The sequence below is a fragment of the Salvia splendens genome, chromosome 20 (genome assembly GCF_004379255.2).
Source record: "Salvia splendens isolate huo1 chromosome 20, SspV2, whole genome shotgun sequence".
NCBI lineage: Eukaryota > Viridiplantae > Streptophyta > Magnoliopsida > Lamiales > Lamiaceae > Salvia > Salvia splendens.
Window position 1 is genome coordinate 11932544 of NC_056051.1, and position 72089 is coordinate 12004632.

The window sequence follows — 72089 nt, forward strand, 5'->3', positions numbered from 1 at the left end:
TGGCGGAGGCGGTGGTGGCGCATACTGCGTCTCTTTCGGTGCAGCTGGTAGAAGCGGTCTGGCTTTCTCCACTACCTCAAGCAGCTTCTTCTCCATCTGCTCAAATCGAGCCTCCAACTTTTCGTCATTGCGTGCCTCGGCTGCGTGCACCGCACCCCTTCTGTACTGGCCACGGGACGTCTCGTACGAGCGTTTGTCCTCGATAAGCCTTTCCAGGATGTTTTTGGCTTGGCTGAATGGGGTCTTTGAGAAATCCCCTTAGGCTGCGAGGTTTAGATCATTCTTGCTATCGACTGTCAGTCCACCATAGAAGATCGAATAGATCTCCCGCTCCCCCAGCTTGTGGTTGGGGCATGCTTGAAGCAGCCCTTGGAATCTATCCCAATACTGGCCGAGGGGCTCATCGTACTCTTGTCTGGCTTCTGTAATCTCCCGCTTGAGGGCACTCGTTTTTTACGTTGGAAAGAAGCGATCAAAGAATATCATTCGGAACTCGGCCCATGTTTTGATGGACCCTTCTGGCAGTCTCGACAGCCATACTCCAGTATCATCCTTCAAGACGAAGGGGATGGCCTTCAGCCTATAGTCCTCAGACGTAGATCCAGTCGGTACAGGCTGGATATCACAGTATCGGCAAAACTCCTCCAGGAAGGTGTACGGACATTATTTTGAAAGGCAGTAAAAATGGGACAAAACGGCCAGTACTCCTGACTTGATCGCGATAGTCCGCATCCCAGGAGTAACGGCGATGGCGTGTGTGGGCTCCTTCTCGTCATGAGCGTGCAGAGAGCCAATTCCTGAGTCGTCGGCGACGAGGGCCATCTCTGCTTGTTCAAGTGGTGGTGGTTTAGGTTGCGCGTTCTGCTCTCCTTCTTCTTCGCTGGTCAGTTGATCAGCGGCTACTGCTGCTAGCGCGGCTCTGTAACGAGTGGTAACTACGCCGGCTTCCTGGACTCTCCAACGCGCGTTAGTTTCTCTGTATAAAAAGGAAAGATTCTAGTGTCCACCGTGTTGGTGCCTTCTCATCAACAGAAGAAGAAAACAAATGAGAAAAGAAGGAAACAAAATTATATACACCTATGCGCTACACACAAACATAAAACAACACCATGCTTCCCCAGCAACGGCGCCATTTTGGCGGGCCTAACGTTGCGGCTTTTTCTCTTGGATTCAAGTTATATGGAAGAGATAACTGAACCAGATGGATCAGTTAGCAAATGTCGTTGCCACTTGATCAAGTTGATCTCGCTATCGCACGCCACCAATGTAATTTATAAACTCCCAATTTTGCACTACTTTAACAGTAAAGCGGAAGTTCGGGGTCGATCCCACAGAGAAGCTAGTCTATCAAGTGTGTGAGTAGTGAACAGGGGGTTGGCTGCTGCCACGCTTTAACTTAGGGAGTTTTTAACTACTGATTTTTACTCTAGACAAAATTTAAGTCACTAACTTGATCAAGGAAATTTTAACTAGTGGGTCAAGTGAATTTCAGACTGGAATGAAAATTAACTGCGTGAAACAGTAAACCCATGATGAAAACGAAAACAACTTTGATTAAAACTAAAACTCCGAACAGTACAGCGTGAAATTTAAACTAAGCTAACACTTCGAAAATACGAAAGCAAGTAAAACCGGGGAGATCCTCGGCGGGAAACTTAAGAATACGCCGACAGATATCAAGTATTCTACAACGCTCATTCGATCGTCCTTTCTAACTAAGTGTTACTTTATCTAAGCTATCTAGATAACTGAACTAGACTAGAGAGCTAAACTAAACTAAACTAAAGACGGAAAGTAAAGGATCAGATCTGCTTTGCGTGGTGGCACATCCTCTATTTATAGGCTTGGCATGACTTCCAGTTGGATAACGATCTTGGCAGGGAATATTCGCTCATGCTGAGAGTGAGCGACTCATTGATTGCTACGTGCTTTCCTTCTAGAATGACGACGCTTTTCTGTTACAGATTCGTGACTCAGCTCCGTCCTTGCGTCTCATATATCAACACATGTCCCCTTCTAGAACGTTGTCCTTGATAACAAAATGTTGCGCACCATCCAGCTCATAGCCTCATGTGTCCTTCTTCTGGAAGCCAGTTGTCCCATCCTTGATGCTTGATTACTCCCCTTGATCAACTCCCATGCTTTCTTGCCCTGTTCGCCTATTGTACTTGCTTGATCAATCTGGCCTTGTTGCCTTGGTCAAGTGGCATTTCTACACATTTAACACTTATTTTGCACGATAAAACCGATCAAGTAGCGTACATTTTACCCCCAAACCGATGCACGAAATGAGCCTTATCATTCGTCAAGACAGTTCGCCAACTGGTTGGACCGAAGAAACAATATTTTGCGCAGGAGCACAACACATACCACACTCCAGGCCGATTTGATTGAAGATGTATGGGAAATAACAAACAAAATACAAAATTTATGATATTATAGACCAATTTCAAAATTTGTAGGAAATACAAAAAATTGGCCAAAGTTCATAGTTTTAGGGATCAATATCCCTAAATCTAATGACATATGATTAGTTCATGGAGTAAATTAAGTAATTTATTTACCAACATGGACTTTATATAATTTTTTGAGATGAAAGATGAATGAATATCACAGAATGCATGTATTTTTCTAAATTAAGTTTTTTTTCCAATGTCTAATTTTAGCATGTTATGTTATTTCAAAAGGATGATTTTTACACGTCTTTTGAGGCCAGAACAAAAATTTGAGTTTTGATTTGAGGAAATTAAGCGAACAAGGTGGACTTTTCTATCCTCCATATATCTTTCAAGTATGAGTTATAATCCAAATATGTTGTATTTTGTTTGAAGATGAGCCTATCTGATTTTATATAGTAAAGAGGTTAATCAAATTTCGGTCTGACTAGGGAATGAGTTCCTACTAGGGCTAGTGTACACAGAGGGGATCATGCGCCATCTTTCGAGTTGGCTGGTCCAATGATCGAGAAAGTTGCCACGTCTTGAATTTTTGTTTATTTTATACTTTGATGTTACTCCCAGTTATTCCAATTTAGTTAGAGGTGCCCACGGTTCCAGAACCGGCATTTACGGTTCGGAATCGCCGGTCCCGATTTTAGAAATTGCCAAACCGGAATCGAACTGTGAAGGTGTTTCGTGGTTACGATTCCTATTCAAAACCGCTGCTTTCGGTTTCGGTTCCGAACCGGCGGTGTTCTAGCAGTTTTTTACGATTTTGAACCATCGGTTTTTTTTGGCGGTTTTTTACTATTCCGGCTCGGTTTCACGGTTTTCCGGTGGTTCTGGTTTTGAAATTTTTTAACCTGAACCGAACCTCGGGTTCTAAAATTGACGGTTTCAGTTCGGGTAAATTCTCACTGTTCCGGTTTGTAACTGTAACCGTTTCACGGTTAACCGCTGAAATCGTAAATCTTGGGCACATCTACATTGAGTCGAGTACTATTGTTATCTTTACCGCTATTATTTTCCCTTTCTTTTCCTACTTCTTTACATTGATCTCTAGACGCGATCCACCGTGTTTTCTATCCTTAGAAAGTGTGGTGGTAACATAGTTGTAACAGGGTAATTTTCTTTCCGCTCTGGAGCGAGAGTCTTCTTCAGTCTTGGTCTAGACTCGTTTCGCTAGACGAAAAGGTTGTATATTGAAAGGCTCAACATCCCGACCCGTCATACTCAACCTAGAAAGAGGTAAAGAGTTTTGAGTAAGAAAGGCTAGATAAGTTTAATACTATGAAAACACAAAGTGAAATCTATCCGTTGAGTGATTGATTTCAATGTAAGAGAAATATTTTTACGTGTTGAGGAAAGAGCAAGTTTTGAAGAGGACTGATGAGTTTTTACAAGTTGAGAAATTTAAGTTTTGAAATGAGAAAGACCGTCCATATTTTAGTTAATCGTTTTATGACGATACTTCTTTTGTTTTTTAGTCCAAACCTTTTAAAGTGCAAGTAAAAGTTTCCTTGTGAGGGATTATTTCTATGAAAAATGTTTTGGAGACATAATGTCTAAGACATAATGAGGTTAAAGTAGTAATTTTGTATTATATTGTGTTTATTATTAAATTAATGCTTTACATGTATACTATTTTACCCTTAATGGTATAAAAGGTATGTATGACTTCAATTAAGGAAGGTGTGTGTCTTAATGAGATTTGTGCCTAGCAATTAATTAAATTTCAAATATTTTTAATTCATTTTTTTATTAAGTTTTCTCTCCTCTTCTCTAATTATAAGTCTATCAATAAATTCTCTCTTTTTTCTCACATTATAATTCTCCATCAATGAATTCTCATTTTCTTTTTCTCCAAGTATAGTTTTACATCAACAACTTATCTCTTTTCCAATTTGCTCATTTCTAATTTTCTATAACAATAAAAAATTTATTTATATCATTTTATCACATACAAATTAAAATATGCATTTGATTAATTCCCTTTGCTTTGTCTCTTCACAAAATTAATACTACTAACTTTTTATTCATTAGAACAAAATTATTTATTTATGAGAATAGTAACTTTATTTTCAAAATAGTAACTTTTATTTGCAATAACAGTAACTTTTATTCCCAAAACATTAACTTTTATTTACAAGGATAATAAATGTTATTCATAAGAATAATAAATTTTATTTATTGGAACAATAATTTCATTTAACTAGAACTATAACTATTACTCCATCCGTCCCCAAAGAATATGCACTTTGGGGTCGACACGAGTTTTAATGTAAAATTGATAAAGTAAGAGCGATGTAGAGAGGAAAAGTAATTAAAGTATTGTTAGTGGAGAATGAGTTCCACCTCATTAGAGAGAAATGACTTTCCAAAATTAGAAAGTGCATATTGTTGTGGGAAGGACTAAAAAGGAAATAGTGTATATTCTTGTGGGACGGGGGTAGTATTTGTTACAATAATGCTTTTATTGATTTAATATTTTATTAATTAAAATGATTATATTTTAACAATTACAATCTCTTGTCAAATAGCAAAAATAAATAACTTTTTTCTGCAATAATAACTTTTATTTGCAACAAACTAAATTAGTAAATTTATATAGTATTAAACACTAATTTTTCATAGTAAATGTAAATTTTATTCCCAATAACAATACTCTTTATTCTATGGTGAAGTATAGTAAATAACAAGCTCTCTATCTATCCAATAGACCAAAGGATTTGAGTCATCACATGTTAAATAGAAACCTATTATTGATCCTTTTAAAATAATAAATTTTATTCAAAAACAATAACTTTTCTTGAAAATATCAACACAGTGACATTAAAATATCAACACAGTATATTGAAATGTCAACAAAATTATTTATAATCATTTTAATGTCACTGTATTGACATTTTTAATTCACTGCATTGATAAGTTATCAGAGTTTACAACTTAAGAAAGCCTCCCCTGTAACAAAAGCTATAGAAAATAACACAAAAAATAAGATAACGCAAAAATTCTTCATCATAATAACTATATTATTTTATTATAAAATTCAAATTTGAAGAAGAAAAATGTTTTAATTTTTATTTTTTTCATATATTAAAATAAATTATTTCATTGTTGTATATTTAGAATATTTAAAAAAAGAACAAGATATAAAAGAATAGTAGTACTATATTAAGTTATCAAATTATTTTATAATTAAATATAACATTTTAGTTATATAGTGTGTTAATTAATACTACTATAATGATAAATTTATAATCTGAATTAATATTTTTTAAATAAGTATTAAATTAGCATGACATAAGTATATATATACATATGATTTTTTTGAAATCCATTTATAACTTTAATGCATGATTCACGTTTATCTCTAATAATTGAGCATGCATTTAGATAAATGTATTTAATTTGATACAATTTTCCTTAACTAGATATATATCCATTTAATATGATATTAGGGTAGATTAGTCACAATATAAAATATAGTTATGGCAAAGTGACATAGGGGCATTATGTCATAGAGACATTATGTCTCTAAATCACTACCCTATTTCTATTTTAAGGAGAAAGTGTTTCCAAATTTTTGAGAAGTGTAAAAAGAGTTTTACTAGTGTGAAATGATTGATTTTGAAATGAGAAAAGGAAATAATATCTTGAATTATGAGTTTCATGCTGATTTCTCGACTTGTAAAAACCCATCATTCCTCTTTAGAACATGCTCTTTCCTCAAAACATAAAAATATTTCTTTCTCTTACATTGAACTCAACCACTCATCGATTAGATTTCACATTTTTTTAATATAAAACTTTTCTCGTCTTTCTTTCTTAAAACTCTTTATCTCTTTCTTTGATTGAGTGTGACGGGCCGAGATGTTGAGCTTTCAATATACAACTTTTTAAGTGTAAAAAGAGTCTTACAAGTGTGAAAGGATTAATTTTGAAATGAGAAAGTGAAATATCTTGAATATGAGTTGCATGTTGATTTCTGCAAGTTACATTTATATTACTATTGTTATTTTTCTACGGCTTGAGAAGTTAAGTGTAAAGATGCGTGTTGCTTGCATAATGTGATCGTCAATATTGAGTAAAGTATATAATTGATAAGCGTGAATGTATGATAATTAAGGAATGATGATCTCTAACTTAGTGGTGTGTGAGTAGCCTTCGATTTATCACAAACGAAACGACGTGACATAAAGATGTTTTGAGAATGAGAATGGAAATCCACAAGAGCATAATAAGTAGTAATACAACGCTTTGCGCATAGGTACCTTCTTTCACACTATACCCATCTTGAGCAAATACTAAGGAAAATTCTTCCTCTTTGGAGTAGATGGCAAGAATAAAACAAACCGCACGCAAGGGCGCTCAATCTTGAGTTACACTGCGACAAACAATGTTCAAGTACCGCAACTATCAAAGAGAGTAAGGAAAATCTTTGAGAGAGTTCGTCACCCATTTAGAAACCCTTTGGAGAGAGATCAATGGGTACTATGAGACGGAGTATGGTGGCATCCGGAAGCTAGTTGAGTTAATGCCCGAGAGTTGGAAGAAGTGGATAAAAGAGACGGCTAGTTGTTTCACCTGATACGAACCATGACGAGATTGACTATGACATGAACGGTTTCCTGAAGGTCGTGTATTGTTCTCTAGTTGATTCTCCTCATGAGCTTCCACCATCAGCCAATGAGGAGACAGACGTGGAAGAATACAAGGACAAACACGTGGTTAAGGATGGATCTGTGCCGGGAAATGCAGACAGGGCAAGAGTAGGAATGGTTTCCGGGCTTCGAGGGCGACTATGGAGTGAATCCCATGGGCGACGATGATAACGACCTCAATTGGATCGACGGCCTTTAGATGTTAAACTTGATAGTTTAGTATTTCTTTTGCTATCGAACCGAGAAGTAGTGATTTCTATATCTAGTAATGGATGCAAAAGTTCTCAATGAGGCAATTCGATAACTAAAGAAAGACTAAACTATCCAATTTAACATCTAAAGGTCGTCAATCCAGCTAAGGTCTTCATCATCGTCGCCCATGGGATTCACTTCATAGTCGCCCTCGAAGCCCGGAACCATTCCTACTCTTGCTCAGTCTTCATTTCCCGCCACGGGTTCAGCCTCGACCACGTGTTTGTTCTTGTATTTTTATCATCTGCCTCCGTATTCGCTGATGGTGGTAGCTCATGAGGGGTATCAACTAGAGAACAATACACGACCTTCAGGAAGCCGTGCATGACACCGTCCATCTCGTCATCTCGTGGTTCGTACCAGGTGAAACGACTAGCCATCTCTCCCATCCACTCATTGCAACTCTTGGGAATTAGCTCAACTAGCTTCCGGATGCCACCATACTCCGTCTCCTATCCATTGATCTTCTCCAAAGGGTTTCGAAATGGGCGACGAACTCTCTCAGAGCTTTTCCCTCCTCTTTCTGATAGCTGCGATACTCGAACATTGGCCGTCGCCCTGTAACTCTAAATTGAGCACCCTTGTGTGTGGTTTGTATTGTTCGTTAAGATAAAGATTTTTCCTCAATATCAGTTTGAGATGGGTATAGTCTGAAAGGAGGTATGTGTGCGCAAAACGTAGTATTACTACTTATTACGATCATGTGAAATTCAATTCTCATTCTCAAAACATCTTTTTGTCTTATCGTTTGTGATAAATCCAAGACTTGTCACATACCACTAAGTTAGAGATCATCACATCTATCTCATTCCTTAATTATCTCACATTCACGCTTATCAACTATGTATTCTACTCAAAATTGATGATCACACTATGCAAGCAACATGCATCCTTAAACATAACTTGACATCTCAGGTCATATAAATACCACAACAGTAATATATATGTACCACATAGAAATCAGCATGAAACTCATAATTCAGGATATTATTTCACTTTCTTATTTTAAATTAATCCTTTCACACTTGTAGAACTCTTTTTACACTTCTCGAAATTTTGGAAACAATTTCTCCTCAAACTTGAATTAAATCCCTCATAAGAAAACTTTTACTTTCACTTTAAAAGGTTTGAACTAAAAAAACAAGCATCTGTCATAAAACCATTAACTAAAATATGAACCGTCTTTCTCACTTTAAATCTCAAACTTCTCGACTTGTATAAACTCATCTTTCCTCTTCAAAACATGCACTTTCCCCAAAACATAAAAATATTTCTCTCTTACATTGAAATCAACCACTCATCGGTTAGATTTCACATTTTTTCCATATAAAACTTTTCTCAGTCTTTTTTTCTTAAAACTCTTTATCTCTTTCTTGATTAAGTGTGACGGGCCGGGATGTTGAGCTTTTAATATACAACTTTTTAGTCTAGCAAAACGAGGAGTCAAGTTGTGCAAATAATGTTACATAAAGCATTGTTTGAAACACATACATAGGTGTATGTCGTGCGTCTTTCGCTCTGTATCATTCCTAAGAATACTCCCTCTGGTCCCTAAATGTTCTATATCTTTTTTAGACGGGTCCCTAATCAATGTCTTATTTCACTTTTACTATTTTTAATAAATGAACTACACATTCCATTAACTCATTCTACTCATAATTATTATAAAATAGGAGCCACATTTCACTTACTTTTTCCATTCATTTTATTTTATAAAGTCAAACAATTTTTTAAAATCCACACCGGTCAAATATGAGATATTTAATGGGGACCGGAGGGAGCAGTAACCAAGATATTATCTAATAGGTACTATCAGTGTAGAATCTCTCTTCCCATTCTTACGTTTCCTTTTTCCAATTCTTGCTAAACATACTTAGCTACCTTCTAATTGCCATGTCGATAGAACTGCCATGGACGATGACAGTCGATATAATTCAATCTATTTAATTTTTTTAAAAGATTATTAGGCTCAAACTTGACTAACAAGAGATTCATAATTAATTTGGTTTTTATTATTACTGAGACCGGATGATGTCCCGTTTTCAAGAAAAGGGTTTTGTTGCTTTGTGAAAACAAAATTAGCCACAATATGTAACCAAATCTGAAAAGAATTTTGCTGTTTTGTTAAAACAAGATTAACTTCACTCTCTAATAACATTCAGTGATTGGTAATGCAAAGCAGAGCTGAAACTGCAAGTTACTTCATATTTTACTGCCAAATGCTATAAAACTATTCAATTATATAAACAAAGAATTTCTGCAAGATGCACACACATTTGAACATTGTTATTTTAAAACAGATTGGTCAACTTCCAATGTTTAGATATTTTAATTAGAAAAAAAAAAAGAGTTCCTTAGCCAAGGACAAACATAACCTAACAACTTGACAAAAATGTCAATGGTAAATGAAGCGCAAAACGAAGATGACGGTGAGCTCCAACTTAACCAGTCTAGTTTAATTAAGGAGGTTGTTTTAGATCAGTATTAGGACAAAAAATACATTAATTAGCTAATCATGGTAAACAAGCATCATATACCAAATTAAGGTCCATTAAATAATACTATCTATGTGACAGACCTTACGAATGCTTATGGAGGCAGATTGTAGGTAAAAAAGATAAGAGTATTGGATGGAAAACCACCAAACTGTTGCATATAGACCTTACCCACAGTTAATCAGTTCCTGGTGCTGATGGGGAAGTAATAAGGCCACTCGCAACGCGTTACGCGGGTGGCTCGTAACCCGTCACGCCGGGACGAGACGGCGGCGAGACGCGTTGCAGCGTCCCGTCTCGTCTCCAGCCCGCCGAGCGTCCCGTCCCGCCGAGACGAATGGCGAGCCGTCTCGCCACGCGCCCGCGCGATGTGGCGCGCTCCAGCGCCATGCATGACGCTCACTCGTCGGCCCGCGAGTGGGCATCGTCACGCTGACGCAATAAATTATTTTTTAAAAAAAATTCAAATTTAAAAATAAATAAATAAATAATCAAAAACAGTAATATTACCGTTTTTTCGACCGTTTTTTCTTTTTATTTTTTATTTTTTACTCTATAAATTCTCTTAATTCATCATCATTTCACACATAAATACACATCTATTTTTCCCAAATCATCTCCATTTCTTCTCCAATTTTTATCTAACCTCTCATCAAAAAATGTCCGGTGACAGAAACTCTGGCGGTGGCGGTGGCGGCTCCGGCGGGTTTGACATCAACGCGTTCGGCGACTGGGGGGCATGTACAATGTCCTGGGTGGTCGGGCAGCCAGGGTTCGGCGACGCCGGGGGGTACCAACCACCCTATTTTGATGTGGATGCATACGCCCGTCCCTCCGCCCCGAGGTATTCGCAGGGATTATCCCAGATTCGGGAGGATTATTCGGTTGAACCCACTCCGGAAGGAGGCAGAGGCGGTGGAAGCTCCAGGGCGGAGGCGGGCGAGGAGGAGGAGGAGGAGGATCTAGGCCGGCATCCGTACAGCCCCAAGGAAATGCTGACTGTGTACAACGCCTGGATCAGCGTCTCGTACGATCCCATCGTCGGGAATCAACAATCCCGGAAGTGCTTCTGGGATAAGGTCACCGAGGCCTACCACGAGATTAAGTCGAATGGGTCCCGCCGCCGTACATTTAAGATGTTCTGCGCTCACTATGACCGAGTCGACAGAGAGGTCAAAAAATTTTGCGTCATCTACAGGAGTGAAGCGGCTCATTACCAAAGCGGAGCCACGGGAGCCGACATTCTTAGGTCGACTTTGCGAGTCTACTTCGATGACACCGCCAAACAATTCAAACATGTCGATGTTTGGGAGGTCGTCAAAGACGAGGAAAGGTAGGCTGGCGGTGTCTGGTCCAGCTCAGGTTCGACCTCGAAGCGCACGAAGCACACGGCGGGTGGCCAATACTAGTCTAGTGAGGGTGGTTCGGGCAGCGCCGCAAAAGAGTTTATCTCGCAGGAGGTTGAGGGCACGGAAGACGATGCCGGGGGGTCCTCCAGTGGGCGCCGTCGGTCACAAGAGAGAAATGCGGCGAAGGCGGCTAGAGGGAGGAGGGGCCGAGCCGAATCAAGCCAGGCGGGCTCGGGCTCGGGGGCACCCTCGAACTCCCTAATGTCCATGTACATGACTACCACAATGGCGGATACTTCCCGCATGACGCCTCCCTAATACCAAGCCTATCTTGCCGGAATTGAGTTTATGGCAAGACAACTTGGTATTCCGCCTTCAGGTAGCTTCAGTGCACCTCCACCGTCTTCGGGGGATGATTCGCCGGCGGAGTAGTTTTTTTATTTTCTATAAAATTGTATTTTAAATTATGTAATTTTTATTTTTTAGGATTTTAATTATGTATTTTTTTTATTTTTTTGAATTTTAAGTTGTATTTTTTATTTTATGTTGTAATTTTATTTTATTTAATGAAGTGTGTTTTTTATTGATTGGATTTGTTGGAAATAAAAATAAAAAATGAAAATGAATTAATAGTAATTTAAGAGATGGTTAAGAGAGGGATAAGAGATGAAGGGTTGCAGGTTATGTCCCTTAGTTAAGAGATGGAGTAAAAAGTACAGTGGGGTCCGAGAATAGTAATTTAAAAGACGGTTAAGAGGCAGCGTTGCAAATGACCTAATACATGAACAAGCGTAGGGATATATCATTGGGAACATTGGACTATCTCCATTTTAGTAACTTTAACCCTTTGGATGTGGGAACCAGAGTCAGAGTCAAGTTCCCAGTGATTAGTTCAGAATAGAGTTTGCAGAAACTGTTCTACACGAAACTATTATTATGTCTTCATGTACAGATGACCAAAAGCCCGTTTTTGGAGAAATATCTTCACTTATAAGGAGAATTCGATATAGATATGCAAAAATATCGAACAAGTTAAATTCCACTTGATGAACTAAATAGTATTCCCTCTGTCCCTGAAATTTTGTCACATTTTTTCATTTCCGTTCGACCCACAAAATTTGTCACATTTTACATTTTACCATTTTGGTAATAGACCTCACATTCCACTAACTTATTCTCACTCACGTTTTATTATAAAACTAATACTTTAAAAATAGAACCTACTTCCTATTAACTTTTTTAACTCACTTTCCATTACATATCTTAAAATCCGTATCCGGTCAAACTATGACAAAATATGGGGGACGGAGGGAGTATTAAGAGCATCCGCAATGGGGCGGACGATAGGCGCCCGATGACTCGGGCGCGCCATCGTCCGCCACTATGGGTGTGCGGACGATGCCCGATGCATCGTCTGGGCCCTATAGATCGTCCGCGCCATCGTCCGCCTACTGTGGGCGACGCGGACGATGCAACGTGTTTTTGTTTTTTTTTTAAATTCGAAAATTATTTTTATATAAATACCCCCACATTCACATTTTTAATATGTCCATTCACATTTCCACTCTCAAATTACACTATAAAATAGATTCCGGTGAATACCTAAGTCCTAATAGTCCGATATTTGGGGGTGGTGCACGTTGGCCGGGTACAGACCCTGGCGAATATCGGCCCTTCGACTCCAACACGCAGTACGACCCCGACTTCAATACGGATTCGTACGGCCTGTCCGACATGGAGCCGTCTCCAACCCGCCCCGCCCCGCCGCACCGCCGCCGCCGCCGCCCCCTCCAGATAGATGCGGAACCGGTACCGGGAGTACAAGTTGCCACCTCCGGAAACGAATGAAGAGTACGCCCCCGGGAGGACGAATTACCAACTGGATGAAACCCTCGTCTAGGCGAGGTGTTGGGTGGATATTTCGGAGGATCCGGTATTTGCGAACAACCAAAAGCAGGTTGCGTACTGGGAGCGCATCGCCGAGCCACCGAGCACGTACAAGAGCCATAGGGAGCAGCTCCGCAAGCACTGGGATCAGGTGAAGAAGCAAGTCAACCTGTTCTCGGCGGAGTACGAGAAGTGCTTGAGGGAGCAGGGGAGCGGCGAGAGTTTGAGGGTTGTGCGCGATAGAGTGTTGTTGTCGTACCAGTCATTGTACGGCGACTTCAAGCATTTCAACATCTGGGTGCTATTGAAGGACAAGCAGAAGTTCCAAGGCGGGATTCTGCCATCTTCTGCGCCAAAGAGGACGAGTACCACCGAAGCCTGTGCTTACACGAGCAGCGAAAGCAGCGCATATCCGGTGGACCTCAACCGGACGACGTATGAGGAGGAAAGAGTTCCGGCACACCGGTGTCCTCACGGCGTCCCGTTGGCGTCAAGGTTGCGAAGAACAAGGGGAAGGCGAATGCGACATCCTCCTCACAAGTCGTGGCCACCCTCCCCCCCCCATCGCTGATCCCGACCCCGACCCCGACGTCACTTGCCTACGCGGAGTTGGCAGCGGCCGCCAACCGGAGGACGTTGTTGGACACGCACAACGCCCTCATGCAGTGTCAGGACCCAGCCAAAGCCGAATACCTCCAGGGGATGATCGATGAGCTGCGCCACAAGTTGGGACTTTTGTAGAGTAGTCAACTTTTTTTTCATTTCTAACTCGTGTAACTTTTTTTTAATCAATGTAGGATTTGCCGTTTTTAATTAATCATGGTGTTTTTAAATTATTTTGCATTGACATATTTAAAAATATTTAAATTAATTAACAAAACAATAGTGAAACCTATAGGGCGGCCTTTAGGGCAGCTTATAGGGTGCCCCACTGCAGGTGGAAGGGTAGGAGGATAAAATGATGATGTGGCGGTGCATAGGGCGCCCCATTGCTAATGCCCTAAGTTTCTTGAAAACAAATCAAGTAGATTTATTATCAGATAAGAGAGGTTCAACATCTATGTATCATAGATTGTTTGTATATGTATCGCAGATTGCTTGCATAGATTGTTATTTTAACTATGGCATCACCATAATGCTCTAATTTAGTATCGCAGATTGCTTGGAACAATATGCCCAGTTGTATGTCTATATATCGCAGATTGCTTGTCTTTGTATAGGAGATTGTTTGTCTTGGTTGTCATTTTAACTATGGGTCACTATAGTGCTCCCCTATTGCATTTGGTAATAACAATTATTATTCCTTTAAAGTTTTCTTAGATTTCATAATTCGTATTTTAGTGGATTTTCAATTTTTCATCCAAATTAGTACTCCCAACGTCCCATTTAAGATGTCTACCTTTCCTTTTTAGTTTGTCACACTCAAAATGTCCATTTTTTATATTTGTAAATAAATATCTCTCTCCTCATTAAAATATTCAACTACCTTTTTTTCTCTCTACTTACTCCATCTAACAACTCCTAATATAATGCGCCACTCAATATGAACATCTTGAGTGAGACGGAAAGAGTAGTAATTCGTTATCCTTTATATTTCACGTGAATTTGCATAGTTTTCTACTCTACTCTCTACATATTCATCTAATAATGAATGTGCATATATACTAAATTTCTAATTCACATGTTATTCAAAGCTATTTGTTGTTCTAGTTTGCAAGAGTACTAGTTCGAAAACCTTTTCAGTATTCATATATCTATTTGTTGTTCAACAAGGATGGTTAAGGTTAAGAGATGGTAACAGTAAGTCACATTCGTTACACATTCCAGATGTAGGGTTTCTTTGAATATCCAGCAAGCATTCTAAATGACACTGAATATAACTGAATAAGAGTTACTGCTACTGCTGCCTTTGTTTCACTAGTTCATGCAAAACAAGCAATCATGCAGTACTAGCTTGATATCACAACACCAGATATAACTTACCCAACTAAAATGAAATACTTACTAGTAATGATCACCGTGCCTTGCAATACATGTACACGTAAGTAATTACTAGTATATGACTTCAATATTATTTTATGAAAAGTAATACTCTATGTATGCATCCTAGTGATGTGATAAGCCATATACATAGTAATACAATGTGATGTAATAAGGCGCTATACATAGGATTCCATATAATGTTCAATATTAGGTTTGAGAATTTAAATGAATATTCGTATATCAAGAACAAGGCTTTTAACAAAGGAAAAAGAGTGGACTACAATCAGTAAGGATATCTAAATTTGAAAGACTATTGTTTCCCCCATTGTGAAGCTATTGAATATTTACAAAGCAATTTATGAATCACAATGACACTAAAAATCCATACAGGTATCCAAAATAGCAAAACGTAACTTAAGATATCAAAGAGTATAATTTTCAAAAGAAGAAGAAGAAATTTTACAAAATTTTCTAATTATATAAGGTGAGTCTTTAATGGGCTAGACCTAGGTCAGTCTTGGGTTTACAAAATGCCTCAATTGGTGCCCACTTCAACCAATGAGTTTAGCCCAAACCCGCTTCATTTTCGTGATGGACTGAGTCAGCACAATTGACCAGTCTAAGCATTGATGATGTCCATTTATATAGTACTCCTTCTGTCCGATGATAGATGACATACTTTCCTTTATACTTTGTCGCAAAAAATGTCACATTTCTTTTTAAGAATATGTTTCTCATGTGAATATATAAAATTATATTTTCTCTCTCAATTCAGTATAAAATACAACATTTCCTAAAATATTATGTCAATCACTCAAAGTATGACATTTATTTGGGATGGAGTTTGTACTTATTATGTATATTTGATGTTGATGATGACATGCGGCGATGGTTGATGATGGACATCAAAGGGAGAAGAGATACAATATCAAAGGTGTGATTTTGGTTTAGTTTGATTTTTTGTTGGTCGATTTTTGACTTTTCGGATTAAGTTTTAATTAAACTTCAATTTAGTTCGATTCAGTTTTTAGAAATATTCAATTTTTCTCGGTTCTATTTTTGATAAAAAAAAAAACGAATTTAAGTCAAGTAATTGCTAGTCTATTGTTACAAATTTTATATTCAAGTTTTGGGATTCTTTTATGATACTATATGATCGAAAACTGAGTGATATATTTGATTTAAACTTGTACACTGATTGGCTAATTGCATAAAACGAATTAAGTCTTTTACCAATCATAATGGCCTAATGGGTCCAAGGACCAAGACAACTAAAAAATTGGAAGAGGTGATTCATGAAATAGGTTTCCCCCAACCAACACATATCAACATGGTTTCCCATTTCAACATATATAAATCACCTGCTTTTTTGCCAGCAAAATAAAAATTTCCAAATATGGAGAATACGCTCAAACAGCCAACAATTTTTAGCTAGACACTGGCATTGCTAAAGATGAGCAAAAAACTCACAACCCAACAAATATAAGCTATGCTAATCCTAAGAGAGCCTCCTCAGTCCTCACCAACATGTAGCTCAAAACTTACAGCTATCATCAGCCTCTTCTCATCTACAACTTAATAGCCTTTCATCATCCTCGCCTTTCGTCATAATCTCAACCTGTCCTGTGAGTCGCTCCCCTTCAAACTGCCCAATTTGCGCCTTCTCGCAGCAAGCCGGGGTCTCAACTGCAATACAGTTTCAATAGTCTACATCACGCGTGTATGTATGCAGAGCGGCAGACTGGCAGTACAGAAGCAAATGATGGCGAGAGAGTTAACGAGCAAAAGAAGCCTACTCAGAGGGAAGTTCATCAATCTAGGAGACTTTCTACAGCCAGGAAATATTACTAATCAACCATACATGGCCTCGACATAATACTATTAACGCCCAATTCCTGCTAACTTTTCTCGTAGTGATTCAGAAATTCTTCAATGAAATCCGATAATGCACATCAAAGTCAAAGAGATGAAACTTCTTTTGGTGAATCAAATATTACTAATGGTTGTAGTCAGAATTATTCTATAGTAAGAACGTGAGAACACTGCACTTAACCTATAAAGTATCTGCACTGAACGTATAAAGTATTTGCACAGCGAGAGCACTTAATGCACCTTAAAATTATCCCAGTGCATATACTTTAAACTTTATACATTTAGTGCTATTAAGTGCAATGGATCGATTCTCATAATCTCACTTTCATAAGGTTCTTATGCGAACGCTTCCTTTATTATGCGTACATATATGAAATCAGAAGACATACCATTTCCACATACTTTAACTGCTGCATGACTTCATCCGTTTCTAGTTCCTGAATCAGCAACAGGTGATTACTCTTGGTACAAATAACTGTCTAGCTGCAAATTGCATGTCAAAAATAGGCAAAAAAATTTCACATGATAAAACTCCATGAAAATTGGGAATGTGTAACATCAGTATTCAGAAGAGTTCCATGCTGACAAAAAGGTGTTGATTAAGACTCCAATTGATATCATTCATCTTCGAACTGTTCTAAACATTTCAACTTTAGTCACACACAGATCAAATATCACAATACTGAGTTCAGAACAGATATATGAGTATAGAAACAGCAAGAATATTCTTAAGAAGAGAACAAAATTGTTGGTTTTAGCACTTAGGAAGAACAATGTCTAGAGTTATTAGATAACAAGACAATTCCAAAATCATAAAATGTAATAAAAAATAGAATTAGCAAAGTACCTGGGGTACAGCACAATCGGCATGTGTTGGGTCCCAAAGAATGCAACAAAAGCATTCCCAGTCATCTGTTTGGACTTCAAAGAGGGGGGCTCTGCCGATATTTGTGTTCAAAACTCAGTAAAGTAATCAAATAGAAAAGACCAAATATCTTGAAGTTAGATACTTCTCAACCATTATTGACAAACAAGATGGACACAGAAGAAGATAGCCATATATTGACCATATTTTAAAGCTATGGCAGAATCTTTACAAGGTTTTTCAATCGAGATTCAAAGATGGGCAAATAGATAAATTCTTATTACAAATCTGCTCATACCATTATTACCAAATAGTCTCATATATATGTCACGGTGTCAAAAGGAGACATTGTGCGGTCGAAGTTAACAGAAAAGTTCAGATCCAATCCAATCCTTCATTAATAGATCTATTGCAGACTTTACTTAAAATTGCATCTATTTAACTGCGATGCAAAGAGTATTTCGAAAACATGCTAATTTTTTTCAGTTAGGACGGTGCAAACTAGTATCTGCACTGCACTGCACAGCAAAAGTATCCTTTGATAGATTGAAATGACGTTTCCAAGACAATCTCTGGCCAGTCATCATATATGTCGCTCTGTCAGTGTTCAAAAAGTTATGGATGATCCTTTTGCCATGTAATAAGAGGAAACAATGAAAGCAAGTTCAATAATTTCCCCTCCTACCTGCCTTCAATAAGATTCTTGTCATATGAATTGTTAATTATCAATAGTTGTTTTCTAATCAAACATACCAACAAGATGCAAAGTCCATTAATTGAAGTTGCATCGGATCAATATAGCACCCTAACTTCTTAAACTAAACAACATCCAATTTAAATTCACGAAGTTGCAGTTATAACCTCTACACTAGAGGTACAATATCCTGTCTGCAGTTGTCTCATCGCAGTCAGCAGTTGTCTCATTGATAATGAATAGCCATAAGAATCTCACTGAAGTACAACATCCTATCTCTCTCCATCCTTGAAAATTGACCAGCATTCCAATCCCAAATTTAATCCAGATTATGAAATGCATTAATTTTACCTGCGCCATTTTGCACATACGGTTCCATCAATGCCTTCTCCAACTCCATCGATGACTTCACGGCACTGAAGCCAATTACCAATAGGAATGCGCTTCAAAGATTTGATAGTATCCCTATCCTAGAGAGTGATGCTATTCCTTTTAGTACCCTTAGGGACATGCTGTTACTGATACATGAAAAAACTAAATCATCGGAAATGTTACCTGCATACTATTTTTACTTGAAGTATCCACTTCTAGTAGATCGCCAAAAAAATTGCATTCCCTGGAAATATTGATAGCATCAATCACTAGGGCTGGGGAATAGTCAGATAGGCACTAGGCAGACAATTATAATGCGGAAAGCAAGATGGAGCATCAATCTTACAACTCGTGGAACCTATAAGATCAACCTAATCCAGGTCAATCGAATCCATTTTTATTTCCAAGATGATAATAAACCAATCAAGTGTGTACCCCTAGAACAATATGCTATGTAACACAACCTATAGCCTATTGCAGAGCAATGAAATTTCAAGATCATTTGACTGCAAGCAGTGGAAAAGCAAATATAACATATTTAACTTCAACAGTTATGTATGATGCTTTCTGAGGATCTGTTGAACATTACTGGAATTGGAAACACTGAAAGTCTAAAGGCTGGCTGATATAGGGTTATTTGTAAGAGAAAAAATGAAATGTTCCTGGACAAGTAAATCTAGACCTCAATGGTCCAGAAAACTTGGGGGATGAAATGGGGCGATGGTAAAGCGAAAAATACCAACTCCATAAGTGAGTGATCATATTGAGAGTTGATCCACTATCATGCATGACAACAGCCACCAATAACGGAATAATAAAGAGAGAAAACAGAGTACATGAAACTGAAGAACATACTCATCAATGAGGCCACACCAATCAGGAACATCTGCTTGAAATTCATTGCCAACTCGCACATTGGACATATACGGTTCAGTATCTCTAACCATGAACTCCAAGGACCCCAGTTCCAATTCTGATTCTGAATGCCGATTTCTGCCAGTTTCAGTACTTGTGTTTGCCAAATTGCTGCTTGTAGATTTATCTTTCAATATTTTGTGCTTTTTTTTCAGACAGGAGCTACAAATCCACTCACTAACTGGCAATACTTTTATACGGGGATTATAGCAAGCAGTATGAAATGCATCATCACAATTATCGCATATTAGCATGTTTTTTGAACTGTCCACCTGCTCACATACTTTGCATGACTTCAAACAGTAGTTGTTAGTATTTTCATTAGAAGCCCCATCTCGTCTAACCCAAACTTTATCAAGTAGTCCCTGATCTCTAAGAATTGAAATGCAAATATCTCTTTCTGAAATATCTTCTGGTGCCTTCCCAGCAATCAATGCACCAAAAGAGGAGCATTCCCCTGCATCATCTGTATGAAATTTCAAGGCAGGTGAACTATGTTCCAAATTTGATTTTGATGATGAACAATGATCATTAGCACTGCTGTCATTCAAAATTCTGTCCACACCAGTTGTCAAGCCATCTTCAAAACCAGCTTCTTCCCCAGCACAGAACCAGTTGGAGGGTGCTGTCACTTTGTTATTTTCAACTGGATGCACCACAGGAGATCTTACACCTTCTTTTTCATGCTCGGTAGCAGAAACCACACACTCTTTCACAGCTAACAGAGGAGCTTCAGAACAGACGGCAGAGTGACCAGATGATTCAATTTCGAAGAATGAAACAGAGTTCTTATGGTCTCTTCTACGTTGGTAAACAAAAGTGGGCACGAAATTCTGAGACATTCTACTGGATGTTGATAGCAGGGAACAACTTCTTGAGTAGCTTAGGAAGTGCAGAACATCATCTGTTTTCCTCTCCTCTTTAAAAATCTCTCCACAGCCATCACAATGGCGTCCACAACAAACTGAACATCTTCTCAGAATATTGGTACCTGGCATTAAATCAAATGCATGCCCGTGTTTCATGACATCCGAAGAACAACTTCCATTTAAAAAGAATTGGGAACTTCCATAGGCATTTTAGACTGTTATATAAGTAAAAAGCAATCAGAAAAGCAACTAAAATATCAATAAGTGGACTGTATATAACTGTTTAGAAGCCTAAAAAGAAACATTTACTTAATTGGCCCGCGAATGAGAGCGAGACTGAAGGCTGTGAATTTGAGCATGAAGACGTTGAGACGCCAAAAGCCCTCAAGCTACAAGCAAAAATATATGAAGAAAATATATCAGCTCGATCAAAACATGAATAAGGCATCCATGTTCGAAAGCTTGGAAGAATAGACTGAAGCAAGGAGGAAGGGTGATGGCTGGATTGGACCATGGTTCATTTGAGAAGGATTGGAGACTCCTGTGCATGGAATTCCTTGTGCTTGAGGAAGTAGAAGGTTAGGGTCTATAATCAAGTTTTGAGTTAATCTTTAAGTTGTGTTTTATTTCTAGTCTAGCTTGGGGATCAATTCCAAGTTCAACTAGAACTCAAGTCCTAGAATTAGGTCATCTTTATTTATCTTTATCATCTTAAGAGAATAGGTTATCTTCCTTTTTCAAGTATTTTTAGGATTTTGTTAGCCTACATATAGGCCTTTAGCTTGGTTGTTTTCAAAACTTTTGTTTATTTAATAAAACTAAGTGTAAATACTCTCTATCTTCAATTATAGTTCCTCATAGCAAAGTGTTCGGATTTATAGTTGATTGTGACTTACAAAACGACTAATCAAATGGTCCCCAACCATTTGTTGCTTTGATTTATCCACCTTTCATTCCTACTTTTCCGTTGTAGAACAGTAAAATATAGATGTATGCGGAAAAGTAAATACACATAGTAGAGAAGAGTAGTAGGTATAGATGTAGGTGTAGGTGTTGGTGTATTTTATTACTCAACATAGGCCACATATATATATTAGAAGAAACTAAGCTAGGCTATGTCATATCACCGATGTGGGACAGAATACTAATATTCTTAACACTCCCCCTCAAGCTGGAACATCTATATTGTCCAGCTTTTTACAAAGTTCTCAAAAATGTTTTTTTCTATGACATCGACAACAATAGTAGTAGCCGAAACTATAGGGCAGTAGTAGTTGCAGCTGTTGCATAAGTAGAGTTGTAGAGCTGCAAGGTAGAGTAGTAGTAGCTGTAGCAGAGTGGCAGCTATAGGGCAGTAGTAGTAGTTGTAGCATAGTGGCAGCTATAGGGCAGTAGTAGCAACTGTAGCAGAAGTAGCAGATGCAGGGCAGTAGTAGCAACTGTAGCACAGTAGCAGATGCAGGGTAGTTAGTATCAACTGTAGCAGATGTAGGGTAGACTGATAGTTGTAGCAGAGTAGCAACTATAGAGCAGAAGTAGTAGATGCATGGTAGTAGTGACAGTTGTAGGGTAGAATAATAACTGTAGCAGTAGAGCAGCAGGTAGATAAGCAGCAGCAGGCAGCAGGCAAGAGCGCAGGCAGATAATAGCGCAGAGCAACGGAGCAGGAGTACAACATCAGGCAAATAATAGCGCAAAGTGCAGCAACGTCAGAAACCCTAGTTTGGTAGTAGAACAGAACACTCATAATTTCGGGTAAAGTATATCAGAGTAGAAACGGAAGAGCAGCGGCAGAAATCCTAATTTCTCTTTTTTTGGGGGGGAGGGGGGACCCTAATTTTTTTTAGAGACGGATTCGAATCCGCTCTGATACCATGTAGAACAGTAAAGTAGATCAGAGTAGAAACGGAAGAGCAGCGGCAGAAACCCTAATTTCTTTTTTTTGGGGGGGGAGGGGGGACCCTAATTTTTTTTAGAGACGGATTCGAATCCGCTCTGATACCATGTAGAACAATAAAATATAGATGTATGCGGAAAAGTAAATAGACATAGTAGAGAAGGAAAAGTAAATAGACATAGTAGAGAAGAGTAGTAGGTATAGATGTAGGTGTAGGTGTTGGTGTATTTTATTACTCAATTTAAGCCACATATATAGTAGAAGAAACTAAGCTAGGCTATGTCATATCACCGATGTGGGACAGAGTACTAATATTCTTAACATCCGTATTTCATCGGTTGCTGTTCTTGTTCTAGCAGTGCCGAGAGTGTTCGACGTACAGCCAACCGAAAGATCACCATTGAAGTGTGTCTGAATATTGTTCAAAGGGTTTCCGTCCTTTGCCGTGAGATTCTTGAACACTTGAAGTCACAAGTGGTTGACCAATTGCTTCTTCACTGTCCATCTTGATTGAAAGTTTCTGGAGCGCACGCCTCAGTAGTTCGTAACGAGGAGCTTGTCATTAATCCATTCAGCTATTTCACCCATCAAAGATTGCATATAATTTGTAGACAGAATAGCAGAATGAACTCATATATACTGGTTTCCAGTCCATAAGACACAGTGGATCAGTACTCATTAGTAAATAAGTCTTGTGAAATCCACTGTTCAAGACAATATCAGCATGAAACCGGTGTTCACTGTAAAAGGTGATCTTAGCGTGTCATGTAACACCTTGATGTATGTTTGAGTTAAAGATATTAACATCTAAAAACTGAACAGCAAGAAACAGTTGACCTTTTTGGATTGTCACTTGGCACACCTTTAACTGAGACATTTCTCTACTATAAAAGGCAAATTTATTCAAAATTACACCATCTTCACTGCATAATATCAAGCAAAGCTCTTGATCACCACTCAACTCCCCATGTTCAACATAAATATACTTGAATAAAGTTTACAGGAAATGTGAATATAAAGACAGACTAGATGAAAGGGAAAAAAAACGAAGATTGATCTTCAATAATGTGAAACCATGATAAAAACACATCTACTTGGATATCAAACTTCTCAGGGCATACACCAACTCACGAGCCATAAATCCTACAAAGGCTCCTAAGGTAGTCTTAGTTAGAAGCAAGATGTGTTGGGAATTTATCCTAGACCAACAGACTGACTGCCCACCGCAATCACACGAATCAACAATCTCTGGCCTTGGAACCACAATATAGTAGGTAGAGAAAACCAACAGGGTGAACAGCTATACCATATAATTATAAGTCGGTGCCACCTGCTGCTGATGAAACTAATAAAAAAAATTCTTATCAAACACAACCTAGGTGAAGGAAGACATGGCTGCTAAAAATCTTAATCGTACACATAATCGAACCTAAAATCCCGAGCTTCAAATATTATGCAAAAACCCCATCGGATATCACAAATATCAATATTAATAAGTCAGTAATCGAATTCGCACATCGCCTATTATACAGAGGTCTTGGTTTTCCATCCTCCCACACATCCCCCATTCCCCAATATTTCCTCTAAATCTCAAATTTACAAGTTTTCCAACTATCCAAACAACCATAACATCATCCACACCATTATAGGAATCTGTATTCATAAAAATTGCTTTCTAAAGCTCTACTCATCAAATTGACAACCCATTAACTAGAAAGCCTCTTTCCATTCCAAACAATTAATGTTATTAACATTAAGGGTTCCCTGCATATCATTCCTCTTTCTAACACGGACTGACAATTTTGCAGTAGTGAATCAAACGATTGCAAACCTATTTGAACAGATAAACAAGCATTCACACGATTATACAAAAAATAATGCAGACGTGTGCCCCAAACTTGATTTCCTGTGTATTACAAAGCTAATGAGAATAAAGAAGCAAAAAGATGATTCTTATCGTACTATTTTTTTATCAGAGTTGAAGGAAATAACGACGGCAAATTCAGGCAATAAGGCAAGATTGAATTTTTGTGTGTATACCGTTAGTCTGCCATTGCAACAGTGGCATCAGTAGAGTCTTACTCTCCAACGCTTTTCGCTGGGCTTTGGGGGTTTCTGTCCTAGGGAGAGAGGGAAGAGGGGAGAAGAGAGTTTTGTAGTTATGCACTATGCTGTATTTTTATGTTTGGCAAAGAAGAGTTGGAAATAAGGCCATGTAAATATACTTATGTGAAATTACAATATTCCTTGCCGCACTTAAAGTGATACGTTTTCGTTTTGGGATATCTCATTTAAATTGACACTATTTTAATATATTCTGTCTTATTCTTTTTTCATTTAATAGACAAAATATCATTACATAAAATCTTGTGTCAAAAACTAAATGATTCACTTTTTTACCAACATATTTTCCTCTCTACATGGGTGTCTCCTCATCAAGTTAATTTTTTAAGTACTCCTACTATTTCACGGAGAAGAGCATCTTAATGCGTTACCCTATTTTCTGCAAAACTTTAACAACTTAAAGAGTTATTTATGCCGAGGTATATAAAAATTCATACCTGTAAGGTATCATACCTTATCAAAAATCACGGTATACCGAAAATTCGGTATTTTCGGTATTTTTTCGGTATGATAAAGACGGTATTTCGGTATTTTTCCCCAGCCCTACCACTAACAACCAACTATTATCCCACAAAATTATGCGAATTCGAAATCTCATGTTTTTTGACACTAAATATTACTCTCTTCGTCCCTCTGTAGTAGAGGCGTTTCTTTCCGACACGGGATTTAAGAGAAGTTGTGTTAACTGAGTTAAATAAATGAATAATAAAGTAGAAAAAGAAAAAGGTAGAGAGATGAAAAAAGAATAAAGTAAGAGAGTAAAGTAATAGAGAAGAAAAGTTGTTGCTTTTTGCCAAAAAAGGAAATGACTCAGCTACAGTGGGACAACCCAAAAAAAGAATACGAAGTCATGCGTCTTAGAAAAAAAAAAACCCAAAAAAGAATACGACTCAGCTACGGAGGGAGTACAAAATAGTATACATAACAAGGAATGCTATTCTCAGTCAGAATATCAAATATATTGGCACAGAGACCATGTGAATATAATGACAAAAGCTTTATTGATTGTGTGTTGCAATAGAAGCTGGTTGGCGATCCTTACAACTTACAAGAAGAAGCCTTTAGACTATAGAAACAAATGAAGAAGAAGAATCAGAATCAGAACCATCACAGCACTGATGCAGTCTGATAAATTCGGCCTCGAATTCAAATCCTAAAACTGAATCCTACAAAATCATCAAAAAAACTCAGTTTGATCCATCATTTTTCTAGTCAGCTGGCTCCATCACCGTCGTAAAACCTGCACAGCAGACCAGTCAATCAGAAGAATGCATAAAGATTTTCCGACTTGTGCTCAACTACTCAGACTAAATTATAGAGATAACAGAAAAAATGTTGGAAACATCATTCAAACACCAAAAGTACAAACGAAAACACAGAGGCTAGGAACAGAATAAGATTATTCCAAGTGAAGCAAACTTGAAAATTATCGTAAAGCAGATATATGAAAGCGTTCCTTTTCTGAGAACTAGAAGAGTATCAATACCAAATAATTCAGACATATAATGAGAGTATTGTACCATGACATACCTCTTCACATGGCAGTAAAAGTAAACTTCACAAGGAACATAACTACACATGTGCGAGCACAACTCTGTGAGGTTTCGATGCTGAATTCAATAATGTTTTGTTAAACATATGAGGTGATAAAAAAAACTATTCGTATTTTACATGAAAAACCCATCAAACAAAATTTCTGCATTACAGGCTCAAATGGTGCACATAGAAACTGTGACCCAAGTGAAAAACTAAATCTTCAAAAAGCTGTGGAAAGAGAAACGTCATCTTTACCAAATGTGCTATCAACCAAATTGCTCGAATGATTCATAGGGGAACTGAGCCCATGTCTCCAAATGAAAAGGTGCAAGTAATACATAACACACAGCTACTACAACTGAACTTCAGTTCAGGAAGAGTTGGATACTGATTTCTTGTAAAAACCCGTGATACCTTACAAGATGATCATTTAAGTAAAGGTTAGAATGTGTTCCTTCCCTAAGGATTACATCCAAGTATGTGACAGCCCAACCTTTCCAAGGAAACATTTACAAGGAAAATAATGCATAATGTTGGATTGGCATCAAGTGTAGATACTATAATCATAATATGCTAGAGTAGATGATGATGTGGCGAATTTTTGATGGGAATAAATGCAAGTAATAAACGATCACAACACGGAAAATTACGTGGTTCGATTTACTGAGGTAAATCTACGTCCACGGGAAGAAGAGAGGGTAAATTTGTATTGCTTGGTCTCGCTTACAGATTACAATACTGATTTGCTATAAGATTCAGGATCTAGAGAGCTTAACCCTGGTCTATCTGATCTAAGTTCTATTTATACATTCGAACTAAGATCGTGGTTTGCAGCCCTGGTAGGGGGGTTGATAACTGCTTAATACCACTAAATAGATCGTGGGTGTAATGGAGGTCGTGGAGATCCTGCATGGGTCCACTATCTCCTTGTTCGGTCGAATACTGAGACCGAACTGCTGAACTTTGCCGATCAGCTTTTGCCGATCTGAGAGTTGAGCTCGATTGGTCGGCTTTTACCGAGCTATAGGCTGTGACCGAACTCTTTGGTTGTGCCGAACTGATACTCTTTCTTGGGTTTTGGGCTGATGGGCCGTCACTGCTATCGGGCTCGCAATTATTGTTTAGTTGTTTAGTTCGTATCCCATCACCACCCCCCCCGAAAAGCGAAGTAAATCACTTCGGCATTTTGTAAGGGGGTCAGGAGGCGTGCTCTGCACGTGTCTGCATTAAATGTGACAGCAAATCCGGCCAGAGAATCCAGAAAAAGTGGGATTTGAAACGGTGCGACGAATTTGAAATGCCTTTGCGAATCTGATAAATATTTCCTCTCTTCATCATTGGAATACTTTTGCGATTATTTCTTTTGTATTCTCTCTCTTTTTCGTAAAATTTTCTTCCGCTTCTTCAAGAATTTCTTCAGAGACTTTCGACCATCAAAGAGTAAGAATCATGTCTTCTTCTTCTGAATCTGTTTCTGAATCAGGTAGTGGTAGGAAGGGGGGTGAGGGGTCTTCTGGCCGGAAAAGGTCCGGGGAGAAGACGGTAGAATATTTTCACAGCATTTTGAGTAAGGATACTGTGATATCCTTACACGGAAAATATTTTCTTCCTGGGGGGTTAGTGGTGATTCCCGACGACATTCATAGGGCTAACTCGCCGCCGGAGGGTTATGCCACCGTTTACGAAGCCTGCTTAGAATGCGGGCTTCGTTTCCCTCTTCCCCCTGCCTTTGTAGAGCTTCTTGATTTTTTTCAACTTCCTTTGGGTCAGGTGACTCCAAATTCTTGGAGGCACTTATCGGCCTTTGCTGCCGAGCTGCGTAGACTAGAAAAGGATCTGTCTCTGAGGGCAATCCTTAATTTCTTTCAGTTTAAGAGAAAGGGATCCTGGTTTTACTTGATCCCTTTACAGCCCTTCAGAGCATTCTGTAAAACCAAATGGCTGAAGTGGCAAAATCGTTTCTTTTTTTACAATAGGACAGCGGCTCCGGACTTTTCCTGGAGAGGGCCGAAGTCTGTAATTCCTCATCCTCGGGTAGAACCGTTGGACGAGCTCGAGGGCGAGCTCAATAAGATTCCCATGATTAGGAAACAGTATTCGGAATCTGAGCTCGTCAAGGGTGACTTCGTGTTCGATTCCTCGTCTTCGGACGAAGAGACTGAAGGTGAGGATTTCTTTTTTATGCTTTACTGCTTTAGCGGCGAAAACTAACTTTGTTTTCTCGCTTTTTGGCAGTGAACATGCTAAGCAGGCTAGGTCGCAAATCCTCCGAATCCAAGGAGCCGGAGAAACAGAGAGCCACCAGCTCGGCGTCTGATGCCGAGAAGAATCCGAAGAGGCAGAAGACCTCTTCGAGTCAGTCTTCGGATCCAAAAAAGCCGGAATCGACTTCGGCAAAGGGGAAGGCGAAGACTCAGAAACCCCCAAAAGCGCCACAGAGAGACATTGTCCTGGGGGGTTGTGGATCCGGAGCGGTTGCGGCCACTTCGGAACATATCTCTGAGCCCTTTTTATGGCCAAAGGACTTTGTGGAGGTGAATTTCCTTCTTGATTTTCTGGTTTTGCTTCTTTCCTATATTTTTTGTGGCCCCTCTGTTGACTTTTTTCCTTTTTCCATTTTCAGAGGAACAATATGCTCTGCAAGCTCGTCACAGTTGAACTCTCTAAAGCGTCCAGCGATTATGATGAGATGCAGAGGAATTTGAATGCTGCTCGTCACCAGGCCGAACAGGCTCGGGCAGACTTTGAGGAGGCAAGGGCCGCTAGGATCTCGGCTCAGGATGAAGCCCAGCGTGCCAAAAACCAGCTCATCATCCAGAGAGAGCAGTCGAAACAGAGGGAGGCTGCTGCCGTGGTTGCTCAGGGGGAGGCTCTCCGTGTTTACACGGAGAAACTCTTTTTGAGCAATCAATTTTCGGCCCTTATCGGCGATCTGCTGAAATTGATGACCGATAACGCTGAGCAGGAACCCGAAGTCGTTTTGCCGCTGTATGGCCGAGAGATTGCAGCGCGCCTCCAGAGTCTGCCGCTCCTTGAGGAGCTTGTGTCTTCATCGGTCCTGCTTTCTGCTGAACGAGTCCGTAATTGCCGTGCTGACCGTGACGAGAACATGGAGGCCATCTTTGCCTCCTTGGGGCCTGTTTCACCCGCTTCAATTTTCAAAGAGGGTGAGCAGGAAAATGAGGCCGGCCGGGAGACCGAGCAGGAGGATCAGCAGACCGGCGATGGGGGCGCCGAGCAGGAGGGAGGGAGTAGGGAGGCCGAGGCTGAGACCGAGGTAGACAAGGAGAAAGAAGCTGAAACCCACAGAGAAGCCGGAGACGAAACTGGCGGAGTATGATTTCGTCTCCCTTCTCTTAGTTTAGTTTCTTTCTATTTGTAAAATGGCCTTGAAGCCCTCCTTGTGTAAATTTTTTCTTTGAATGAAAAAATTCTCCTTTCTACACTCGTGTCTTCTTTATAGCTTTTCTTAATCTCTTTTACTCCTATTGTGGTTTACTGCCTGCTCGGTAAACTGAAATGCCGAACTGACATAGCTGCTTCGTATTCTTTACTCTAAGGAGCTGGAGGTACTTCACTGGAAGCGGCTATACTCTTCGGTTTTAAATGAAGCTGAGAAAAAAGCTATAGATGACCAGATGAAGTATGACGAACTCTTGGCTCGTTTAGTGGAGCTGGAGTCCAACAATAAGGACTTAGAGTCCATAAGGAGAGATCTAGAGGCCGAGCTGAATACTGTCATCGCTGAGAGGACTGCATATGAAGACTTCATCAGCGGGCGCGGGGGAATGACTATATCCGAAGTTCAGAATCAAGTTGATGAACTGTGGGAGAAGCTTCATGTACTCCGGAAGAACAATGTGCTGGAGAGCTCGGCTTGCCAACAAGTTGTGAAATCATTGCGGCGCTTGGCTTCTCTGTACGACATCGTTCTTTCCCGGTGTCCCGCGATCGAGAGATTCCTTAGCCGTTTCCCGCTAACAGACGCTCACGCTCCAACTCAAACCTCGGATCCACTTACTCAAACTTCTACTCCAAATCAGCACCGGACTCAGGAGCAACCGGAAACGTCAAGACAAGAACGCCCTGAAGTTCGTAGAGGAGTGGTGAATATGAGTGAGCAAGATCAGCGAATGCTTCGTGAAGAGACTCTTCGCCGCCGAGGTGCTAGAACTTCCCGGACTCAGAGAAGAGGCGGTAGGTCGATCAGAGCATCTCGTCCACCTACTGATTCTTCAATTGCTCGGAACGCCCGAACTCAGCATCATGAGGACTTTTTGGATAGGTGGCTCAACTTTAGCAACCGTAGACAGTAGAGTAGTCCTTTGTAATGGTGTAACGCATTCTCGTAGGGCAGCGGAATTGTATGCCCCACAAGACTTAGTAAATGAAATTTTTTCATTTCGCTTCTATCACTGCGTATTTACAGTTCAGCGATTTTTTATTTCATTTATTGTACTCGTCCTCGGTCTTATGAAGTAAATTCTTCTTTGACCGGACTTAGTTAGTGTCCTTATTTGGCGAGTTTTATCGCTTGGATTGGACTTTCCCTGTACTCGTCCTCGGTCTTATGAAGTAAACTCTTCTTTGACCGGACTTAGTTAGTGTCCTTATTTGGCGAGTTTTATCGCTTGGATTGGACTTTCCCTAGTTAACCGGAGTGGTTTTCGGCTTATTGCAGTTCGTTTCAGACGAATTGCTTGTTTCTTAAGCTGAATTGTGGAATCTTGTATCTTCCTTAGGAGCTTGGACTCACAATTGTCTTTAATACATGCTCTAAAAAAAGGGGATCAGCCTTTAAGGAACAATATACCTCAGTAACATTTGTAAGAGACAAAACGCACATAACCCTAGGACCGAACTAGACACAAGAACAATAAAAATATGAAAGCACATAACCCTAGGACCGAACTAGACACAAGACTGACCGGACCTTGTCTCTTACAAATAGAACTTCTTGAGGTTGGAAATATGCCATGTTCGGGGTACTTGTTCTCCTGACATGTGGGTTAATTTATAAGACCCTTTTCCCAGGACTTCTGACACCCGATACGGACCTTCCCATGTGGGTTCAAGTTTGCCCAGCTTTTCTGCTCGGCTTACTTCATTGTTTCTCAATACGAGATCTCCCACTTGAAACTGCAGCTTTTTCACCCTTTGGTTATAATACCGGGTTACTTGCTCCTTGTACTTGGCTTCTTTTATGAAGGCCAATTCTCTTCTTTCTTCGGCAAGATCTAGTTCGGCTCTCAGTCCGTCGCCATTCAGTTCTGTTGAGAAATTAAGGGTTCGGGGGCTGGGTATGCCGATCTCAACCGGAATTACGGCTTCAGTGCCGTACACTAGACTGTACGGAGTTTCACCGTTGGAGGTTTTTGGTGTAGTTCGGTAAGACCATAGGACTTGAGGAAGATTTTCTACCCATTGTCCTTTGGCTTGTTCTAACCGAGTTTTTAATCATTTCACCAAAGTACGGTTTGTTACTTCCGTTTGTCCGTTTGCTTGTGGGTGAGAGACCGAAGTGAACCGCTGTTGAATATTCAACTCTTGGCACCAATTCTTGAATGTTTTGTCAGTAAACTGAGTCCCATTATCTGAAATGAGGATATGGGGTATGCCAAATCGGCAAACTATGTTCTTCCAGACAAAATCTAATGCCTTTGAGCTTGTTATCGTAGCTAATGGTTCAGCCTCCACCCACTTTGTGAAGTAATCCACGGCAACGATCAAGAATTTCATTTGCCGGGGAGCTTGTGGTAGTGGTCCTACTATGTCTATGCCCCATTGCATAAAAGGCCAAGGGCTTTGCATAGCACATAGATCAGTCTGCGGCGTCCTTGGGATATTTGCATGGATTTGGCATTTCGTACATTTCTTAACTAGTTGTACTGCTTCTTGTACCAAAGTTGGCCAATAATATCCCCATCTCAGAACTTTTTTAGCTAATGCTCTAGCTCCGATGTGGCTACCGCAAGATCCTTCATGAACTTCTCTAAGGATGTAATCCGTCTCTTCTGGTCCTACACATCGCAATAACGGTTGAAGGTAGGACTTTCTATATAGGACTCCTTCATGAAGTTCATACCGACGTGCTCGGCATGTGATTTTCCTTGCTTCTCTCTTATCCTCGGGCAGTTGTCCTTGATCTAGATACTTTAATATTGGCGTCATCCAGTTTGGTGAACTGGTTACTGAGTATACTTCAGCTTCATCAATGCTTCTGTGCGGTAATTCCTCCACCTTTGAGCTCGGATATGAGGCCAACTTACTTAAAGTATCTGCTCGGCTATTTTCCGCTCTGGGAATGCGGATTATCCGAAAATAAGAGAAATTTCGGCTAATACTTTGCGCTTTGTCCAAGTATTTTTTCATCCTTTCATCACGGGCTTCACTTGTACCCAGCATGTGATTCGCTATGACTTGTGAATCACAATGAATTTTGAGAGATTTGACAAGTAGACGTTGCGCTAACTGAAGTCCGGCAAGAAGGGCTTCGTATTCGGCTTCGTTATTAGTGGTTGGGAATAAGAACCGAAGTGAATAAGTTACTTCGTGTCCGTCGGGAGCGATAAGTAGAATACCAGCTCCACTTCCTGTCTTATTCGAAGCTCCATCCACGAATCCAATCCAACAGTCCGGCGGCTCTACTTCGGGTTTCTGGGGCAGTGTTAGTTCATCATTGGTAGGATTTTTCTGTTCGGCAATAGTAGGGATTACCTGATCGAACTTTACCTCTACAAGAAAATCTGCCAAGGCTTGTCCCTTGATGGCCTTCCGAGGTAGATATTCTATTGAATGTTCTCCCAACTCTATGGCCCACTTGGCAATTCTGCCCGATGCTTCGGGCTTAGTCAAAACTTGCCGAAGTGGAAGATCGGTTAAGACGCACACTTTGTGAGCATAGAAATATGGCCGCAGTCTCCTTGCTGCATTTACTAATGCCAGAGCAATTTTTTCCAGAGGTTGATACCTTGTTTCGGGACCTCTTAATGCTCGGCTTGTAAAGTAGATAGGACGCTGTTTTAGGCCTTCTTCTCGTACAAGCACCGCGCTAATGGTTTGATCTGATGCTGCTAAATATAAGAATATCACTTCGGCATCTGTTGGAGCAGAGAGAATAGGAAGTTCGGTTAAATAACTTTTGAGTTCGTCAAAAGCCTTTTTCTGTTCGGCTCCCCACTCAAACTTTGGTGCCTTCTTCAAAACATTGAAGAACGGCATTTGCTTCTCGGCTGCTTGGGAAAGGAATCTATTCAGTGCGGCTAGACATCCAGTTAGCCTTTGCACATCATGTATTGACTTCGGCATTACCATGTTCTGAACAACTTGAACCTTTAGGGGATTTGCCTTGAGTCCTTCCTTTGAAACCCAACAACCCAGAAATTTTCCCGAATCTACCAAAAAGGTACATTTTTGGGGATTGAGTTTGAGGTTGGCTTTTTTGAGCACGTCGAGAGTGGATTTGAGATTGTTTTCGTACTCCGAAGTGCTTCTGCTTTTAACAACTATGTCGTCAACATATACTTCAACCTCTTTTCCGATCAGGTGCCGAAATAGCTTATCTACCATCCTTTGATATGTGGCTCCGGCATTCTTTAAACCAAATGGCATCTTTTTATAAGCAAAAATACCGAAGTCAGTAATGAAAGCCGTTTTTGAAGCATCATTCTCATCCATTAAAACTTGGTGGTATCCTTTATACAAATCAAGAAAACAGAAAATTTCGAAGCCTATCAGAGCTTCTACTTTTTTATCTATGTTGGGAAGGGGGTAGCAATCTTTAGGACAGTGCTTATTTAGATCCGTAAAATCTATGCACATCCGCCATCCTCCTTCTTTTTTCTTGATCATCACAGGATTGGCCACCCAAGAAGGATATTTTACTTCAAATAATACATCCGCTTTCAGTAATTGGCGGACTTCGTCATGGATGACTTGATTTCTTTCTGCCGCAAAGAGTCTTTGCTTCTGTTTTATAGGCCGGACTGAAGGATCAATATTTAACCGATGTGTAATTACCTCGGGAGACACTCCAGTCATGTCCAACGGAGACCACGCAAAGACATCTTTGTACTCTTTGAGGAGCTGGATGGTCTTTTCCCGGAGTAGAGGTGTTCCCGCGAAACTGATCTTGACCGTTCTGGATGGATCGTCTTCGTTCATTTCGCCTGCCTCTGACTCCGGCTGCTGTGATTGCTATGCTTGATGGTGCCGATCTGATTGTTCGGCACTTTTAAGCGCAATCTGCAGACATTCTTTTGCTCTCTTTTGATCACCTCGGATGACTGCTATCCCTCCTTTAGTGGGGATCTTGATCGTGAGGTGATAAGTAGAGCAAATGGCCCGAACTGTGTTGAGCCAGTCTCTTCCCAGTATAATGTTATACGGGGATCGAGCTTTTACCACAAAAAACTCGATCATCGTACTGGAGCTAGTAGGCGCTCTTCCTACCGTAATCGGAAGGCTGATAATACCTTCAGGGCAGGTGTCCTCCTGGGCGAAACTTTTCAGAGGAAGTGGGGCCGGACTGAGCCGAGCTGGATCCACTTCCAGTTTATCAAAACATTCTTTAAAAAGAATGCTAACCGACGCTCCTGTATCCACAAACACTCTGTGGATCAGTTTGTTTGCTACTCCAGCTTGAATGACAATAGCGTCTTGATGAGGAGAAATGGCCGGGACGGGATCTGCATCTGAAAATGTAATCACTTCCTCCTTCTTCAGCCTTTTATGTGTTGGCTCCTCTCGGTTGAAGCCTCTGCGCTCTGATTTTAGAGACGATTTAGTCTTCCCGGCTGGGAGAGCGTCAATAGTCTGGATTACTCCATCATATTGCGGCTCGTCATCGTCTTCGGGATCCTGTTGCCTTTTAGGATCCTGAGGAGCGCAGTTCGCACTTCTCTGTTTCTTATTCTTTTTCGGCGGCTTGCTTTGGTATTTTTTTAACGTCCCTGCTTTCACAAGAACATCAATACCTGCTGCCAAATTTCGGCACTCCTCGGTATCGTGACCGTGGTCTTGATGGAAGGAGCAATATTTATCCTGACTTCGGCGCGTGGCCGATTTCGTCATCTGCTTTGGTTTTTCGAACATATCAGAATGCAGTTCGAAAATTTCCGCTCTCGACTTGTTCAATGGTACGAACTGAGCGGGGGGTTTCTCAAGATTGAGACGTGGTCCCAACCTGTCTTGTACCGGTGCCCTTTGAATTCTTTCAAAAGGAGTTCGGCGAGGATGCCCCTGATCGCTATGATCGGGCTTCCTCTTGTCTCCTCTGGAAGAGCTGTCTAAAGACCGTTTTCGACGGTCTGCCTCATCAGCCCGAGAAAACTGGTCCGCAATGTCCCACATCTCTTGAGCTGTTTGCGGACTGCATTCAACGAGCTTTCTGTAGAGAGCTCCTGGCAGAATTCCATTTTGGAATGCCGAAATGACAAGTAGATCATTGAGATCATCTACTTGTAGGCATTCCTTGTGGAATCTTGTCATGAAGTCGCTAATCTTTTCATCGCGACCTTGACGTATAGAAAGCAGCTGAGCCGAAGTGATTCGGGTTTCCGCTTTCTGGAAGAACCTCCTATGAAAAGCATCCATTAGATCTCTGTAAGATCTAATGCTGCCTTGAGGGAGGCTATCGAACCACCTTCTTGCGTTCCCGATGAGCAGCTCGGGAAACAGCTTACACATATGAACCTCATTGAGACCTTGGTTCGCCATATTATACTGATAGCGTCCCAGGAAATCATGAGGATCCACTAACCCGTCATAAGTCACTGACGGAGTTCGGTAATTCTGTGGCAACGGAGTTCTGGTGATATCATCCGAAAATGGAGTCTTCAGCGCTCCATACATAGCGAATCCGACATCTCTCCGGTATGGTGGAGATGGAGTTCTCCTGTGGTTTCGGTAACAAGGAGGAAAAGGAACATGTCGGTGGTGAGGATTCTTTCTCCTGGAAGATACGACACTACTGCGGTAGTGACTTTCATGTCTGGAGGGGGAGGGAGAATCCGCCGTTTTCTTCTCCGGCTTTTGGCTCTTTTGCAGGAATGTTAAGAACTCATCCTGCTTCTCAGCCAAGAACAACTTGACAGCCTCATTCAAATCGGGCTGCTGGGGAGGCTCGGTGCGAAGAGAACTGGAGGCCGATTTCTCCCGAGGCTGTTTTCCAGACCTACGGGCTGGACTAGCTTCCTCACCTTCATCACGGACGGAAGTATGGGTATTATGTGACCTGGTACGCATTTTTTTTGGTGGAAAAGGATCAAAAACTCGCTTTTATCACAGTTTTGGTTCTCTGTTTCCCACAGACGGCGCCAGTGATGATGTGGCGAATTTTTGATGGGAATAAATGCAAGTAATAAACGATCACAACACGGAAAATTACGTGGTTCGATTTACTGAGGTAAATCTACGTCCACGGGAAGAAGAGAGGGCAAATTTGTATTGCTTGGTCTCGCTTACAGATTACAATACTGATTTGCTATAAGATTCAGGATCTAGAGAGCTTAACCCTGGTCTATCTGATCTAAGTTCTATTTATACATTCGAACTAAGATCGTGGTTTGCAGCCCTGGTAGGGGGGTTGATAACTGCTTAATACCACTAAATAGATCGTGGGTGTAATGGAGGTCGTGGAGATCCTGCATGGGTCCACTATCTCCTTGTTCGGTCGAATACTGAGACCGAACTGCTGAACTTTGCCGATCAGCTTTTGCCGATCTGAGAGTTGAGCTCGATTGGTCGGCTTTTACCGAGCTATAGGCTGTGACCGAACTCTTTGGTTGTGCCGAACTGATACTCTTTCTTGGGTTTTGGGCTGATGGGCCGTCACTGCTATCGGGCTCGCAATTATTGTTTAGTTGTTTAGTTCGTATCCCATCAGTAGACATTAGAGAGAAATCATCTAGGAGAATATCAATATTTTCCACAAAAGGTAGCTTGTACATCAAATATGTTGCAACCTAATTCTCAGACTTCTCCAGCATATGTATTAATTTTTAATAAGCTACATGAATATAGCTAACCATTTGGATTTCCTTGCTCATAAAAGCTTTTGAGAAGATTGATGGCTTATGTTGCCATTATTCCTCCAGTGCACTGAAATCCCTTCTTTTTTTTGAAGTTCCATCACTGAGAGAAAATTTAAATAGCACATCACAAAATGAACAATCTTGAATCATTTCAATTTGTCAAAGAGAGAAAACTCCCACAAAATCGAACCACAACCTCCGAACTTATCATTTGCACAGCAATAATATACTTCTTCTAGTCCTGATAGGGAACCACGAAATGGCAAGCCAAAGTTCAAAATTTCAAATATCAATAAGAACTTGACTTCTACTATGCAATACTTTTCAGAATTGCAGTGCTATTATGCTAGTTCATAAATTAATTCAGTCAGCGTTGCGCCAGCTGGATGACAAAAAATAAGACTTCTACTATGCACATCTTACAATCAAACAATTATTTTAAATTAACTTCACTTAATCCACAACCAAAGAGAACAATTAGAATACCAATTTTCAGATTTAAATATGTAGCAAAAAATAAAAAGAAAGATTACCCCACAGGCACTTCAAGGCTGTCCAATGCTAACTTTGCCTGGCAGAAGAAAGCCGGATAAGAATTTGATGTTTTAAAACAGCTCACACTATAGAACAGGCAAGGCACATGATCATAAAAGTCTAGAAACTATGACTTAAGCAAAAACCTCATTTAAAAAAGTTGAGGGTTTCCTCTTTTCATTGATTTTAACAATTAAGAAAATTAGAACGAGAAACAAGAGGTGAATAGATGGTGAATAATGCACTGTGTATAGTATTGATTGTGATATCAGTATAATTGAAAACTTTGAAAATGCAATAACATATTAGCATTTGTAGAATCAGATTTTGTTAATTCATATAATACCAAATGAATTTTAATGTGAAAAATGTGAAAGTGGTGGCCAATAAGGCAAGAAGATGATTTATGGAGATATATTATTTCACGGCCCAACCTTTGTCAATCTGTAGTGTAAAGCATAAGTACAAATATTATATAGTTATAAAGGAAAAATCACAAAGTTTTGATTTTCTTAATTGTCCCATCCGTCCTATTTCTGGTGAAATTGGGGCTGGAGTGGCGGATGGAAAATTACATGTACAAAACGTGGAAAAGCCTACAAGGATAAAATGTGCGGCGAACTATTTTAAACGACATTGTTTTTATTGTGAACTAAAGTTTAAATATAAAACTAATTTCCAATTCACCATTTTCTCTCTTACTCCCCTTTCTCTCGTTGTTTCCCTCCTTTTTTCAAACAACAAATGGCTTCACCTTCTCTCTTTACTTCTCCTCAATTTTTCTCTTCACTCCCAACCCCTCCCCCTAAACCCTCCATTTCCGACAAAGAAGCATATTTTTGGAGTATAATTCTAGAGGGAAAAGAATACCTCAAGTATGTAGATAACTCAAAAATTCCCAATCTTGATGAGCTTCTTCTGAGCACATTTGTTTTACGACAGGTTCTCGACGTCCGGCACCTCAACCCTCTTAACGACGCTATTTGCCACCAAAATAACTCCAGCGGGGATTGTTGACAAGGGCAAGGGCGATTTGCAAGTACATTAATTTCCTAAAAGATGCAACGTGTGTTGAGGGAAACAATCCAACTGAGAGTCACTGAAAGCTTTACAACCATGACATTATTTAGTTTGAATCAAAGATTCTTCAATGTAGAATACAGCCTTAATTAATGCCAATAAAAGTGGATAAACAAAAAGAGGTCGGATTTCAGATTTATTGAGTACACTAGATAAGTATCAGTTGCAATCACATCCTTGCAACCTATAAGAAAACCCAATATCATTCTGGGAAAATCGGGTTTATGGGGCACTTTACACTAAAGATTACGTAAATGTACCCATTTTGTTATCTATTCCAAAAATGGGAAAAACGCCAACCACATTGGCGTTTCTATTAGTAAAAACGCCAACCTCATTGGCGTTTATCTTCGCGTCGTATTGGAGGTGTATTTTCGCCAAATACAGCGGCGGAAAAAAACGCCAATGAAGTTGGCGTGTTTTTAGCTAAAACGCCAATGTAGTTGGCGTGTTTAATTAATAAAACGCCAATGCAGTAGGCGTATTTACTAATAAAAACGCCACTGAGGTTGGCGTGTTATTCTTAAAAACGCCAATTTGAGCGGCGTGTTTCTGTTGAACCATATCCTTATCAGATCTCCCCCAACATCGCGACCCTAAACACTTTCCCTCCCCAAAACGCGAAAACCCTTCCCAAACGCATAAAAACCTTTCGCTCGGGTCGACCCGGTGGTGGATTTAAGCGTGGATATTTTGAATTTGGCTAATTCTTTCAACCATTAGTCCTTCTAATCGGTTAGTCTATCAAATTTTAGACTCATTCTTCTAAACATTAGTCTTCCAATATTTGATTGATTGTTGTGATAATATATATTGTAGTGTAATTAATATAATAGTTTGACCAATTATTATGGGTACACTAATATTTTGATGGATTATTATGATAGTATATATTTTAATGGAAATATTTTGACCAATTGTTATGCTATTATATGTTATAGTATATTTTATGGATTGTTATGATAATACATATTGTAGTGTATTTAATAGAATTATTTTGTCAATTTTTTGGCTGACTCTACATAATGATGAATGTAAAAATAATACATATTTATTTGTGTTTTACATTATTGCAGATAGTATGACGTGGTGTGTCAATTTATATTGGGGTGGAAAGATAATTCCCGGAGCAGTTATTTCGTATGATCCTCCTTTTGCTAAAGGATTCATTATGTTGGATGAAACAATTTCGTACGATGACCTTGTGGAAAAAATTTGTGAAAGGATGGGGATAAGCATATATGAAAACAATATTCAAATAATATGGAAACGTACTATATGCTTTGGATCCGGAGTCACGTTTATAGGTGTTCAACTAGAAGAAGTATGCATGCATCTAATGTTTAGTGAGAGTATGGTTATTGGAGGTGTAATTGAATTATATGTTGAGTATTCGGCAATTACTCAACATCATAGTCATCATGTCATAAGTTATGATGCTGGTACGTCAACGAGAGCCCAAGAACCATATTTTGCTGCAACACAAGATTTTGATGTTGGTACGTCTACGAGAGCCGAAGAACCATATTTAGCTGCAACACAAGATTTTGAAGCTGGAGGCGTGCATTTAGGGGATCGTGACAATTGTGATGTGGTGGAGGACATAATAGGTCCTGATAAAGCCGACTTTCTTGATCCACAATCACCTTATAATTCTGAAGATTCCGACACGGTTAGTACAGACTCAGATGGTGATCCGTCGGATGATGAACAATTTGTTGCTTCAAGACCATCCATTCCACTTGGAGAAACAGCAGTTGGAGAAACATCAGTTGGTGGAAGGGCAGTTGGAGGAAGAGTAGTTCCACAGTTCCCACAGCCTGGAATCAACTACTTTCGCACCTTACCAGGTCCATATGATAGTTTTGATCCCAAAAACTTTGAGCGTGATGATCCCAGTGTGCATTATTGGAGTGAAAAGGATCCTACCAATGTCGGTTTGCATACTAAATTTAGAACGAAGTTGGAATTGAAGGCAGCTGTGACTCATTGGCATTTGGAAAAAATCCGACAATATACAGTTGTTGAAAGTAAAGGAAAGAGATGGCATGCAGTTTGTAAGTGGCCACAGGGAAATCCGAAAGATACGTCCTTACCTAAATGTTTGTGGGAGTGCCGAGCAACACTGAGGAAGCATGATGAACACTGGCAAATTAGAGTGTTCAGCACTGCTCATACTTGCATGGGGGATCGTAACTATAATGGCCACGCTAATCTTTCGTCGGGTATGATAGCGTTGAGTGTTCGCCATCAGATAGAAAACGATTCTTGCTACAAGGTAAAAGCAATTGTGGCGGATATTGAAAATAGATTTCATGTCAAAGTTAGTTACAAGAAAGCATGGTATGCTCGGAGGACAGCGATTGAGCTTGTATACGGTGGATGGGAGTGGTCGTTCAAAGTTTTACCAGCTTATTTGAATGAAGTGCAAAGACAAAATCCTGGCACAATTGTGGAATGGATGCACGATGACATATTAAGCAATGGTATGAACAAGGTATTCAAGTACGTATTCTGGGCTTTTGGACCAGCTGTGGAGGCTTTTCAACTATGCAAACCAGTTTTAACGGTTGATGGAACTCATCTACGTGGACGATGTCGAGGTAAAATTCTTATTGCCGTTGGATTTGATGCTAATAAGAAATGTTTGCCTGTTGCATATGCCATTGTTGATGAGGAAACCAAAGAAAGTTGGAATTGGTTTATGGAACGCATTAGACTTCATGTAGCAAAGCATGAAATATGTGTCATATCTGATAGGCATGTGGGAATCATAGATGCAATGAATTCTCCCATATGGAAAGAAGAACCCAATGTGGGTCATCACAGATTTTGCTTGGTACATGTTAGAAAGAATGTTTTGCAGAATCACAAAGGTATCATGGTCAAAAGACTTGTTTGGAAAATTGGTATTGCTACCAAGAAGCGCAAGTTTAAGATCAGACGTCGTTTACTTCGAAACGTCAACAACGAGGCTTTGCAGTACCTTGATGCCGTGGAGTTAGAAAAATGGAATCTGGCGTATGACAAACACAAAAGATGGGGTGAGGTTTCCACTAATATGGTGGAATCTTACAACAATGTGTTGAGAGGCGCAAGACAACTCCCAATTAAAGCTTGCATTGATATGATATTCTGGAGGACAATAGAATGGTTCAATGACCGGTCAATTGCATCAACACAGTGTGCCACACCACTTACCCCGTGGGCGCATGAAAAGGTGTGCAAAAATGATGCAAAAGGTCAATTGCATAATGTGAGAGCACCCAACACAATTGCAGGGCATTATGTGGTTCGAACAAAGCGTCGAATTGGTGGAAAGGGCGCTAATAAGTGGAAGGTAAAGTACTTGGACTCGCACTGCAAATGTCAAAAGTGGCAGATGTGGAGACTTCCATGTTCACATGCAGCGGCAGTTGCGCGTTTTAGAAACGACAACATGCTGTCGCTTGTTGATCCCGTATACCGCACAAGTGTTTGGGTACACCAATATTCTACGGTGTTCAATCCACCCAGACACCAAGATTATTGGGCCGTGCCTGAATGGACTTTGCAATGTTCACGAGCTCAGTTAATGCCTAAAAGTCGCGGTCGATACCGTACTACTAGGATTCCTAATCAGATGGATGTCCGTGAAGCTGACCAGCCACGAGCCCGACGCCGATGTAAACATTGCCGTCAACCAGGTCACGACAGGCGCAACTGCCCGAATGCTCATTCAAGGATGGATACTCAGTTGGTAGATGATGCCGCTGACGATTTTATGCATCCACCTCCACCAAGGATGGATACTCAGTTGATAGATGATGCCGCTGACGATTCTTTGCCTCCACCTCCACCAAGATATGCAGTTCGAGGTCGTCATTCTGTCAGTCACACTGATGATGTCGATCACGATTTTATGCCTCCACCTCCACCAAGATCTGCAGTTCGAGGTCGTCACTCTGTCAGCCACACTGGTGGTACAGGCGAACACATCGGTCTCAGTGATGTCCCACATTCTCCACCTCGGTCTTCTGTGCGAGACGAATATTTTGGGGTTGATTTAGAGAATGTCGTTGTGCGAGAGACTCCTCCGTTTAGACTCTCAACCGCCAGAATCGGGAAGGGGATCCGTAGCTTTTTTACGCGGAAAAGGCGAGACAATTGAACGTATGCATTGTGTAATATTGGATTTCTGTATTTAGCAAGATTTGGACTAATGTATAGGGTAATATTTGTATGTACTTATATATTGAATAATGATGAAATGATTAAAAACTCTAACTGTGGGAGCGTTTTTTATAGGACACGCCGATGTGAGTGGCGTGTTTAAAGAGACGCCTACATAATTGGCGTCTTTTCACTTTAAAACGCCAACGTGAATGGCGTGTTATTGCTGAAACACGCCAACGGGACTGGCGTGTTTGTTCAGAATGTCCGCTTTCGGCGTAGAAAAAACGAGCAAAGAAAAAACTAACTTAAAAACGACTCTCCGCGGACGGTTTTCTGCTTGGTTCGTCGTTTTGCCTTTTGCCTTATGGGTACGTCCACGTCCATTGCAGAGCGCTGCGAAGGAGGGTAGTCCATCAGCTGAGGCTCCCCGGATATCTGCAGTCCTTCTTCAACCATCCTCGAAATGGTTTCCATATCCGGACAGAAATGTCCTGTCGCAGCTCGGCCACTTAGAAAGTGGCGTATTTTGTGAAGCGTCTCCACCTACAATTTTTCAAAGTTAAGTACATATCATAATATGAATTTGAATAAGTAATCAGGGTTTAGTTAAGTATAAATAATGTACCGTAAAGTTATGAGAAGATGCGGTTTCGTGGAATCCCTCTTCAGCATGCACGCCGGGTTTGGTTAAATACACCACAGTGATCTGGCGAAACCAATTCATATATTCTTCCGTTGCAACAGGCTCAGTACTGTCCTCCAGATCAGTCCATATCGTAAAGTGTCTGTTGTCCCACTCCTGTATATAATTGGCGTGCCATTGAACCCAATTCCGACCCAGCTTTTCCACGGCGATCCTGTTTCAAAAAATCAGAACCGTGGAACCGGGGGAGATCCGGGATATACGGTTGGACAATCCCGAATTGGCGCAACACTCGGTTGTGGCAGGTGTGGCTCAGCCAGATTCCAACAAATAAGCGTTGTGATCGACATCCATATAGGACGACAGGCATCACAACTTTCCGGCAACTCCCGGTGGAGATAAGGCCTCCAAATAAACTACATGTGATACAAATTTTTCAAAATAATTTCCATAAAAACAAAAAACAAAAAACCAAAAACATTTTATAAATATATGAAGTACCTGATTAGGATGCATCATGGAGAACTGATCTCGGAAATTTTCAACACAATGTCCGGGTGCTTTTACATATGACGCCGGGCCCATTCCATCTAAAAAATTTAAATTATGAGCGAAGAACACGAAAATTGATGAACATTAAGTTTAAAAACGCAATTAATGAACAACTTACGCGCTTGCACATGGTAGATAGTCTGTATGCACGGGATCTAACATCCTCGGTCTAATATTTGGGATTCTCTCCCAAGCCCAAAGTTGTAATAGAGTTAAGGCTCCCCCTACATCCGTCCTCTTACCAACGGCCGCTTCACACAAATTGTGGTACAAGCAAGCAAGCGTCGCCCCACCCCAGCTATATGTAGAACACCGTTCTATATCCATGAAAAAGTGTAGGTAGAAGAACGGAATTTTATTTCCGGTGGCGTTGGGGATCATCAGACCACCAAGTAATAGCAGACAATAGATACGAGCCCGCTGAGCATATATGTAGTGTTCGTGGTCATCAGACAGCTCAATCCTCAATTGGCGCGATAAGCTCGTCTGCTTAAAAGCCATTTCCTTCAACTCGGATGCTTCCGGTATGAATCCTAGAAAATCCATACACCTGTCCGTCCAATATCCCGCGTCCGTCGGGGGGATGTAAGTTGTCAGAGCCTCTCCATCAACTTTCAGGCCCCATAAGACCTCCACGTCTTCCAGTGTCACAGTCGCTTCACCGACTGGAAAGTGAAACGTGTGAGTCTCTGGCCTCCAACGTTCAATCAGAGCTGTGATAAGATGGTGGTCAATTTCTTTTGGTTTACCACACCTTAACATACCCCCAAACCCCATCTGGTCCACTATTGCCAAGACATATTGCTGGATGGGAACATCCCAAATTTTTCCTTCAAATCGTCGGCAGCGTACATCTTCGGATGGAACTCCTGCCCATATGTTGTTAGAGACGTGTTGTCTCTGAAAATATAATACAGATGGATCCGCATGACCACATGCAAGCCGACGACGAGAGGTTGAAGATGATGCCATAATTTACCTACATAATTCAAATTCAACAATAACCAACCATAACATTTAATCCAATTTCATAAACCAAATTCAACAATAACCAACCATAAACCATTTCAATAATTAGATACAATTTAATCCAATATCACAAAATTGAACACCAACATCAAATAAGCAAGTTACACAACATTGCACATTCAAAATCATAAACCAATTCACCTACACAAAATTAACAATTTCAATTAACAATTCGCCCAACCTACCAATTTCAATTTTGCCTAACCTAAAATTTTCAATTTGTCCAATTTCAATTTGACAAACCTAACAATATAAACAAATTTAACAATCTAAACTAATCAACCAAAACCCACATAAATCAAAACAATTTGCCCAATTTTTTAGCTATAAAAACCCTAGGGTTTAGGCTTATAATCAAATTTATACACAAATGAACTTAAACCCAACACAATCCAACATAATAATCAACAATAATATCATTCAACCAATCCAAAATGCATAATATTTCTACTCAATTCACAACCCATTACAAACCCTAGCTATCCACCAATTACTATAATTATGTAAAAGGTAAGCATACTAACCGAATAAAATAGATGAATTTGGGGGAGAATAGCACCGATTGATGAATGTAGGCCGAAATCACGGAGAGAAGGCGCGCAGCTGGAGAAATCGCGAAGGCTGTGTGTTGTGAGGTTTTCGCGATTTGGGGGAGGAACGCCTGGTATATCAGTCTGATTAAACACGCCACTCAGGTTGGCGTTTTTTATGATTAAGTAAATACGCCACTCCGGTTGGCGTCTTTTACAAAACGTCAATATGTTCGGCGTTTCAACAAAGAAAACACGCCATTTACAAATGCGTTTTTTTATTTATACACGCCAACCAAGTTGGCGTGTTTAATCGTAATTACAATCCGAGAGCATACACCCAAAATACGGCACAAGTATAAAACGCCATCATCGTTGGCGTATTTACCTTAAAACACGCCAATGACGTTGGCGTATTTACTAATAAAAACGCCAATGTGGTTGGCGTTTTTCCCATTTGTGGAATAGATAACAAAATGGGTACATTTACGTAATATTTAGTGTAAACTCCCCCATAAACCCGATTTTCCCATATCATTCTCAACTAAGTTAAATCTTATCCAGTCCACATACAAACATCAGACCACAAAAGTAGCAAACACATAACAATTGTACCATAAACTTCTAAATCGTACTACAACAACTTCTATGTTGCCAATTATAGCCTGATTTCAAATTCCAACAAGCCACACCTCAGAAGTCGCCAATTATAGCATCTAATGACGGGGATAACAATATCAAATATTACGAGGAGCCCCTAAATACTCCTTCCTACCTGAGGGGAAGAGGTGGAGACGGTAGTGCGGTCGGTGTAAGGCGAGCCTAAGCCTAGAGGCGTGGGCCGCAGACGAGGAGCAGCGTCGAGTCGGAGCCTCTCGGAGGGCCGGCGACGATGTGAAGTGAGCTGAGAGAGAGGATCGCCGCGTTTTTTTCTCAAAATAAGCACTTTTTAAAACGTGTTCATGTGCAACACGTCACCATTGAATGAATCGCATTTTTCCCGAATTCGTAGTTTATTTAAAAGCTTTTTGGGGGCTAATTTTTATTTATGCATGAATTAAAAAAAAATCATATGGCTGCATAATATATACACTTCTTTCTTTTTAGTCCATCTCCAAGAATAAACAAAAAAAAATTATTTCTAATAAGGTGGGATCTATTATCCACTAACAATACTTTAATTATTTTATGTTTCTACTTCCCTCTTATTTTACCAATTGTATATTAAAACATGTGTATAACTAAAAGTGCATTTCTGGATCAGGCTGGGTTGTTATTTGCGCACTTGATGTGTTACTTGGTCAAGCTACGACCTTTAGCCTTTAACTTTCGGCTTATTTTCTAACTCTCAACTACTGGGACAGGTTACAAAATTTTTCTTGCCCCTCCCATTTTTTTCTTCTTTCTTCAGCTTTTCTCAACTTTTTTCAACAACTTTTCTCTCTCTTTTTTTTTCTTTCTTTTGTTCGAACTAATCAATCTAACCGATCAACCCTGACTGACTAACTTACCCAACCCGGCTACCCTTTTATTTCGGCTTTTCTATTGCCATCCCTTTTTTCTTTTGAAACAATCCATCTCTCGACCCCTTTTTCTCATGTGTTACAAAATTTTAAAAAAATTGGTTTTAAGGCTTCAAAAGATGGGTGAAAGTGTATATGGCTCAACGTGGCTTTCTAGGGGGTTCCTTGTTTGATGAGGTGGGTCCGTGAACGAAAGAAGAAATGGCTCAATTGGTTAAGTCCTAATGCCTTTAGTCCTTACTACTTGTGCAATTTTCATCTAAATATCAAAAAGTAACCTCTCGTAATTTTTTCTTTGTAAAAATAGTAGAAAGTGTTCTACTTTGGCTTATAACTCACATATATAGAGGCTTTCACAGAAGGTTTTAAAATTGAGCATTTCCATTATACTTGCGTCGTTCAAACTGATGAAGTTAGGCAATCAAGTTTCACATGCAAACATACTGTATCCTTTTTCTTACTCTTTTCCAGGCATTCATATCTTTCATTTATCCAATTGCATGCATACTGCCCTAATTATCACTAACTGATTGTTTTGCATTTTTATAAATTGACATGAATGATTCAATTAGGCTAACCCTCCCCCCTCCCAATGTATATTAGCTCGCCCTCGAGCGACTTGATGCAGTGGAGAAAGGGTTAGGCAACGGCACAGATTAAACAAATCAAGGAAAACTTCTCACACTTAGACCAGGGCTAAGTGGGAGATAGTGCCAAAAAACAAAGCATGTCGAAAAACAGAAAAACATGAACAAAAACACATAGGCAGTAAAAACTGAGCAGAGAATACATAAACTTCTCACACTTAGACCCGACAAAGGTCTAAGTGCGAGATGAATCAAAGTATTTATACAGACCAAATATTCAAATTAAAAATAACAGAAATTGTTGAAGTTTGAAACGAGCTGAGTCAGGGGGGATATACTAATTCTTCCGGTGTGGCTGAGCATCTGGAGCAGAGGATGGCCTGGTAGGAGTGGAGGTGCGCCGTCCTTGAGGTGAGCTTGTTGAGGGAGGTGGTGGGCGCCTCGCGCTGGGCTGTTGCGCCAAGGTGCTGGCCGGGTCGCAGACCGCTTCCAGCATCCTCTCCATCGCCATCCCAACCCTGGTCATCAGGACCAGTTGGACGTGGGAATTCTCCATGAGCTGCTGCATCATTTGCTCCATGCGGAGCTTCCATCCATCTTCAGCTTGAGCAGCCTCCTCATGAAGTAGAGCTCCGCCAGGGTTATGATAGCCATGGTATTGGCTTGACCCAGCAAGTTGTAGTCTAGGTATATAAGGGCAAGGCGTAGGGCTAGGTTGGCGATGTGAGTACCCCTGGACTCAGAGGCTTTAAAGGCTGGCGCTCTCTCGTGGCTCAGTGCCTTCTAGACGACCTGCTGATCGAAGTCGAGCTTCCGGTGCGGGAGGCCGATATCATGCCCGAACCACTCCCCGTTGGCTACCTGGGCTTCTTTATAGAGTCTCATCCTGTCAGAGAACTCATTTAAACTCATCTTTTGGCCACGGCCAAACACCCGGAATGAGACGCTCTGTGCTGCCGGTAAACCGGAAGGAAGTGAAAAATTCCTTAGCCAGGACCTCCGGAACCGGGGTCTCATCCACCTCTAGGAGCCATTCGAATCCAATGCCGGTGATGTACTCGGTGAAACGCTCCTTGATTTGTATTTTTTCCAGAGAGGGCTGGTGGAGTTTCTTCCCTGCCTTCAGCCGCTTCTGGGTGGTCACCCGCTGGTTGACCTCCTCCTGCCACTTGGGATTGTCGAACTCTAGCATCTGTTGGCGGAGGTCTGCGGTCAGGGCCACAGTTGGTTTGGAGTAGTCGGTGGCAGGGGGTGTTGCAGGCCTTCCTTGTTGCCTCCTGGACGTCCGGGTCCACCCCTCGGTGTCACTGCCTTCGTCTTCTTGTCGAGGCGGTGGGGATTCTGGCTGGTCGGCGTCTCTGATCACTATGCCCTGGTTGGCGGGCCGGCTTTTCTTAGGAGGAGGAAGAACAATCTCCTTCCCCTTTCTCTTCCTCTCTCTCTGTGCATGGCTGTCATCTGCAGCCTCATCTTCATCCACCAGGCGCCGCACGACGTGGGGCCTCTGTTCTGGCTCCTCCTCCCTCCTCGGCTTATTGGCCCTCTCCGCTTCCTCTAAAAGCCGGTCCATACTCATACAGCGCGTCCGGCGACGCAGCGGCTGCTCCTCCCTCTCCGGCTCATCCTCCACATTTGGAATGAAGTTCCATTCCGCCTCCCTTTGTTGTAGTAGAATATCGCTGGGAGGAGGCGGAAAGTCCTCCAGGTCGTCATCATCGATCTCCACCACCTCTACTTGTGGAGGCCCTTGAAACGGAGCAGAGTTAGAACCCCCGCCACTCACATGTGGCGGGATGTTTAGGGCGGGTGTGCCCTCTTCTGGTCCGGGGCTAACCCGGCCAGGATCGCCAATGAGCGGCTCTAACTCCGCTCCTCCCCGCTGCAGGGTAGATACGCCCTGGGTGTCAGCGGCGACAGGTTGTGCTGGGCCATCCTCCCCTTCCTCTTCGCCAGAGTCGTCCCCACTGTACTATACCAGCGGGAAGACGGGAGTAGGTTTAGGAGCGTGGGGAGGGGATTTTGTTTTGGTGGGAGAAGGTGGGGGATTTTGGGATGTGGGAGTTGGAGCGGGATTGTCAGACCGAAAAATTCCTAATTGTGCTTTAAGGGTGGCGTAAGCCGCCGCGGAATCTGTCCCGGTGGGTAAGCTGCGGAGGAGGCCTCTAGTCGCCTCTGGAAAGCGGGGTCCACTTCACGGGGTGGAATGGAGGCGCTGGGTTGTGGAGGTGGGACCACCGTGGTTAGCGTGGAAGGTCCACGGCCACTACTGCTAGCGCTGGGAGCTTCCTCACTGGATGATGTGGTGATTTGTGTAATCTTCATCGTTCTGATCTCTGGGGGGGTTTGTTTTCTCTGTCTGTGTGTGGAAGTGGTGGTGCTCTGGCTACGGTTCTGAAACTTGAGAGAAAATGGATGAGAGCAAACAAGCATATTGTAGGTAGTTGGGAGAAAAAGTGAAGTACAGTGCAGAGAACTCCCTTTTAAAGCCAATGCAGACTGTTGGTATCCGTACGACTCTTTGAGTACCGGCGTGCCTTTTTAGAGCGAAAGCTGGCTTGGCTTCCTTGATACACTACTTCCTCTAGTACGACTTTTCAACGCAACAGTTTGCCTTCTCTGACATTTCGTCTGTCCGCGCTTTTTCAAATGAGCACGTCCTTTCATCACACTACCTTGATCAATCAAGTCACTGTAACCACATAAATTAAATCTAAATTCCAACTGATCAAGCGGACAAGTGATACCAGATGAATACTCAAATATTAACCACTTGATCAGTTTCTTCCTTGTTCCAATTCTTAATTTCCTAAGTTTTTAAAACTGATAATACGAAAAATATTTACACTAACTACCAAAGACTTGACTGAGTGCCCTTAGGACGTCACTTGATCAGTTTTGTAGGTTTAGAAATTAGTTTCTTGATCAAGCAGACTACCCAAAGAGTACTCAGTCACTCCTTATACTTGCTTCACTGGTGAGAGTTAGGCATGAGCAGTGGAATGTCGTCCACCACACACACCTCCGTTCCATCTCTATATGGCTTCACCCTATGCCCATTCACCAAAAAGGAAGGCGAATCAGGATCGCTTCCTTGGAGTTCGATTGCTCCATTAGCTCTTATGGCGGTGATGGTATAGGGGCTTATCCACCTTGACCTTAACTTCTCAGGCATCAGCTTGAGTCTTGACTGGAAAAGTAGCACTTTCTAGCCCACCTTGAGCTCCTTCTTGCGAAGGTTCTTGTCATGCCACATTTTTGTCTTCTCTTTATACCACATGGCAGAGTCGTAAGCTTCAAGGCGGAGCTCCTCAAGCTCTTGCAGCTGCAATCTCCATTCTTCAGCACCAGACTCGGCATTCAGATTCATCTCTTTGATCGCCCAGAATGCTTGATGCTCGACTCCCACAAGCAAATGGCACATCTTCCCGAATACCAGCCGGTAAGGGGACATTCCGATCGGCGTCTTAAAAGCAGTCCTGTACGCCCAAAGCACGTCTTCCAGTCGACGGCTCTAATCTTTCCTCGTGGGGTTCACCGTTTTTTCCAAGATCGCATTGATCTCCTTGTTAGATACTTTAGCCTGGCCATTTGACTGAGGGTGGTAAGGTGTGGACAGTCGGTGGTGGACGCCATATTTCCTCATCAAAGTTTCGATGGTTCTGTTGACGAAATGAGTCCCTTGATCAGAGATGATGGCTCGCGGTATCCCGTACCGGGTAAAGATATTTGATTTTAAGAACTTGGCCACCTCCCTAGACTCACACGTCCTCGTCGTCTTCGCCTCTATCCATTTGGACACATAGCCCACTGCCACCAGAATATATAGATTGGCTTCAGAAGATGGGAAGGGTCCCATGAAATCCATTCCCCATACATCCAATATCTCAAATAGTATAATGGGGATCTGTGGCATCTCGTCTCTTGCAGAAATTCCTCCAGTCAGCTGGCATCTTGGGCATCTCTTGCAGAACTCGTAGGCTTCTTTATGTATGGAGGGCCAGTAAAAACCACTGTCAAGTACCTTCCTTGCTGTCTTATTTGGACCGAAATGACCTCCACAAGCTAGTGTGTGGCAGTGGACCAACATGTCCTCTTGTTCCCAATCTGGTATGCAGCGTCGGATGACTTGATCTGCCCCCATCTTCCACAAATACGGATCATCCTAATAGAAGTATCAGGAGTCGCTCTTGAGCTTCTGCTTCTGTGCCCTTGTGACTTCATCATTTCTGGGCAGCTCGCCCGTCATCAGATAGTTGGCCATGTCCGCAAACCATGGCTCCTTTTGCCTGTGTTGGATCTCTCTCCCTTGGTCAGCTTGATCAATCCGCTCAGCTCGGTTGACCCACTGAAGGCTGGACGTTGACTTGATCAGGTACAAGTGCTCCTCAGGGAAAGCGTCAGGAATGGCTTCCCCATTGTCTTCTTGCATAATTCGGCTTAAGTGATCAGCCACTCTATTCTCGCTCCCCTTCTTGTCAACTGCCGTCCAGTCAAACTCTTGTAGCAGGAGTACCCACCTAATCAGCAGCGGTTTTGACTCTTTCTTCGCCAGAAGGTATTTGATCGCCGCATGATCGGTGTAGACAATCACCTTTGAGCCCAGCAGGTAGGGTCTGAACTTCTTGAAGGCATAGACTACTGACAGCATCTCCTTCTCGGTCGTATCGTAATTCTTCTGTTCTTGATTTAGAGTCTTTGAAGCGTAGAAGATAACATAACTTTTCCCATCGCTCTTTTGACCCAAGACCGCCCCTACTGCATAATCATTTGCATCGCACATCACCTCGAAAGGGCGACTCTAGTCGGGGGCGCGGATAATCGGAGAGCTGATCAATCTATCCTTCAATAGCTGGAAGGCGGCCTTGCAATCATCAGAAACCTCGAACTCCACATCATTTTGGAGCAGACTTGTCAAGGGCTGGGCTATCTTCGCAAAATCCTTGATAAATTACCTGTAAAAGCCCGCATGACCCAGGAAGGCTCGGATCTCCTTTTGATTCGTCGGGTATGGGAGCCTCGCTATAACCGCCACTTTGGCTTGATCCACTTCTATCCCTCTGCTTGACACCACGTGGCCCAGGACTATTCCTTTAGTGACCATGAAATGGCATTTTTCAAAATTTAAAACCAAGTCCTTCTGCCGACACCTTTCCAGCACTCTGTTTAGGCTGTAGCCCTTGATCAAATGTGTCCCCATAGACGGTAAAGTCGTCCATGAAGATCTCTATACAGACCTCCAACAGATCAGAGAAGATGCTCATCATGCATCATTGGAAAGTGCCTGGGGCGTTGCAGAGGCCAAACGGCATCCTTCTGTAGGCGTAGGTGCCGAAAGGGCAGGTGAACATGGTCTTCTCTTGATCCTCCGGATTCACCGCGATCTGGAAGTAGCCACTGTACCCATCAAGGAAACTGAAATATTGCTTCCCCGCCAATTTCTCAAGCATCTGGTCAATGAATGGCAGAGGGAAGTGATCCTTCTTTGTGGCCGTGTTCAGCTTCCGGTAATCAATACACATTCTCCACCCAGAGGCCGGCCGTGTCGGAATCAATTAATTCTTCTCATTCTTTACAACTTGGATTCCGCCCTTCTTCGGCACCATATGTACTGGACTGACCCAGTTGCTATTAGGGATGGAGTAGATGATTCCTATAGAAACCAGCTTGACTATCTCTTTTAGTACATATTTCCTCATGTTGGGATTGAGTTTGCGCTGCTGGTCACGATGGGGCTTAGCTCCTTCTTCCAGCCTGATATGATGCATGCATAAATCTCGGCGGATGCCCACCAGATCTGTCTGCTTCCACCTGATGGCCTTCTGATTCTGCCTCAGCACTTCCAGCAATTTGTCTTCCTGCCCCTGGGTCAATTGACTGTTGATAATAACGGGTTGCGTTTCGTCTTCCCCCAGATAGGCGAACTTCAAATGTGCTGGAAGGGGCTTCAATTCCTTCGCGGGTGTTGGCGTTTCAGTAGGCAGAAGATTCTCTTATGTTTCTCTTCTCAGTGGCTTGCCTTGATCAGGCAGCTTCTCGAGGCTAGACACTTGAGCTTTCCCGCTTGACCCAGCTGGTCGCGGCCGCTCGAAAAATCCATCACCGCTTTTGCGATGGCTTGATCATCCATTTCACCAACGTTCATGGCTTCATACCATTTGGCAAATTCTCTTTCAACTTCCTCGTCCGCTGCGGAGTCTGTGAACTGCCTTTGTAAGAACTCCTCTTCCAGATACTCCTGCACCAGCGGCTCGGTCACATCCACTGAATGCACATTTTCACTGTCTGCCGGCCTCTTCATTGCTTCGTCGATGTTGAACGTAAACTGTTCTCCGTTGAAATCCAAACTGATCGTCCCATTAGGGACGTCGATTATAGTGCTGGCCGTCGACGAGAATGGTCTTCCCAACAAAACTCCACTGGACTCCTTCGCTGCTGGCTCTGTCATCTTGATGACGAAGAAGTCGGCTGGGTACAGAAAATTGTTCACCTTCACGATTACATCTTCCAGAATTCCCTCCGGGTGAATGCAAGCTCTGTCGGTTAGCTGTGTCACGATGTTGGTGTCGACCAGCTTAGACTCCCCCAGTTTTTTATAAATATCATACCGCAGAACGTTGATAGATGCCCCTAAATCGCACATGGAGTGCTCCACTTGAATATCCCCAATTGAAATCGGGAGTGTGAACATCCCTGGGTCGGTCTTCTTTGAGGGGAGGTCGCTCCGCTGGATTACTGCAGAGACATTTTCTTCTGTGATTATTCTCCCGTCTTCATTGACCTTCCCCGCCAGGTAGTCCTTGATAAACTTGCTATCGGGGGCATCTTTAACGCCGTCAGGAGTGGCACCAGTACTTCCACGTCTTTGAACATACTGGCCACATCGATTGTGGCGTCTTTCTTCCTGGTCACCATTCCGCGGTATGGGTACAGCTTGACCTTCTCGGCTTCTTCTCCTTGACTTTCTCTCGAGGTCTCGCCGTCTACTTTCGTTTTCCCTTTATCTCTTCATTTGGCTTGATCAGCTCCACTAGACTCTCCTTCTTCTTGGTGGCTCTGTCCAGGCATAGACAATGGGGACACCGTAGGTGGGCTGGGGCTCTGGTATACTTTCCCTGACCTCAGGGAGACTTCACTTATGTTCTCACGCCCAGGTTGCTGCACAGTAGCAGGGATTTTCCCTTCATTTCCTCTCAGATCTCCCAGCGACATGGCAACTTGAGATAGTTGCTTCGTAAGCATGTCCAGCGCTGCCCTGTGCTCATTCTGAGCCTCCTGAATTTCTCGCATCGCATCATTAGGTTGGTGCGGAACCATCATTTCTCCTGGGCCTTCATTGGGGTGCCGGTTATATCTTTGGTTTGATGCCCCCACCATGGTTTGGCTGAGCGTAGTCGGACGGTGCTCTGCTGGTATTATGGCTGGTTATGTTGTTGGTTACCTCTTTGATGCGGTGGAACATAGCTAACCACCTGGTTGTTCGGTTGTCTCCCCTGGTTGCTTGACTGGGGGCCTTGATGTCTATAGCCCCAGTTTCCCTCCTGCTGTCTACTTGACCAGTTAGGCTGTCCTCCACTAGACCAGTTCCCTTGATGACCGCTTGACCAACTGCCTTGTGGTCCACCTGACATTATGTTCCATCTGTTGTTCGGTCTCTCTTGATTTCGAGCGGGCCAATTGGGCGGCCCCTCGTCTGTATTGGCTGCGGGAGGTCCTATACGATCTCTTCGCTTCGATTAGCCTCTCCAGAATACTCTTCGCTTGACTGAATGGGGTTTTTGAGAAACCCCCTTCGGTTGCTAGGTTGAGATCGTTCTTGCTGTCCACTGTGAGTCCGCCATAGAAGGTTAAATAGACCTCACGATCTCCCATCTTGTGGTTGGGGCATGCTTGAAGTAGTCCCAGGAATCTGTCCCAGTATTGGCCCAGAGGTTCATCATACTCTTGTCTCGCCTCTGTGATCTCTCTCTTCAGGGCGCTCGTCTTCGACGCTGGGAAGAAGCGGTCTAAGAATATCATGTGAAACTCGGCCCATGTTCTGATTGATCCCTCTGGCAACCTCGACAGCCAGACTCCTGCGTCGCCCTTCAAGACGAAGGGTATAGCCTTGAGCCTATAATCTTCGGATGTGGATCCAGCCGGCATGGGCTGAATATCACAATATCTGCAAAATTCTTCCAGAAAGGCGTAAGGACACTCCTTCGAGAGACCATAAAAATTTGACAATACGGCTAACACCCTTGATTTGATCGCGATCGTCCGCATTCCTGGAGTAATAGCGATGGCATGGGTGGGCTCCTTCTCATCGTGGGCATGTAGGGAGCCAATTCTTGAATCATTGTCGACGAGGGCCATATCTGTTTCTGTTTGTTCAAATGGTGGTGGTTTAGGTGGCGTGGGTTGTTCTCCTTCCTCCTCACTGGTCAGTTGTTCTGCGGCTGCTGCTTCTAATGCGGCTCTGTAACGGGTGTGGTAACAACACCGACTTCCTGGACTCGCCAATGAGCGTTTGTATCTCTGTATATGAGAGGATCATTCCAATATCCTCCGCGATGGTACCTTCTCATAAAAGGAAAGTAAAACAAATTAGAAAAGAAGGAAATAAAACTATTTACACCTATGCACTAAACACATCCATGTAATAACACCATGTTGTCCCCGGCAACGGCGCGATGATTGGATCAAGCTATATGGAAGATAACCGAACCGAGTGGATCAGCCTCACGTGTCTTTCTTCTAGAACGAAGTGGTCCCCCAGCTAACTGCTTGATTACTCCCTTGATCAACCCACCCGGTTTTTGGCCTTTTCGCCTTCTGTACCAGCTTGATCAGCTTGGCCTTGTTGCCCTTGGTCAAGAGGCATTCCTGCACAATTAACATTCGCTTTGCGCGATAAACTGATCAAGTAGCATACATTTTACCCCTAAACCGATGCATGAAATAGGCCTTATCAACTGTTTTGAGTTTTCTTTGTTGGTTCTTTCCCGGGACGTAGAGTCGAACCAACCTTATGGTCCTTAGTTAATATAAATAGGTATTCTTTCTTTGAGATCAATTAATCAAGAAATCAGAATTTACCTACTTTTACGTTATTTTCTTTTTGCTCAAGTTTCCTTCCGTTTGTTAACCCTAGCGGCGGAAACTGGTTGCTCGACGGAGATCTCCTCCGCGAACGGACCTTTTATCTATGCGAATCAGTGCCTCTCTTAGATACGGGAAAAGCTCGTATCACACACTGTATATAATTTCTTCAAATTAAATTCCGCATCAATTACGTCATTTTACTGAATAAATTATTTGAAATTGAATTATAGTTAAATTCCAATTCAATTTCACCCAACTATATGGAATAATTTGGATGGACTAACCAAAAAATCAATTCTTGTCACCTCACAGCAAGTGGGGGAATATAGGAATGAACAAAGAACAAAGATTTCCTTCGTTTCATCCAAGAAAAAATGAATGAAAAAGTGAAAATACTCTTCATATGTAGATGTACTCCCATGAAGTTCCATGATATTTATCTCCCGAGAAATTTCAGAATATATTTATGTAGCTCACTCTTTATATAATTTCTATTGTAGAGAACTTAAAATACAGAAAATTCAATTATCTTGACGCAGATAAAAAGTTGTACATAAATTTCCTAGCTTTCATTTAATAAATTTGCTGCATCATATTAACAATACACGTGGATACAAAACTGAAAATAATAATAGATAAACAAATGATGAACTAAGACAGTGACCTACTTTCCAACAAAAGTTAACAAAATGCAGTGATTCAAAATTGAACACCACCATAAATTGAACCAGAGACCCAAAATCAAACAAGACTAGAATTTTGGACAAGAAAATATGAACAACAATCACATATTTTTGCTTGTCTAGAGGCTCGTATATGGCTCGAAAAATAGATAGAGCTAAACTGCAAAATACATAATCAAGTCACAACCCATGGCTTGAAATAGAATTATTAGTTATTAAAGCATAAACAAAAAATAAATCATGCCTTATAATATAAACTTCTAACACAAACTTCCACATGGTCAGATGGTAGTTGTCTTTCCGGTTGACATTTCATTTAATTAATATACAGATAATGAATTTATGATTATGTGGTCAAAGGGTAGTTGCCTTTCCATTAGAATTTTAATTCATTAATATACAACATTACTGAATTAGAGTTACCTTAATGATTTTGAATTTATGATTGTATTTTTGTTTATATTTTTAGGTAGTAATAAAATTTAAAGGATTAAATTTAAATCCATTAAAATAGGCAGAGAGAAAGAAAGAGTATTGATTAATAACAAAGTTATTTATATGTACATATTTGAAACTCAAAAGTGTTAGAATAGAAGCATCAATCCAGCACAACCAGCTTGTCATATTCTTTCCCAGAAATGGCAGCTTCCATCACCGCCTCTGGATCCATCACTCCACCTTTTTCCAGAAATATTTTCATGAGATTCTTGGAGAATCCGCTCACAAGCGCCACCCCTTTCTGGTTGGCCGGCACCGGCGTCGCTCTCGAATCCCGCAGATTCCAAAACACAATCTCCGGCACACACTCTCCATATCCCTTCTCTTTATACTTCCTCACAATCGCCTCATAATCCGTCTCCCATGGATTGGATGAAGCCTGATCGAATTCCATATCACTGAACACAAACAGCCTCTTTATCATCTCCTCCGTCTTCAGCTTCCCTTTCACCGCCACTTTAAGTATCACATCAAACACCTTCTGAAAATCAGTGTTCATTCCCCATTCCATTCTTCTCACAAACTCCGTCTTCGATTTCAAGCTCTCCCCTTCCACTTTCTGAAGCTTCGGATTTTCGCTGAATGTGATCACCTTCCCCTTCCACGGTTCCTCGCTCAGCTCCGACACCAGCACCCCTAGCGCCACCGACACCTCCATCGGAATCCCGGACATGCTCCCGGAGACGTCACACACCGCAAGGCAATTGCTCAATTTCCCAATTCTACCCATGTCATCCACCATTCTCCTCCACTGCAGCTCTGCCACTTCTCCGCCGTGCTCATCGTTCAGGGACTCGATTATCTGGTGAGGGAGCAATGCGCCGGCGGCGATCGTGGCTTTGCCGGACTTCACTTTATCGAGATACTCATTGAACCTCTGTTCATCGTGCTTGAAGAAGAGAGGCTTGTATGTTTTCATGGCCACAGAGGCGACTCTGTTGTAGGGCAGAGTCCCCCATTGGTTGGCGCCGATGTAAACCTCCGGCAGCTCCAACGCCTTGCGCAGTGGAACCAGCACCTCCTTCCTCAGACGATCCCTCACCCGATACGCGTAATGCGCCTCCTCCACGCCTTCGTACTCTGCGAATTCCGCCCTCGGAAACACCTTCTTCGCTACGGTCTCACACAGCAGAGTTATTCTGTCGAATGAAGAGTCCAGAGAGGGGCACCATTTCGCGGCGAGGCTGATTCTGTTCAATTTCCCCAATTTCAACATCTCCATATCCGATCTCAACTGCTGCGCGAAGAGATCGGAAACGCAGTCGTGCAGGAACTTGAAATTGGCGTCGTGATTGAATCTCTCCACCACCCTCTTCGCTCTCTCGATCCTCTTCTCTTCAGGCGTGGATTTGTTCAATCTGTTGAACTCAGCCGTGTAGCCGATGCCTCTTCTCCTCTTTCCATTCGGATTCTTTGATTGAGATGATTTCCAGAGGTCTCCAATCTGTTTGGCCAATTGGCGTGCCTCAGGCCCTTCGAGGAGGCGGAAGAGGATCTCGAGCAAATCCTTGTAATATCCGAAATGAGCGAAGGAAGCAGTGTTGGAAGCGAGGGTTTTGGGGTGGTTGTGGTGCAGCCAGAGGGCGGCGGTGTAGAAACCCTCTTTATCGGATTTGCCGGTGCCTCTGACTCCGCGGAGGTTGCAGACGAGCTTGAGAGCCTTGAGCGGATCCTGATCCCAGGCGAGCTTGAGGAGATGGGTGAGTGATTGGGGAGGCGTGTCGGGGACGATGTGGAAGAAGAAATCCAAGCAGGGGTTTCGGGTGGAGAGAAACGTGGGAGAGAGGTTTTCCGTGAGGCCTAACGGCGGGAGTGTTGTGTTAAAATGTGCAACCATGAGATCAATGAATGCATCGCCAGTGGTGGTGGATTTGGAAGAGTGGTGATAGATTTCAGGTGGTCCGACGAGAAGAGCGGCGGCCATGATTGTATATTTGTATTTGAGGAATGAAACAAATTGAAGGATGATTCACTTTCAGAATTGAGAGAGTTGAAAGCGGCAATAATTTATAACATAAGAAATACTGCTCCATATACTTGAAGGCCACGCACTACACTACGTGGTGACCAAGCACAACTGCCAAGTCTTTTATTTATCCTTCATAAATATAATCAGTAACCTGCCTTCCAGATTAAACTCTCTTAGGAATAAATAATTTTCCAAAGGGTCCTTTTTCTATTATTTCCATGCCTCTGTTTTATCCAACCACATATCTCCTTGTAAGAGCATCCACCATGGTTTTCGCCCAGCCATAGCCTAGCCACAAACTCCTCCTGCCACATCATCAGCACTAAAAATCCTCTTGCCACATCATCAAAACAAGCAAATAGCCCAGCCATAGCCCAGCCACATCACTCAAAATTATATAAAACAAATAATGAACAATCACACAAAATACGGAATTAAATTTACGCCACAGATACGGGAAAATGCAACAATTTTATTTAAATTTAAAAAAATTACATTTTAAAAAATTACATAAATAAAAAAAACTAACTCCGAGTAGTCCTCCGCGACCATAACTCTTCAATTAAATCCTTTTGGAGTCGAATATGAGCTTCCGTTTGGCGCATGTCGGCATGTGCTTGGAGGAGGCCGACTTCATCGTGAGGTACCCCACTCCGTGTGTTGGGGATGGCCACGCCGTGGCTTGGACCGGCTTCATTATCGTCGTTGGCCCAATCCGTCAGTTGTACATCTTCATCTTCGACAATCATGTTGTGCATGATAATACAAGCGTACATTATATCAGCAATGCAGTCGACATGCCACAAACGCGTTGGACCCCTAACCGCCGCCCATCGAGACTGGAGCACACCAAATGCGCGCTCCACGTCCTTGCGCGCCGACTCCTGCCGTGCCGCAAAGTAGGCCTTCCTCTCATCTGAAGCGCATCGGATCGTCTTCACAAACACGGGCCACCTAGGGTATATCCCATCGGCCAAGTAGTAGCTCATATCATGCCGGTTGCCGTTGGCGACAAAACTGATGGCCGGCCCGATGCCCTGGCACTGCTTGTTGAAAAGGGGCGACGAGTTGAGGACGTTGAGATCGTTGTTTGACCCGGCTATCCCAAAATACGCATGCCAAATCCACAGCCGGTAATCAGCTACGGCCTCGAGGATCATCGTGGGATTCTTTCCCTTATAGCCGGTCGTGTAGAACCCCTTCCAGGAAGTGGGACAGTTCTTCCACTCCCAATGCATACAGTCTATGCTGCCTAACATTCCCAGGAACCCATGCTTCTCCCCGTGCATCTGCATCAGATCCTGACAGTCTTGGGGGGTAGGGCTTCGAAGGTACTGATCACTAAATATTTCAATAACGCCATCACAGAAATACTTCATACATTCCAGGGAAGTCGTCTCACCGATGTGGAGGTACTCGTCCCACATGTCTGCCGCGCCTCCGTAGGCCAACTGCCGGATTGCCGCAGTGCACTTTTGAATAGGTGTGTGGCCGGGTTTGCCAGCCGCATCGTGCCTGAAGCGGAAATACATATATCGCTGCTCCAAGGCGTTAACAATACGCATAAACAGGGCTCTGCTCATCCTAAAACGACGCCTGAAAAGGTTGGCGTTGAACCGCTACTCCTCTGCGAAGTAGTCTTCGTATAGGCGCTGATGTGCAGCTACGTGATCACGATCAATCGCTTGTCGGCGATGGACAACTGGCAGAGGTCGAGGTACCGCCGGCTGCAAGGCTCTTTGCATCCATTGGTCTATCCCCCGGTTGGTATATGCCTCAAACGCTTCGGTCATTCGACGTTCGTACTCCTCAGCGTCCCCCCACTACCTCCACTACTACCACCCGCGTTACTCATTTCTCGGTGTTGATCTTGTACAGAAATTAAGATAGAGAGAGTACTCGTTAATACAAGTGGTGCGAATGAAAATGAAGTGCAAATCGCGTATATATAGTGTTTCAAAAATTTAAAAAAAAAAACGCTGGGCTATGCGCTGGGCGATCCGGGCGCTGCAATGGCGCCGAGCGGATCGCCCAGCGGATTTTGACCGCCTAGCGCTAGGCGAAATTCATTTCCGAAAAACCGCTCGGCGGTTTTCGGCTCCTGCAATGGCTCGCCTAGCGACCGCCTAGCGTCGGCGCTCGGCTAGGCGGTGCGCTAGGCGCCATTGTGGATGCTCTAATGGAATTTTGCTATTTCATGTCCCACTTTATATTTCATTTTCATTATTTTGTTTTAATATTTTTGCACTCCTATATTTAATATTTTATCACAATAATTAAATTAAAATGTAAAAATAATATAATACATGAAATAAATTTTAATTAATCCCAAATATATAACGACTTATTAATTATTTAGATGAAAACCTAAATTAGGCATCTCCAATCTATAGTCCATTTATTTAATAAAATTATTGGCCCACTAGTAAGCCCAATCTATAGTATACAAATTAAGGTTATATTTTCTCATTCTTTCTCAACCAGCCAACTCTTCTTCTTCTTCCTCCAGCCTATTTCTTCTTCCTCTATCTCACTTTATCTCTCAGCAAAAAAAATGGTCGATGATCGGCCTATCAGCCACAATGGCGCAAGATCGACGGCCGATCATTGGCCCCTTTCCATCAGCCATGCCGTTCCAACGGCCATTTGGGGGAAGCGTCTGAAGGCCAATTATCGGCCCTTTCTCTGCAATGGTGGCTGATCTCCATGCCGATCCCGAGAGAATGGCCACCCATTGCTAATGCTCTTATTATGTATTTTAAAGTTTGTGTATTTGTTAATATTATTATAAGTTTGTCCTATAAACTACATCGTTTAAGAGAATCGACGATTAGATGGCATAGACTTCTTGGTGCACCACGTAGGATTAAATTTGGATGAAACTGAATTTTATGTGAAATTTACTAGTATAAGTAAAAAGTTGGTGTATATTTTACCATATTTAAAATATGTGGTAAGAACCTAAATTGGCCAATAATTGATGTACTTTTTTTTGGTTATTAGCCATAATTTTTAGAATCCAAAGCTAGCACATTTGATTATATGACCAATTATATTAAAGTAGATGTACACAACCAATTTTAGACTTTTGTCTAGTTAAAATGTCAAAATTTTGGAAATTAATACATTATGTAAAGTTTATTATTTTGACATCATCTTAATAGTTCGAGAAAATATCATATTTGACTCTAGGGCGTGTTTGCTTTATTAGAAATGACAATATATGAGCTTCTCCTATAGTATGCAATTATTAATTTCTTGTTGGCCAGAGTTTTGCAAAGCGGGAAACACTGTTCATTAGAAATGCAGTGGTTCCAAATCTACCCAAGAGGTGGTTAAGGGCCGGTTCGGTGTATTAGATATGGATAGAATTGAGTTTATTTCTATGCATTAATGGTGTTCAGTGTGCATGTGATATATCTCTAGATCCCTCGAAATAAATAACGGCCCACACTTTTTAGTACATTAATGGACATAATTCATTTCTTTCACATGAGGTGGTATTTGTAACAGCTTTGAGAAATATGTGAAGAAATGGAACGTAGTTTATGTACTAGAAATCACATTTCGAATGATTAAATACTGTAAAAACTCTTATTTTATTTTCCAATGAATCAAATAAATTATTTTATCATAATGTTGTTATGTTTTACCTTTAATGTTTGATTACATATTTAAATGCATAAGAAACTTAACAAAGTCTAAATCTTTGTTTTAGTAGACCGGTTGTGGGCGGCGTCCACTTTAAGGTAATACAGTCAGTTCTGAACAAAGAAAAAGAAGAATTTCACAACCCAAATAGGTTTAGACTACCTATCGTGAAATGTTGCATTGTCAGTCAGCATATTTCTAAGCTTTACTGAAATAAGATGACATTAGTGGTACAACACTGAACGGATCTAACAACGAGACGTGTCTTTATGCTATCTACTGAAAGACGAGGTCTTGATAAATATTATTTCTTAATCAATATATGTTAGCATTGAGCATACGGTATTGATTATGCATTATTTTGACTTATCAAATTGTGCGGGTTTTCGCAAACCCAATAATCCTGATATATAGGGTAGTGGTGATTAATATCTAGCGATGCTAGGATTGCTATTATATTGAATCGTGCGCGAGGTGAGTCTCGTTTGATAATGTCCTCAAGAGGAGCTCGAAACAAGGTTTTATTATTCAGAACCTAACTAGTTGAAATTTAATTATTCTATGAGTAATAAATAAATGTTTCTTGCTAAGTCCTCTCTTGGAATGAAACATGTTAATTAATTAAGTCTATAGCAGACACTAATTAATTAATGGACATTTATATCTTAACCGGGGAAATGAATAATAAACTAAACGGAAACTCGGATTACTTGTAATTTCAGATTTGGATGGGCAGTGCAATATTACTACTGTAGTAGCTGATAATAATATTCCAATATAAGCTTATATTAAATTGTGGGTTCAATTTAATTAGTAAAAAGCTAATTGTGGGAGACCATATCCAAAAAACCTTCCATAGATCCCTGACTGTGACCAATATTTAATTTAATACTATAAATAGGAGAATAAAGGAGACAGAAAATACACTCAATTTTATTCAAAATTTTTGTCCCTCTCCTATCTCTAGAAGGGGATGATTTTTCTCTCTATCTCCTACCCCGTGAAGAATTTCTGTCTTCTTTATTTACGTCCTAGTATCCTGGTGAGATCAGCCCACAGACCCCACACTGATATCGGAATACAGTTCGAGAACCAGTCAAAAAATTTGTGGTCGAATACTCAACATCTTTCACGTGGAGAAGTAGCGAGTCATCTACGATTCTTTGGAGAATCAAGAAGGTATAATTATGTTCAGTAGAAAAACATGTTTTAGGTTTCAATTAATCATAAAGCATGTTTTAATTCAAGTTATCAGCATGATATGATAATTATGCGAAATGAATTTTTCTGAATAATCTAATAAATAGATCATCTTCTCTGATTTATTCATGCTTCCGCTGCCAACCCCTTTAATTTACGGAACTTCCCCTTCCGTTTTCAACTCTCCCAAATTCTTACGGTGGAATTTTCTAAATTGGAAGAGGTCATTTACATCAACCCACTTTAAAAAAGATGCAACTAATAAAAAAACTACTTCATCCGTCCTATCTAATGACCATTTTACCCCCCTCCCCTCTCATATTTTAAAACATTAAGAGCATCTGCAACGGTGAGCACAAGCTCTCCGCCTGTCCTCGCCGCTGGCAAGGACACGCTTGTCCGCCGATGTGCTCTTGCCGCTGGCACGGACGTGCTCTTAGCGAGCAGGACGACGTGACATGTTTCTATTGGCCGTTGGCATTTTTTTTAAAAAAAATCAAAAATAATACCAAAAATAAAAAAAAATATTTTCGTATTCCCAAAAATATAGCCGTTTTATTACCGTTTTTTGAAATTTTTTTAAAAAAATTTAATCCCAAAACCATCTATAAATACACACATTCATCATCCATTTGGACGAAATTCGGTCACTTATGAATTTAATTATGTAATTTTTAATTTTTAGGATTTTAATTACGCACTTTTTAAATTTTAGGATTTTAATTATGTAATTTTTATTTTTTAGGATTTTAATTATGTAATTTTTATTTTATTTGTAATTTGTAATATTATTTCGGATATTTTTAATGTATTTTAATTTTGTGGAAATGTTTTTATTCAAATTGAATAATAGAATGGTGGGGCCCTTGTGCTCGTCTTTGCGGAAGAGCACGGCTGTGGTGTTGTGCTCTTGCCTAAGAGCAGGCAGAAAAAGTGGGGCTGGGCCCACAACCATGCTCGTTGGCAAGAGTACAATTGTGGATGCTCTAATAGAGTGTGAGTCCTACTTTTATATTATATTTGTTTAAAAAAAATGTGAGTGAGGCGAGTTAGTGAAATGTGGGGTCTATTACCAAAAGTAGTAAAAAATAAATAAGACATTTAATTGTAGACGGATAAAAAAGGAAACTTGAGATAATTATTCGTGAACGGAGAGAGTAGTTTGTAGATAGAGCTTTTATTCCAATGGTGTTTGATATATTACGTAGAAACTCATTTTTTCCTACATTTGTTTGGTGAGGTTAAATTGCAACAAAGATACACTCCTATTTTATTCCTTTATTTTATTTTTCAATATAATTTCTTATATTTTACTTTTCAATATAATTTCTTAATTTGTTTGTCCTAAAGTTTTGATTCAACTTATTTAGAACGGAGGAAGGGAGTAGTATTTTTTTTCAATAAATGTTTGTCACATAAGAGTAACCATACCACATAGTATCAAGTGTGCAATGTCAATTTTTAATGATTACTGTAAATCTGTAATGACCGACCCTATAAAATTAACAAATACTCCAATATTGAATAGTCCAATATGATTATAATAATTAATTTGTAGAGTATAATAACTGAATATCTTATCACTTTTTCCTATAAAATATACTCCAAATTTATTTAAAAAATTATTTTAAGATAGGAAAAGACCATCTCCCGCGCATCTGTATCCTATTCTCCGGCCATTTCCATTTCTCAAATATGCTCAGCCCAAACCACAACAAACAATTTAAATGCAATATGATATTTGTACTGTGCAAAACGAAATTAATTTAATGGAAATTGGGAGAAGACGAATAATTAAATCATTACAGAAAATCCGACTTAATAAGGAAAGTGAGGATGGTGAGAGGTTGTTGTTTGTGTACAGAAACAGATAGAGAGAGAGAGAGAGAGAGAGAGAGAAGCGAATCTGCAAATCTATTAGTGGATCCAATAGAAAAAAGAGATGCAGGAAGAAAAGCCTCTTGTTTTTGCCTACTATGTCACCGGCCATGGATTTGGCCACGCCACCCGTGTTGCCGAGGTTCTCTTTTAGCTATTCCTCTTCCAATTTATTTCGGCAATGTTGGATGTTTATCAATCTCTTCTTAATTGTGTAAATGTGCATTACCTATTACTTTGGTTTCATTAGTTTCTTTCAGTTTGATTTAGTTCTACCTTTGAACTTGAAACTGGTTATCCTTTTTTTAATAACAATTCACTAATGCTTAGAGTAGTTAGATTGAATGAAGTTCAGCTTGTAACGACGAAGCATGTATCGTAGATGATCAGATATTTCTCGGAGAAATGAAGGTGTGGGTTCTGTTATTGTAGGGCTTGATTTGCTTTTCGGGAGCACAAGTTGGGGAAATGCATTTATAGAGTCTACTCAAACTGTTTATGTCCAATTTAGGGAAGGAAATACTTTGGGAAGTAAGGGTCGAAGAAGGACAATCACTCATTTTTAAAATCAATGTTCTTAAGAAAGAGTCAAGAGGGACTTTTGGGAATATCAATGGATGATGATGTTCTTCACTCTGTATATAAAATGTGAGATTTAGAAGTTTTCAGATATATGTAACATGATTGGTTTACTTGAAACTGTGGGCATTGGTTACTTTCACGAAGGGACTATCTTCTCTCCAAATCTTTTTCGGAATCCTTCTTCCTGCAACCTAGTTCTCCACTTTTCCTTCTCTAACAAAGTTTCATCAATGTACTATCCTTGCCATTGTTTGGTCTCGTCTGGGCTTCTCATGGCTCATGCAGTCATGCTGGATCATTTTTTCTCTTAAAGGATCAATAATTGTTCTCCATTTACCTCATGATCAGAATTTTAGTCTTGTAGTTTCATTGTTTCTTTTGGAGTGGATTGCTTGTCTAAATGTATACATTTCATTTCTTTCTTGGATTAAAAAATACCTTTGACTTCCTTAACAAAAGAGAAGAAGAAAAGGTATCAGTTTTCTGTATGATATCTTCTTTGCTTTTACACTCAGAAAAATCTCATTTGGTGGCATTTATGTAATTTGATGCTGATATTTTTCAAATGTTGCTTATATGCAGGTGGTTCGCAATCTCATCCTTCTAGGACATGAAATTCACGTGGTTACAGCTGCTTCGGAGCACATTTTTACCACTGAAATACAGTCACCTAAACTCTTCATCCGGAAGGTCAATACCCTACCGTCCCCCATTTTTTTGTATGTGAGACTTCAATATGCTTGGAGGTACAAAATTTATGGATACTGTGACACTCTAGATAGAAATTATAGTTGCGTTTGCATAAAAATCAAAACTTGTTTGTCGGACGCTAGCAATGTAGAGTGGATCTGTTGTCAAACTCATGTAGTCTGTATAATAAATGTATTTTTATCTGTCTGCAGGTGGTATTAGATATTGGAGCCATTCAAACAGATGCGTTGACGGTTGATCGTCTTGCATCCTTGGAGAAGGTACTAGACTACTAGCAATATAAATGGAGAGAGTCTTATTTTTACTCTTAATTCACATTTTACATATTGACCTCTTTTGATTGTCTGGTGACTTATTGTCTCTCACATTTCAACAGTATGTTGAGATAGCTGTGGTACCTCGGGATTCTATATTGTCAACTGAGGCTGAATGGCTGAAATCCATAAATGCTAGTTTAGTGGTATGACATACAAAAAAACTCTCCCTTTCAACTGATATACTATGATTTAGGCTTGCTTTCCACAAGGAAATTTGACATACGATCATCTACTTTAAGCTGGATTGCAGATGGGAAAACACTTTCTAATTGTACTGAATAATAACAGGTATCTGATGCTGTCCCTATTGCATGCCAAGCAGCAGCAGATGCTGGAGTTCGTGCTGTTTGTGTGACCAACTTTAGGTGATTATACATACTTCAAAACTATATATATATATGAGGAAACATAATTTTTTATGTGGGTGTAGCTAATATCCCTACTTAAAATTTATAAAATAAGATAAATGCTTATGGATGAACTTTCCAGCATGCTGCAGTAGTTATACCAAGAATGGAAAAATGGCTCCTCTTAATTGGTGATTATAAAAAATATCAGATAATGTTTATTCATAGACATTAATCTAAAGAAATTGATCTATGTTCGTAAGTTAAGCTTAAAATAGTTCGAATTGGCATCACAACACTAAAGACCTTTGTCGATTTTATTATTGCAGTGGTCATCTAAATTTTGAGTTAGTTTTACTAACATATAGTAACAGATTAATATGGCATCAGGAGCCTGAATGGCATAATGATAATATCCAGTAAATACAAGACTATCATTGCAAAGCAAAGACTCCTAAATTGAATCCATAGTCATATATATTTATTGGTTGTTTGAATTAATTAGATTTATTTATCTTGGACACTATTTTTTTTCGTTTCTTTTCTGATCTTTCATCTTTTGTAGTTGGGACTTCATATATGCCGAATATGTTATGGTGGCTGGACGTCAAAGTCACTCTATCATTTGGCAGGTAAGTCATAGTTATTTTAGCCAACTTCCATGGATAATCATCATCATTATTTCCAGCCAAATTAACATTTTGTATTAGAGAACTCACAATTCTTTCATTGCTATTACAAAAGGAGATGGTATTCTTCCATTATTGATAACCACTGAGAAGAGTTCATCTGATGGTTTGATGATTGCACTGCCTACTATTTTACAGTTCCTTTAATTATATACTGTGGCTCATGAAGAAATGTTCCATCTTAAATCTTTCTATGACAACTATAGAAATGCAAGAACAATGTATTGAGTTTTGAAGGTATTTGAAAACTGCTAGCATCACCCACCTTCACCACATTGCCTTGCGGCATTTGCCCCTACACTATATGAAGATCATTAAAAATTTATTGTGCTTTTCACTTAGGACTCATTGCCATTTTTAGCACTGAGATCTCAAAAGTATGGGATCATAGCTCCCATAACACTTGTTAGCTCTAAGCAAAGTCCATATTTATATAATAAGTGTCTCTGCTCAGGACCAAACTGCCATGGTTTTATTTTTACGATTTCCGATTGTCTTGTTTTGGTCATAATCGTAAGCCCTGATAGTAAGGAGAATAAATTTTGTGTTATTTGTTGAGAGCATGGATCACACAATAAGTCTTAATACTACTCCATGAAGAAACTGTTACGTAATCTTCAATTACATTGACAAATATAGAGTAATTGATTTCACATGTGTGCGCTTGTCACTTTTATTAATTAGTTGTACTCTTTGATCTTTACTTTGAAGATTTTCCTCTCCTTTCCTTATAAGAACTTGAAAATCTTTGTTTTGGTTTTGCTTATTAAAATCTTTGCAGATAGCTGAAGACTATTCTCATTGCGACTTCGTTATACGTCTCCCAGGATACTGCCCAAGTATGGTGGTCCCAGAATAATATCATATATGTGCACACACTAAAAATAATATCTTCTCTTTTTCTCTAAACCCGACTAAATGTTTGGTAGCTACATGAGCTGAGAAAGTGCAGTACGCTAGTCTCTTTGGTAACCATTAGAATTTTGAGAACCCTTGAGAAGTTGTGGGATAGGGTTATGTTCAATGTTGATTATATGGTTTTGATTCACGAGGATTTTAAACCGACCTTGTCTCTGACATTGTCAGAGATCGAGATGTATACATTAGATCCTTCTGTGTATCTTCATTCTGTTTAGCTGAAAGGAATATAAAATGATATTTAGCACACTGACGAAGTATGCTAAGCAGATGTCATAAATAATTGCTTCATTAATTTTCAACTTCTCATTTGTTTTCTCACCACTTTCACCATAATTCATTTAGATTACCAATTTACCATGCATGTCTGCTGAACTAAGATTTGGGGATATCCTGGGGTTCAATATAATCTTTGTAGTTGATGATTAGGTAATCTTTGTGTAAGTGTGTGTATGTATGTAAATAGGTTTACTTAATAGTTGAAATCATATGCAACTAATTCTCAAGCATGCACGAACCTTGCAGTGCCTGCTTTTCGAGATGTGGTTGATGTACCTCTTGTAGTTCGGAGATTACGCAGGTCACGGGCTGAGGTTAGCTTATGCTACTAATGTCTTCTGCTGGTGTAAGATACCATTCTGATTGTTGGTTCACTTTTGTTCAGGTTAGGAAAGAGCTTGGAATTGCGGAAGACACAAAAGTTTTGATTTATAATTTTGGCGGACAGGTGGAGATTTTAACTGTACATTTTAAAATTCTGCTGTTTGTGAAGGCATCAGAGATTCCATTCTCTTTATCTTTTTATGATCCTAAACTTTTGAAATTAATAAACTAGTCATCAATATTCGGCAAAGTTTTGTTGGTCTGTTTCTATCAGTGGTGAAATTTAAACGAACCCACTTTAGATGCAGCAGTTCTAGTGTTTTGTCTTAGGTGCAAGTACTTCTATAGGAATGTCAGTTTTCTCTAGATAAGATTTGATTTAGTGACCACTTTTAGATGGTTTGTACTATCTTATATTTCTCAAACAATCACTAATATCAGAGTTGTTCATTGTTTACAGCCAGCTGGGTGGAAGCTTCAGAAGAAGTATCTACCCGATGGGTGGATATGCTTGGTTCGTCTCCCTACATGTTCGTGTCTTGCAGTTTGTTGTGAGTTATAATTTTTCTGGTTTGCATACTGTTACTTGATCTAGGTTTGCGGAGCATCAGAAGGGAAGGAGCTTCCAGAAAATTTTATTAAACTTCCAAAGGATATTTATACTCCTGATTTTATTGCAGCCTCAGACTGCATGCTTGGTAACCTTACAGCAAACATCTTGCAATATTTTTCTGATGAATGATTCAATTTTAGTAGTAGTATTTTCAACTTACATTATGATGACTCACATCTCTCAGGTAAAATTGGATATGGTACCGTGAGTGAAGCCTTGGCACACAAAGTGCCTTTGATTTTTGTACGCAGAGAATATTTTAATGAGGAACCGTTTGTTAGGAGCATGCTTGAGGTGCATTCTCACCTTGAATATTCATTAAATTTACTTGTGATGTGAATGCAAAAGTAACTATTTTTTGAGATATTGTCAACCTGTATCATATTGCATAAACAGTGCTACCAATGTGGTGTGGAGATCATAAGGAGGGATTTGCTTACCGGATGTTGGGCACCGTATATTAAACATGCA

At 40.8% G+C, this 72089-nt stretch overlaps 3 protein-coding genes and 1 long non-coding RNA gene across 10 annotated transcripts in view; 1 reads left to right on the forward strand and 3 right to left on the reverse strand.

The window, feature by feature from the left end:
* Positions 1 to 16369: 16369 nt before the first annotated feature.
* LOC121780578 lies at positions 16370 to 24750 on the reverse strand. Of its 6 annotated transcripts, none has more exons than XM_042178182.1 (8): positions 24593 to 24726; positions 20965 to 21044; positions 19727 to 20870; positions 19055 to 19115; positions 18851 to 18969; positions 17788 to 17878; positions 17330 to 17377; positions 16370 to 16754 (listed from the first exon to the last, which is right to left on the reverse strand). In XM_042178182.1, the coding sequence occupies exons 3-8, from the start codon at positions 20809 to 20811 to the stop codon at positions 16674 to 16676; spliced, it is 1485 nt and encodes a 494-aa protein (XP_042034116.1). In that variant the 5' UTR covers positions 20812 to 20870; positions 20965 to 21044; positions 24593 to 24726; the 3' UTR covers positions 16370 to 16673. The 6 variants fall into 6 exon arrangements, 5 of the variants coding, with proteins under 5 accessions (XP_042034116.1, XP_042034113.1, XP_042034115.1 ...); XM_042178179.1 differs by having other exon boundaries at positions 17330 to 17419; XR_006046051.1 differs by having other exon boundaries at positions 16654 to 16754; positions 17330 to 17423.
* A 904-nt stretch (positions 24751 to 25654) lies between these two features.
* On the reverse strand, positions 25655 to 46759 carry LOC121780794. Its single transcript, XR_006046095.1, has 5 exons — positions 46544 to 46759; positions 38650 to 38831; positions 37779 to 37816; positions 37240 to 37345; positions 25655 to 25916 (listed from the first exon to the last, which is right to left on the reverse strand). It is a non-coding gene; the product is annotated as an uncharacterized LOC121780794 (long non-coding RNA).
* Positions 46760 to 58153: 11394 nt separating this feature from the next.
* Positions 58154 to 60120, reverse strand: LOC121780627. Its single transcript, XM_042178241.1, has one exon. It carries the CDS (start codon positions 60062 to 60064, stop codon positions 58241 to 58243), a length of 1824 nt encoding a protein of 607 aa, XP_042034175.1. The 5' UTR covers positions 60065 to 60120; the 3' UTR covers positions 58154 to 58240.
* Positions 60121 to 66787: 6667 nt separating this feature from the next.
* Positions 66788 to 72089, forward strand: part of LOC121782721 (L-arabinokinase-like) — a 12921-nt gene continuing 7619 nt past the window's right edge. The window contains exons 1-13 of one of the 2 annotated variants that reach the window (XM_042180671.1): positions 66788 to 66980; positions 68003 to 68110; positions 68323 to 68391; positions 68508 to 68591; positions 68737 to 68813; positions 69361 to 69427; positions 70266 to 70323; positions 70928 to 70995; positions 71067 to 71129; positions 71466 to 71519; positions 71601 to 71703; positions 71803 to 71912; positions 72015 to 72089. The exon at positions 72015 to 72089 is cut by the window's right edge and continues 45 nt beyond it. In XM_042180671.1, coding sequence (XP_042036605.1) covers positions 66903 to 66980; positions 68003 to 68110; positions 68323 to 68391; positions 68508 to 68591; positions 68737 to 68813; positions 69361 to 69427; positions 70266 to 70323; positions 70928 to 70995; positions 71067 to 71129; positions 71466 to 71519; positions 71601 to 71703; positions 71803 to 71912; positions 72015 to 72089 — 1014 coding nt within the window. In that variant the 5' untranslated portion in view covers positions 66788 to 66902. The remainder of the gene's footprint in view (positions 66981 to 68002; positions 68111 to 68322; positions 68392 to 68507; positions 68592 to 68736; positions 68814 to 69360; positions 69428 to 70265; positions 70324 to 70927; positions 70996 to 71066; positions 71130 to 71465; positions 71520 to 71600; positions 71704 to 71802; positions 71913 to 72014) is intronic. The other variant, XM_042180670.1, reaches the window with a different exon arrangement.

Coding starts and splice junctions, on each gene's coding strand:
- LOC121780578 (XM_042178180.1), bottom strand. CDS start 20,811: ATGAAACACGGGCATGCATTTGATTTAATGCCAGGTACCAATATTCTG. Junction 19,116..19,726: donor TGGTGTGGCCTCATTGATGA/GTATGTTCTTCA, acceptor CAATATTTCCAG/GGAATGCAATTTTTTTGGCG. Junction 17,879..18,850: donor GTATGTGCAAAATGGCGCAG/GTAAAATTAATG, acceptor AAATATCGGCAG/AGCCCCCCTCTTTGAAGTCC.
- LOC121780627 (XM_042178241.1), bottom strand. CDS start 60,064: ATGGCCGCCGCTCTTCTCGTCGGACCACCTGAAATCTATCACCACTCT.